This window comes from Pediculus humanus, genomic scaffold, assembly GCF_000006295.1.
Source record: "Pediculus humanus corporis 1103172108220 genomic scaffold, whole genome shotgun sequence".
Taxonomy (NCBI): Eukaryota; Metazoa; Arthropoda; class Insecta; order Psocodea; family Pediculidae; genus Pediculus; species Pediculus humanus.
In genome coordinates, this window is record NW_002987790.1 from 1,729 (window position 1) to 73,817 (window position 72,089).

Genomic DNA, 72,089 nt, shown 5'->3' on the forward strand with positions numbered 1-72,089 from the left:
AAACAAAAGGCAAAATGCCAACTCATGTATACCTCAAATAAATTCAAGGGTTGCCAACATGCCAAGCCCAAAAAAAAAAAAAAAAAAAAAAAAAAAATGATTTCACAAATATTAACTCGTCGTCGTAAACAACTACAACTACAACAACGGTTTTATTATTATTATTATTATTTTCTTTTGTAACTTCCAATACACGTTTGTTTTCCTTTTAAATAATAATTAAACTTAAAAAGGAAAGAATCGTTTTTTTTTTTTTTTTTTTTTTCATTCAAATTCCATCCAACTAAAAAAAAAAATTTTTTTTAATTAATTATTCTGAAAACGATTAAATATTATCATCCATTTTTCGATTCGCCATTTTTTTTTTTTTTTTTTTTTCGGTAAATATTATCGCCAATCGCAAAACTTGCACTAAATACAAAAAATAAACAAATGAAATGTTAATTGAAAAGGTTAATGACCTTTCTTTTCTGCATACTCGCAAAAAAAAAAAAACATTTATTTCAAATGCAAATATTATTGCAAATTATTATTATTATTATTATTTATCACGTGACCGTTTATTTTATTATCACGTACAATGGGGGAGGGGGGGGGGATTATCGGTGATAAATAACGATAAAGAATTTTTTTTTAAAAAAAAAAAAAACATTCAATAAATTAATTAATTATTACTTTATTATTTTCTTTAGAAAAGAAATTTAATAATAATAATAATAATAATAATAAAAACAAAACTTATAATAAATAATATAAATTAATTGTTTGAAAAATTATTATTATTATTATTATTATTATTATTATTAACTCATTATTTAAACCAATATTTTAATAAAATATTATTATTATTATTATTATTATTATTATTATTATTATTATTTATCAACGAACTATTTTAAAATTTTTTTTCTTCTTGGGGGGCAAAGGGGGGGGGGTGAGAGGGGAGAGTGAAATAAAAAATTAAAAAAACATATGTTTGAACGTTGAATTATTATTCATCTTCTTCGAGATTGATGTGATTACCAAATTTTCCATATAATTCAGTTTTTAATGTTGACATGTTTAATTTTAATACTTCTGATAATTCTTCCAATTCTAATATGTCAGCCATTATTTTCTGTTTATTTTTTTCTAAAGCTTTCTGAAAATAATATGAATATATATATAATATTTTTAATTAAGTGAAAAATTTTAACATTAAATATACATATATTGAAAAAAAAAAAAAAAAAAAATTAAACAAACTTTTGTATCTTTCAGAGTCAAACACATGAAAACTTCTCCCATTAATAATAATAATTTTCCATCGCTTTCATCGCAAAGAATTAATTCTTCCATGGCATCTTCGAGATTTTTCAATTCATTCTAAAAATCAAACAAACGGAAATAAATGGTAAGTTTTTTTTTTTAACTACAATAATAACAATCATAATTATTTTTATTTAAATTTAATTGAAAATTAAACAATAAGAAATAAATCAGGGGGGAGAAATGTAGATTTAACATTTCCCAAGTCAATTTATTTATAATAATATTAATAAAAAGTAAAAAAAATATATAAATCATAAGAATTTCGAATACATAATGAACAGAATCTTTTGTATTATTAAGTAATAGTTTTTTGTGTAAATGATCGCAACTTATTGATAATCTCTATTATTATTATTATTATTATGAATAGTCACCTGTTTGGATGTTAGGTTAGCTTTTACATCATCATTTCTAGCATTGCACCATGCGAAATGATTAATTTTTAATTGATCATCATATGATATTAAGGTATCGTAATCCTAAAAAAAAAAAAAAAAAAATTGAATTGGTAATTGAACAATAATAATAATATTTAACCCAGCGTCATTATCTCAAACCCAATAGTAGAAACTTAAAACGTTATCATTCACGCACATTTTTTTTTTAATTAGGTGTGTTTTGTAAACATGAAACAGTAAATTTATAATTTAAAAAAAAAAATGAGTCATTACTTTAAATGACAACCTATTTTAACAAGTAATAATATACAAATTTTAACAACTTGTTTATAATAATATCGAATCTGGTACGTGTAAAACTTGTAAAAAAATTCAAAGATTATTATTATTATTTTTAAAACATTTTTTTTTTTTTTTTTGTAAAGGTTTGATTTGATGAGGTTATGAATTTGGCACATGATAATATTAAGTAAATATGGAGAATTTAAATAACAATTTACACAAATTGTAACATGAAAAAATAACACAAACCGGTTGAAAATTTTTACAAGGCGTTTGAGTTCCGTCTCCCATATTAAATGTTGTTTAAGGGCAAAATAATATTTACATAAAAAGAAACAATCAAATTATTTTTGTTACCCTTAACTCATTGGCACCGTAAAAATGGCCGTTTCATAACGTAACATTCAACGTAAATAAATTTACTAGCAATATTTTTAATTATTGTCTATGGTTTTTTTTTGGTTAATGAAAGAAAAAACCTATTATTTGTTTGATCTTTCCATCGAATAAAAATTGAATAAGTCGTCTTTTAAGAAAAAAAATGATGAAATTAATTTTATAAAAAGAATGTCACCGGCATTAATAAACGGATAATAAATAAGTCATTTAATGTTATTGATGACACTTGAACACGTCTTTAGATCTATTTTATTGCTCCGATGTATTAAATTTTTTTTTTATTGAGTGTCAATGAGAAAACAAAAAGAGAGAGAAAAATTTATTTTTTTAAAAAAATATGATTAAGTGTTATTCGTAATGATATTTTCCCAATAGCCGGAAAATTTTTAAAATGATGGAATGTAAACAAAAATCAAAAAAAAATAATAAAAAACAAAAGATCCGAATATTGTTTTTTTTTATTAATAACATAAAAATTACATGTCAGTGATAAATATAAAGATTAATTCAACGGGGGAAAGTCATTTGACTGTTCAAACAACGTAAGTGAAACGATTCAAATATAGTTACATTAATATTTTAAAAAAAAAAAAAAAAAAAAATGTAGTTTCTTATGACTTGTCTCCTGACGGTCTTGACATCATCATCATCATGAAGCAATACCCTGTAACAAAGTTTTTTTTTTTTTTTTTTTAACGTATAATCGTTAGTCGTTAAATGAAATTCAAAGAGTGAAAAAAAAAAAATTCGGGTTAAAAATATTTTTGCGGTCTTTCTCTCAATGTCATATATACGCATATAAAAAATTAGTGTTTTTAAATATTCATTGTTGGCAATTCGGAGGTAGTACCAACAGAGTTTTGACCGCCATCTTGTTGTCTATCAATCAATATGCATACAAACTTGATTTAGTAGTGAAATGAAACTGTCATTTTCAAAGTCGAAACCGTGACATTCGGAGCCTCGGTAAAGGCGCTTCATTTTTTTAAAAATGAAATATTTTAATAACGATGCAAAATACGAAAAATTAATTAAAAACGAAACAAATGGAAATTATGGAAATAATAAAATTAATTCCACCGAGGAGGTGAGTAAAAAGTAGACAAAATTTTATATATATATATATATGAATAAGTAGGAAAATTTTTTTTATTGCCGGTTTTTTTTTTTTTAAATCGAAACCTTTCTTTGAATTAAATCGATTTTTATTATTAAAAATTAATAATAAACGTTTGCGAGAACTCGTACGTCGTTAAAATTTCTTTTATTTTATAAAATTTTATTTTTTTTATTCAAAATTAATTTAAAATTTATTAATTAAAAATCAAATCCTACAACTTTTATAATTTTTAACGCACATTAAATTAAAATTATCATTTTTGTATTTTATTTTTTCTTACAATTATTCGTTATAAAACTAATTTAATTATCTTTATTTATTTATTTATTTATTTAAATCCATTAAACGTTATAGATAAATATAATAATAATAATAATAATAATGAAATAAAATTCTTAGAATCAGGTAATAATCTTAATATTGCGTTCATTTTATTTAAAAAACGTTGAATTGAAATTTAAAAAATTTATTAAATTTTTTATTTATTATTTTATTTTATTTATTTATTTATTTATTTCCGGTTATAATTACAACATATAAGCAGTACTATAATAATAATAATAATAATAATGATAAAAAATAAAAAGATGAGAAAGTAAATAAATAAATTTTAATTTTCCATTATTATTAACATTATTTGATTTAATTGATTTTGGTGGGGTGGAAGGGGGTAGGGGTGGGGAGGAAATTTGTCAAATAATTTTTGAAAAGGCACCTTAATTATTATTAAATTAATTTAAAAATAAATTATTATTATTTTAAATAATAATAATAATAATAATAAACTTTATTTATAATGATGGAATGAATGGATTTCGAAAGGTTTTCACTCTCTCTCTCTCTCTCTCTCTCTCTCTCTCTCTCTCTCTCGAATAAATTCATAAATTGTAAAAATAAATTTTTGAATTTTTATATAATTTATAATTAATTTTCATGTCAGGTATAGGTATTCAATGTTAAAATTTTATTTATAAATCCTTGTACCTTCTTTGCTAAACTTTCAATTTTTTTTTTTTTGGAAAAACGAATAACTGGAATACGACCAAAAAAAAATAAAAAATAAAAATTATGAAATTTATTATTATTATTATTATTTTTCCTCCTTAATAGATTTATTTAATGTTTGAATTTTGAAAAAAGGAAAAATTTTTTCATTTTAGAGACTTGTAAATAAATAAATTATTATTTACTGTTTAACATCATTTTTGTGATTCATCGATTAATTGGTTTTTTTTTTTTTCATTTTATACATCACAACCTGTTTTCGAGTTTATTCCTTTAATCCATGATTAGTTTGTTGATGATGATGATGATGATGATGATGATGCATAAGATAACCAAAAGTTGATTAATTTCTAGTCAGATGTGATATATAACATTCAATCATAATCATTCAAAATAAAAAAAAAACTAAATTTTTTCCTTCTTTTTCCCCCCCCCCCTCTCTCTCTCTCTCTTCCTCTCTTTTAAACAATTCTACAGAGGAAATATTATGTAACAAATGACAGAATGTTTAATAAATAAATAAAAACGGAAAAAGTGTTTTTGTTTTTTTCTTAACATTACTTAAGAGTAAACAAAATCATTGCATTTTTAATAACAATAATAATAATACTGATAGTAATGATAAAAACAAAAACCTGGTCTCTAGGGGAAAAAGAAATGAAAATTTTTTTGAATTTTATTATTTATTTATTTATTTATTTATTTACAATTTGACGACATGATAAAATTATCCTTCGTTTCAATAATTAATAATTAATTATTATGGATTTATTTTGTTTTTGACAATGACCAAGTTTGATGATGATGAGGAGTCGTTGTTAGGAAGGACGACCCATATATTTCAATGCAAAAAAACCAAAAACTTATCGATTTGTTAAAAAAAATTTATTTCGAATGTTAAGAATCGTTTCTTTTACGTATTATTTACCAATAATGACGATGATAATGACGACAACGACTCTCCATGATGATGATGATGATAATTATAAAAATAATATTTACATTAATTAAATATAAATGGAATCCTAATGAAAATTAACGGTTTTTCTTTTCTTTTGTTTCTGTATAGTGTGTGTCACCTGATTTTGTTAATACGTAAATCGCAATTAATTATTCTCAATTTTTTTTTTACCTTTAACTTTATTGTTATTATTATTATTATTATTATTATTATTATTGTAAGTACAAAGTATTTAAAATTTTTTTAAAAAATGGAAGGGGAAAAAAAATTAATTAACGGAAACGTTTAGAAAATGGTGAGGGAAAATTGGTATGAAATCGAAAGGAAAATTCAAAAAAAAAAAATTATTATTATTATTATTTTGTTTTGTTTTTTTTCTTGGACGATGGTTTTCGATAGATCGATTGATCGATCGGTGCGAAGGTTGAATTAATTAATTAATTAATTTTTTATTATTGTTTTTCTGTCATGAAACTTTCGAGAAAATTCTCTTTAGGAAAATAAAGGAAAAACCAAACGTTTAACGCAAATGTCGTTTTGTGAATTTTCCCTCCCCCCCCCCACTCTCTTTCTCTCTTTCTTTCTTTCTCTCTTTTTCTAGAAATAATCAAATAATATTTTCTAGAAAAAAAAAATAAAAAAAATATTTTTTTCCCCCCCGTCTCGTGTTTACTTTATTTTTCCATTTTTTTTTTTTTTTTATTATTGTTTAACGACTTTTTTTTTTTTTACTTTTTTTCATGACGTATTAATCAGCGAGTCTACGTGTAACGAACCGCGGTTTTTTTTTTTTTTTTTTTTTTTTTTTTCAAAAGAAAATTTTTTTCATGTTGTTTTTGTTTCAGTTAAAAGAAAATATGTGGTTGAACTCTGGAGAATGCAGCCAGATAGATGTACAAGAATGTGCCAGAAGATTACAGGTAGACATTAGGTGAGTGCGAATAATTAAATTAATTAGCACGATTTTAAAAAAAATATATAAATGTGTGTGTGTGTGTGCGTGTGTATCACATTCGTTATAATCGCATTGAATTTTCTTCTGCTTTTTTGCGCAAAATGAAGGGAAATCCCAAAATTGATGATGTTGTTGTGTTGTTTTTAAATTCATGACGTAACGAAAATTTTTCGAATCGTGAGCGTGTGAAAAAAAATCATTTTCATTTTCACGTTTGATGACCTCGTGGTTGTGGTTGTTGTTGTTGTTGTTGTTGTTATGGATGACCAATAAATAATTTCATTTTCCCTTTTGTATCTTCTGTTTCTTAATAACATTTTTATACTCTTTATAAAGAGTGATAGATAGATTTTCATTTAAAAAGGTTTTTTTTTCTTTTAATTTCGATTTTAAATTCCCTCCTCTCCCCCCCCCCCAAAAAAAAAAAAGAAGAATAATGTATACGTATAGGCATATATATTCATTTCGTGGAAATTTTCCTCCCCTCCCCCTCTCTCTCTCTTTTCAAAAGGTTAAAAATTTAAAAAAAAAACCGGTTTATTAATTAATCTTTGATTTCTGTTTTTTTTATGTTTCACGAATTACAACTTTAAAACGTAATATTAAGAAATAATATTATTAATATTAATAATAATAATAATAATAATAATAATAATAATAAATTTATACAAAAAAAAAAAGAAGAAGAAGTATCGAATCGTATCGTCGCAAACTTGTTTTCTCAAAGTTTTCCAAAAGGAAAAATGACATTAATATAATATAAATAATAATAATAATAATGATAATAATAATAATAATAATAATAATTGTATTCGATAAAATTTTTTTCAATGGCGATGATACATTTCACTTTTTTTTTTTTGTTTTTTAATTTCACGAGTTCAAATATTTTGAACTTTTCATTATTTAAAAAAGAGAGAGGGGGAGGGGGAGGGAGAGAAAGAGAGAGAGAGAGAAAAGAATATCATTTACCAATTTTTGCTTCAAGAAAGGATTTCGTAAAGTTTTTTAACTTTTTTTTCACGTATTTAATTATTTTTTTTTTTTTGATTTATTTGCTGTCGTGTAGTCGTGAATAAGTCGGGGGAGGGGAAGGAGGTGGAGAGAGAGAGAGTGAGAGAGCGAGATAGAAAATTATATTTATTTTTTATTTTCTAGGAGGGGTTTGAGTTGGGAAGAAGCTGACCTTAGAAGGAAATTAACGGGTCACAATGAATTCACGGTACTGGAAGAAGAGCCAACATGGAAAAAATACATAGAACAATTTAAAAATCCATTGATAATGCTCCTTTTGGGCTCTGCATTTGTGAGCATATGCATGAAACAATTTGATGATGCCGTGAGCATTACAGTGGTACGTTTTTCCTTTTTAAGAGAGTAAAAGAGAGAGAGAGAGAGAGAGAGAGAGATTAAAATTTAAAGAAAAAAGCTCGCTGATAATGATTTCTTTTGTTTTACGAACGTGAACAAAAAAGAAAATTTTTTTTTTTGTTTTTTTTTCCTGATTTTTCTGATATGGAACCTTTTAATAATTTCAGGCCATAATTATAGTGGTCACGGTAGCTTTTGTTCAGGAATATCGATCTGAAAAATCATTACAAGCACTAACGAAATTAGTCCCACCCACGTGTAATTGGTAAGAATTCGAACGTGTTTTTTTATTATTATTATTTTTTTTTTTTTCCTACTATCACCGGTTGATTTCCTATCGATCGGTCGATCGGTCGGTCAGTCACCCTTGGAAAATGAAAATAAAAAAATAATAATAATAATAATTTTTTGAAATTTCAGTTTGAGAAATGGTCAATTGAAAACATTTTACGCCAAAGACTTAGTACCCGGAGATGTTGTTTATCTCAACGTCGGCGATAGAGTACCCGCCGACATAAGACTTTTCGAATGCGTCGATCTTGCCATTGATGAGAGTAGTTTCACCGGTGAAACAGAGCCTGCGAACAAAATTGTCGGACCCGTACTTAAATCAAACGATCACACGTCGAAGCGTAACATTGCTTTCATGGGAACTTTGGTCAGATGCGGAAACGGAAAGGTAACTAAAATTTTCCCCGTTTTCCGTCCGCCCCCGCCCCCCGCCAATGGGGAAAATAACTTGATTAAATAAAATTTTGTTTGTTTACAATTTTCGACTTGTAATTACTTTCTTATTATTATTATTATTATAACTATTACTATTATTACCGAGTGCAATTAGTTTAAGGTAAATGAGGAGGGGAGGGAAGGGGAAGGGGAGAAAGAGGAGGTACCGATAAACGAATCGACTGAAAAATACTCGAGGGCACAATAAAAAAAAAAAAAAAACAATCAATCACAATCTATTTTAAGATTAATAATACTCATTCGTTATTTATAAATTTTTTTTTAAAACTTGAATATATAAGAATTCAAAACTTTTGATTTTTAATTAACGCCATGATTAATAATGATAATAATAATAATAATAATAATCAATGGGTATGCGTAAATAAAAATAAACCCTGCTAATTTTTTTTTTTTTTTGCATTTCACAGGGTATCGTCGTTAATATCGGAGAAAATTCCGAATTCGGTTCCGTATTTAAAATGATGCAAGCAGAAGAATCTCCGAAAACTCCTTTGCAAAAATCAATGGACACGTTGGGTCAACAACTTTCCTTTTATTCATTTTGCATAATCGGTTTAATAATGTTGTTGGGATGGTTGCAGGGAAAAGCTTTGCTTGACATGTTCACGATAAGCGTAAGGTTGGTTCGTTAAAAAAAAAAAAAAAAAAACGCAAGAATAAAAATTTAGTTATTAATTAAGTACGAAGTCATATTTAAACAAAAACAAATATGTCGTCCTTGCATTATAAAATGCAATTCAATTTAAACGACCTTCGTGCTATAATTATTATTATTATTTCTATTATATAAGTATAAAAAACAATGTTTTGTTTTGTTTGCCTTTTTTTTTTTTTTTTAAAAAAAAAAAAAACAATAGTTTGGCTGTTGCGGCTATTCCAGAAGGTTTACCGATAGTCGTGACGGTAACTTTGGCTTTGGGAGTCATGAGAATGGCAAAAAGAAATGCAATTATAAAAAAATTACCCACGGTTGAAACATTGGGATGCGTCAACGTTATTTGCTCCGATAAAACCGGGACGATAACGAAAAACGAAATGACCGTAACGGTTATTTTAACATCCGATGGACATTTTGCAGAGGTGACGACAACAACAAAAAAAAAAAATAAATAAAATTTTTTTTGAGAAATGATGGACGAACTCGATGGAAATATTAAAATTTTCCCTTTTTTTTTTTTTTTTTAAGGTTTCGGGAGCGGGGTATAATGATAACGGTGAAATACTTATTCACAAATGTGATAGTTTGGAACATGCTAAAGGAGCCATTTACGAATTATTAGAAGTCGGAGTTGTTTGCAATAATGCAATCATTGACAACGAAACGCTGTTGGGTCAACCGACAGAAGGTGCTTTATTAGCGGCAGCTATGAAAGTAAGTCTAAGATTTTCTTTTTCACACGTTCGAAAATTCGATTTTATTAATTTTTTTGTTGTTGTAAATCTCAGCACGGGATGTATGGCGTCGGTGAAAAATATTTAAGATTGCACGAACAACCATTTAATTCGGAGAACAAAATGATGGCTGTTAAAGTTGTGCCTAAGTACTCGGATAATAAAGAGGAAATTTTTTTTGTAAAAGGTGCTCTTGAAAAAATATTACAACAGTGTAAAAAATACAGGACGAGTAACGGTGTCGTACCTTTAAACGTTAAAAAGGAGCAAGATTTTTTGGCGGAAGCCTTCGAAATAGGTCGAAAAGGCCTCAGGGGTAAGAGTTTCCTTTTCTTTTTACATAAAAAAAAAAAAAAAAAAAAAAAATTCATTTTCATTTCGTGTCATTTTCATTTTACGGATTTCAGTGGTTGCTCTCGCTCGTGGGAATTCAATGCAAGATTTAATTTTTCTCGGCATTGTCGGAATCTGTGATCCGCCACGGCCAAAAGTCAGGGAAGCCATAACAACTTTATTAAGCGCTGGCGTAAAAGTTAAATTGGTGACCGGTGACGCTAAAGAGACAGCCACGGCTATAGGTTCGTCAGACGATATAATTTTATGGGTTAAAGAAAGACGTCTCGACGAAAAAAAAAAAAAAAAAAAAAAAAAATTATTTATATTTTGATTTTTCCATTCAGCTCAAATGATCGGAATTGATGAAGTGCACAGTCAGGTTTTATCCGGGGATCACCTCGATTCCATGTCGGAAGCTCAATTGGATCAAATCATAAGCGAAGTCAGCGTTTTTTACAGGGTGACTCCCAAGCACAAACTCTCAATTGTCAAAGTGAGTTCTGTAAAATCCTTTAACAAACGAGGAGAAGAATAAAAAAAATGTTAAAGAAATTATTTTTTGTGTAGTCTTTGCAAAGAAACGGAATAATCGTCGGAATGACGGGAGACGGTGTGAACGATGGCGTGGCTCTTAAAAAAGCCGACATAGGTATAGCGATGGGAAAAACTGGAACGGACGTTTGTAAAGAAGCTGCCGACATGATATTAGTCGAAGACGATTTTCAAATAATCATGTAATTATTATTTATTAATTTAAAAAAAAATTAATTTTCCATCGATGAGAAGAGTTTAAAAATTGGAAAATTGGAAATTTACAGATCAGCAATAGAAGAAGGAAAGGGAATTTTTTACAACATTCGTAATTTTGTTAGATTTCAATTGAGCACAAGCATAGCAGCTTTAAGTTTAATAGCTTTGGCAACACTTATGGGCATTCCAAATCCACTAAACGCAATGCAAATCCTTTGGATTAACATCATCATGGACGGACCTCCTGCTCAAAGGTAGAGAGATTAAGTTTTTTCTTTAAAGTATTACTTTTAAAGAAAATGAGAAAATTTTCAACTAGAAAAAAAAAAAAAATTACAGCTTGGGAGTCGAACCGGTCGATAAGGACGTCGTGAAACAAAAACCTAGAAACGTTAAAGAACCCATGATTACACGTTCCGTTGTTCTTAACGTTCTTCTTTCTGCCTTAATCATTATCGGAGGAACGTTGTGGGTATTCAAAAGAGAGGTAAGAGGTTCTAATCCGATTTGAAATTTTTTTTTTTTTTTTTTTTTTTTTTTAGTTTGTCGAAAGTCGAATTGAACGTTTGTTTTAAAAAAAAAAAAAAAAATGTGTTACAGATGAGTGATAACGTGATAACGAAAAGAGATACCACGATGACGTTTACCTGTTTTGTTTTTTTCGACATGTTCAACGCTTTGAGTTGCAGGTCTCAAACCAAATCAATATTCACAATCGGATTGTTTACAAATAAAATGTTTCTCATGGCCGTGACTGGTTCCGTACTCGGTCAACTCCTCGTTATTTATTTTCATCCGTTACAAATGGTCTTTCAAACGGAAGCTTTAACCGCAAGTGGTAAAATTAATTAATTATTTTCCCCGTCGTCACGTGACATGTGCCCCCCCCCGTCATCCGGGTATTTTATTTTTATTTTTTATTATTTTATGTCGCAGATCTGGGATTTCTTGTCGGTCTCACATCGACAGTATTTTTTATATCGGAAATAAAAAAATTGATCGAACGGACTTTGGAAAGGCGTGCAAACCGTTCGAACAAATCCGAATTGGATTTCGTATGACATACGAGAAAAACGAGAAGTAAAGTTCGAATTGATTGAACAACTTTATTTCTTCTTTGGTGGAAAAAACAAGAAAAAAAAATAATACTATTGGTACTACTGCGAGATACTATCTATCACTGTCTACTGTCTACTGTCTACTCCTGTCTATCAATAATGATGATAACTAACGATGATGATGATGATGATGATGATGATGAGAGGCGTTGATCACTATCTCTTTCTTTTCTCGTCGTCTGTTCTTATCAACTCCGTCTTAAATGGTTATTCTAGTCTTTTAGGTTGTGCCACGTCTCAACTCGATTAGGGGAAAAAAAAAAAATTGATGTGTTGTTATTAAGAAAAAAAAAAAAAATTAGTAATAATAATAATAATGAAACAATAGTATTAATAATACACGAATGAATAAGGAAAAAGGAAAAAGTACTTTTTTGAATTGTTGTCGTCGATGATGGAACAAAGGGAGAAGAAGAAGAAGGAGGAGGAGGAGGAAGAAGAGGAAAAGGAAAAGAAAAAGGAAAGGAGTAAACGAGGAGGAGGAGGAGCTACGGAGAAGAAAAAAGAAAATTTTTTATTTTTAAACCTTTTTTAATTTATTATCACCTGGTAAAAATTATTAGGATCGTGTTTGCGATGACGTTTTACACACATTTGCTACACTTTTTTCCTTTTTTTTTTTTTTTTTGATGGCAAAGTTTAGTCAAAATATTTTCTTAAATTGTTTTTATACACCCGTATATTTATATAAACACACACACGCGGATGCACGTGCGCACGTGGGTTAAAACAAAAATTTAAATTTTATTTTTTATTTTATTTTTTCTTTACGAAAAATAGTGTTTCCGTCTGCCTGTCTGATCGTTTAAATCGTTTTAAAAAATGCTGTCGTCGTTATTAAAAGTCCGTCGCTGTCGTTTTTTTTTTCTTCTTTTTATTATTTATTTATTTATATTTTGTATTAGAAAAGGATAAAGAGAGAAAGAGAAAGAAAGAAAATAAGAGAAGGGATTTTATATTTGTGTAAAAACTTAATAATTCAGTACTTTATGTCTCTTAAGGTACTACTACTACTACTACTATTTGCCTTATCGTAGTTTAATTAAAAAACTTAATTGTTTAAGTGAGGAAATAATAATGATAATAATATTTTTTTTCTTTCTCTCTCCCTTTTTCTCACTTTCTCTCTCTCTCTCTCTCTCTAATTCTCTCAGTTTCTCTCTCTTTGCGTTTTATTTTTCTCTTGCCATATTTATATATATATATTTTTTTTTATTTTCACATTCTTAGAGCAAATAATGAAGAAAAAAAAAAAAGACTTTAATAATAATATTGTTTTCCACCACCACCCCTACCCACTCCCCCTCCCCTATCTTTATAAATTTTTTTTTTTTTTTTTTACAAAAAAAAAAGAACAGTTTTTGTCTCACTAGTAATAAAAAAAAAATGTAGTTAAGAAAAAAAAAAATTTTTATTATGATTTTTTTAAATAGAAAATTGTCAAAACAGTAGTTTATTATCATTATTATTGTTATTATTGTTATTATTATTATTATTATTATTATCATTATCATCATTTTCTTTGTTATTTAATTAATTATCGATCGGTTACATATTTTTTTTTATATTTTTTTGTATTTTTTTTTTTATTCGAATGAAATTTTTTTTTTTTTTTTTTTTTAAATTAAAATAATAAATGATAATAATAATAATAATGATGATGATGATGATGATGATGATGATAAATATAGAAAAAAATGTTAATTAATATTTAAAAAAATTAAATACGGTTCCTAATGTTACAAAAAAAAAAAAATAAAATAAGTAATCTCAATGAATAAAATGTATTAATTAAATAATTAATTATAAGTAGTAAAAATGATGCTTTTTAAGAAAACAAATAAATAAATAAATTTTTTTTTATATACATATATATATATATATATATATATATATATATATAAATAAAAATAATTAAACGAATAAGAAAAATAAATAAATAAATTTTATTAATTAACTTTTTCGTTTTTTTTTTTTTGATTTTTTTACTGTTAAAAATTGTTTTTTTGCTTGATAGCGATTTTGATTATCGTATAGAGCTCGCTCGTTCGTTCGTTCATTCGTTAATTATAATAAATAATAATAATAATAATAATTTTGTGGAAAAAGGAAATGTTATTAATTAACATATCGATTTATTGATTTTTTTTTCGTTTATTGATTTTTTCTTTTATTAGCGTTGGTACATGTGTAATTTTTACATTATTTTTTTATTTATTTATTATTATTATTTATATTGATTTTTCGAAAAACGATGTTTAAAAAAAAATAAAATTATTATTATTATTATTATAATTGTTTTTTTTTTGCACGCCTGAATCACGTTAATAATAATAATAATTAATAATTGATTTGTTTTGTTATTGTTAAATATATATATATTAAGCAACTTATTTATTTAATAAAATTGAAATTTAATGTTTAATAATAATAATAATAATAATAATAAAAAGTGTGTGAAATTTATTTATTTATAATAATAATAATAATAATAATTTTTAATAAATTTAAAATGATTTGATTTACATAAGAAAAGGAAAAATATGATTGATTGGTAATTTTGAAAAGGATTTGAAAATTTGTGGAGTTAAAAAAAGGAAATTTTTGTTTGTTATTTGCCTTTCATTTGTTGTTGCATAATTATTTTGCATTTTAAATCGTGTTGTTTTTTTTTTAAACTACAAATTTGTTTTTTAATTTCTTCTTTTCTCAAATTTATTTCTTCTTTTTCGCAAAACATTCTTTCCGTATCCTTTTTAATTTTATCTTCGATTTTTATTAGGGCTTCTCTTGCTTCTTCTAATTTTTGAGTCAATTCGTTTTGCAATTTTCTTTCTTTCTGTTATTATTATTAAATAAAAAAAAAAAAAATTAATCATACATAAATTATTAATTATTAAATTATTTATCTTTAACTTACGTCGAAATTTTTCTTAGCCGTTTCAATTTCGCATTGCATTTCTTCTTTATATTTATCTGATTTTTCAGATTTTTCTTTACAATCGAGTTTTTCTGATTTTAAACATTTTTCTTTCCATTCTTTAGCAAATTCTTGTTCTCTTTCTTCTACTTCTTTATATGCCGCATAATAATCTTTATATTCTTGTTGAACTTTCTAATTTTATTATAATTTTTGTATTATTATTATTAAGTTTATTATTATTATTATAATAAAAATTGTAAAATTTTTTACCTTTAACGTTATTAATTCTTTTTTTATATCGTCGACGCTTCCACTTCTAAGTTCGTTAATTTTTTTCTCAGCTTCTTTTTCACCTTTTTCAATTATGTAAATTCTTTCGTGGAATAATAATTCGAAAAATCTTTAATAAATAAAAAAAAAATTTTTTTTTATTAATTATTATTAATTTTTTTCTTTTTAGGTTACGTTGAAGTGGGAATATTTGATGTACCTGTCAATAACTTCAGGTGGATAAACCATTTCCAAAGCAGCTTTTGTCGATGCACTCATGGGTTTTTTAGCACATTCAAGCCAAACTTCATCTAATTTTTGACCAGGTATTCTTTCTTCGACATATTGATCATTTTCATATTGATCCAAAACTAAACTTCTACGAAATACCTATTATAAATAATAATAATAATAAGAAAATGTAACAAAAAAGGAAAATTTTTAGCATCGAAAAAAAAATGGATAATAACCTCATTTCTTCTATCTGATACTAAATCTCTTATATCTTTCATTAATATCGTTCTTAATTTTTTAGGATGATTCAAAACTTCCACTTTTTCCGGATCGTTTTTATAATCTTCATATAACATTTCAAACAATGCTTCCAAATCCATGTTGTGAGGATCTTCGCCTAATTCATTCAAAAGTAAATATTTTTTATATTATCAATTATTGGGGGTTGAGAGGAAGAGGTGAAGGGGGTTGGGAGTCATTACCCTGAATCCATTTGTTACAATCTGATATGATTTTATCCATCCATTCTAAAACTTTTTCACGTTCCTCCGGAGATTTTCTCATACAGGTCATTGGAGTCTTGAAAAAATAAATATATATATTTATAGTTATTGATCAAATGTCAAAGGTCAATCAATATATTCTCATATAACTTACCTCTAAAATTTGACAAAATTTTTTAACGAATTGACTGACATTACCCGGTGTACTATCCATTTCGTACTTAACGGTTGAGGTAGAAAGAGCTTTCGAACTGAAATCGAAAATAAAATAATAATAATGATGTTTTTATTGCATTATTCGTAAATTAGTTTTAAAGAATGATATATATATAAGAACCAGCTCGGTTGAGGTTTCCAAAGTTCTTCGCCATCATTGTTTGTAACCGCCATGTAAGCCAATAAACCTTGTGGTAATTTTCTTGTTGCTAAATATGTACGACCGTCTCTACTACTTTCGGAAAAATCACCAGATCCTCCGATTGTTTTATCGATTTGAAAACCTTTTTCTTCAACTTTCTATTTTATTAAATATTCAAATTTTTTAAAATTATTTAAACGAAAAGGAAAATTATGTTTGTTTGTTGTGTACCTTTAAATCGTCAACTTCAAATGGTAGACCAAAAACTGTAAATGCACATGGTAAAGTATCTGGCGGGGGTGATTCAAGAAAAATTCCCTGTAACTTACCACTTTGCATGTAAATTAATAACCTCGAAAGAAATATATTTCTATCACATTTTTTCTTAACCGAATCAAAATTATTACCCACTAAGAAAGTAAGCCATACCTGAAAAGGAAAAATATTTTTTTTTTTTTTTTCCCATCATGTGTTATCACGTGTTTTAAATTAATTAAATAAATAAATATCTTATAATAATTGTGAAAAAAAATACCCCACAAAGTTGTTTTTCAGATCCTTCCCCCATTTTATCATATGATTCTTTAGTAAAATTTAAATAATATAAAAAATCTTTATCTAATTTTTTTTCAAATACACACGAATCTTCTCCCATTTTTATATATATATATATATTTTAATACTGTGTAAAATGTTAATTAATTATCCTTAAAATACCTATTTATAAATGCGATATTGTTATTTACATATACAAAACTTTTGAGATTTTAACGAAATTTAACTTTTTTTTTTCTCTTTTTTTTTTTTTTCTTATTTCTCTTATTATTAAAAAGAAATACAAACAAATAATTTTAAACTTTGATTCTACAAAAAAAGAAAGAAAAAAAATCCGTTAGGTGTCGTGCAATAATAATAATAAAAATCGATTATCTCCTTCCACGAAAAATATCGTTGCCATGGTAACCATTTGTAGATCGCGCTTAAAAAAAAAACAAAGTAGTTTTTTTAGTTTTACCAGTCGCGGTTTTACGTATATCAATAAATATTAATAAAATGTCAGAAATGGATTTAAACTCGCCAAAAATTTATTCTATAAACGAAGAAAAAAAATCAACAATCATTTCTTGGGTAAAATTTATTATTATTTTAATTTTAATTATCTATAAAAATAAAAAGAAAAAAAAAAAAATTGACTTGACGCACTTGTAAATGTGCAAACATATATAAAAACCAAGTAAGTACACAATATTAAAATGTTTCAGAATAATTCCAATACTTTGGAAGAAAATGACGTTCCTCAACATTTATTCATAAGTCCGAATCATAGTTTAAGTGATCCTTGTTCTAGTTCATATTCAAGTAGAACAAAAGAGAATAGAAGAAAAAAATTAATTGATGAAACTAGTTTTATATCAAACGATGCACCAAAAACAAAAGTCACAGTAGTTTCTAAACTTGAAAGTAAAAAAAAATTTTTAAAGTTATTAATTATATTATTGTATAATTTAAGCAAGTTACATATATTTATTTTTTTTTTTTAGGTTTATCCTCTTCAAATCGTTCTCAAGATTACAGTAGTAGTGATACTGAAAATTTATTTTCCACTTCAAAAAAAACATTAAAAAGTTTTGAATCATCTGGGAAAACAAAATCAAGATTTAAAGGAAATAAAATTCACGATTTACAAACTCAAAATTATGATAACAATGAAAAAGAAAAATCAATCGATAGTAAAATTGAAAATTTAAAATTTTTGGGTATACCAAAAAGATATGATAGACGTTCTTCTGCAGGTGGATCTTCGATTGACACAGAATTTAAAAAAAGCGTTACGTCAGCATCAGAATTATCATATAGAGAAAGAATACGTGAGAGATTCAATACCGTTCGGGTTAGTTTATAATTTTTTAAAATTTATTACTCGCCTAAACGTTATAAGATAACAAAAATTTTATTCATTTTTAGGAAAGAGCCGTCGAATCTTTATCGAGACCCCAATCGAGAATTCAATCGACTTTAAAAAACAAAATCAAACACGAAATAGATGATTCTTTAAAACAAGAAGAATATGAATTATCGATAGCGTTAAAACGTCACGAAGAAGTGAGAAAACGTTGGAAAAAAGCTTTCAAAGCTTCACTCGAGGTAAAATTTAATCAATTTATATAATTATTTGTGTTGACACAATTGTTTAATTAATTTTCTTTTTTTTTTAGGAAGCTAAAATAGATGATGAAATAAATTTTTTCACGGAAGAAGAAGAAGAAGAAGAAGAAAATACATTGGAACCAGAAACACCGGAAGAAAAATTAACTCCAGCATCGGAAATTCAAAGTTCAACCGAAGAAACGGAAGAATCAAAAATTTTACCTGCAGAACTTTTAGGTTTACAGGATGATTGGGATTTGGTAGAATACGTCGATCCACAAATGGTCAAATCAAAAAATTTAAAATTATGGAACGAAAAATTATTTTATCCGACAACGAAACCGAGTATTTTTTTTTTTTTAAATAATTAAAAATGTTTTTTTGATTTGATTCGTGCATCTTATAAGAGTTGAATTTATTTTTCAGCATCTTTAGAAAATAAATTAGAACCTGGATTAACTCCTAGATCATTAGAAGAAGAAGGACATTATGTTGAAAAAAAAATTAAAGTTTCAAATAGTTTAAAAAATAAATTAGAACAAAGACTTTTGATGAATCCTGAAGGAAGGTACGAAAAATTTAACCAACACAATTTTTTAGCTACGATAAGTTTGTCGCAAAAAAAAAAAAAAAAAAAAAAAAAATTTTTTTTGTAGGAAATGGTTTGGGAGAGATGGAGAATTAATTTCCAGTAATTGTCCTCTCAAACATTTATCAGTCAGACCGTACCTTGGCGAAGACACGAATCAAACCAGAAATCAATTAATTTGGAAACCGGCCGTTCGTAGCGAATTAACTTCGAAATATAAAACACTTTCGGAAAATACAAATTACGTTTTGGATATTGATGTGAATTCTATTGAATTTAGTCATCATCCATTATTCAGTAGAGAACACGTACTCGTGCAAAGGCTAAAGGAATTATATATAAAATATAGAAAGAGAAAAGAATTAGATTCTTTAAATCGTTTAAACGGAAGATTGAAGGCATTAAGAAGAACAAGAGATAACATTCAAAACATTATAAAAGAAGGAGGAGATGCAGATGATTTAAATCTTGAAAAAAAATTAAACGAGTAAGTTATTTAATTCATTTATAATTTTATACCATTTTTAAAAAAAAATCTTAAATTGCAATAGGTACGTAAACGACATAAAAGAAGTTAGAAATATGCGTTACGCCGAAGGAAAAATAGATAAACAATTAAAAATTAAAATTTTAACGACTTGGAAAGATGTACAAAAATTGAGGGAACAACAAGGATATCAGTGTACAACATTTAAATTGAACGTCGTTAAAAAAATCAATGAAAATATCGGTGAGGAAAAAATCAAATGGAACTCGGAATTAAAACAGGAAATAGATGAAATTGTCAACGAATTAAAAACGGATTATAAAAAGCATTTGAATGAATATAAAAAAAAACACGAAATGTGGTTAAATGACAAACGAGAGAGAGTTTGTATAAACAATTTGTTTTCGGTTATTTTTCGAACAAACAATTTGTTTTTATTTTATACATTATATTTTAGAAGAAGAAAAATTTTAAAAAGATTGAAAAAACGTCGGAAACTGAAAGTGCAAACGGCTCAGAGTCAGAAGACGACGACGACGATGATGATGATGAAGAAATATTTGAAAAAGAACCCAAACCTCCAAAACCTGTCGTCGTGAGCGAGATAAAAGTTAAAACGACGGAAAAATTTAAAGAAAGTTTTCGTCTGCCTGAAGAACCTGAATTAGAGTTTTCAATGAGTAAAGATTTGACGGTAGATTCAACTTCGTATAATAATAAGTAAATAAATAAGTTTCTGTAGATTGAAAAATGGCCGTCGGAAGTTCCCGTCGGAATTATTTTAAGTATATTCGAGAAAAAAAATTTTGTGCAGGGAAGAATTGAGAAGAAATGCCGTTAAACGATGTTGCGTTTATATAAAATTATTTTACAACGATAAAGAAGTTTGCCGATCAAAACCGAGTCCAATAACTCAAAAATTTACAGCAAAAATATGTCAGAGATTTGCAATAAGAATTTTGGAATGGCCAGAAAGTTTAATGATCGAAATACACGAAGAGTCTGGAAGTTTATCAAAAAGTGTTTTAGTTCCTGGAATTTATTTACCTCTTCCAGATTGGTAATTGTCGTTATTTGAAAAATTTTTAGTCAAGGACTTGAATGCATTTAAAATACATCGAAATGAATTTTTTTTTTCTTTTAGTTTTACTACAGTTCAAAATTCAGATGTGGTTAAACACGAATTCAGTAGTGAAATACCGATAAATTATTCTCATTCAGGTGTAGGTTCAGGTAGTGAAATAATTCCTTGTCCGGACGGAAGCGATTTTAATAATTATCCATTGAGATTGTACACTTCAGGTACCGTCGCTTTACGACTCGGTTGGGTCGATGATAATGGTAAAATATTAGGACCGGTTGAAAAATATTGGAACAACGTTAGGTATTTATTCCATCGTTCACGTTATTACAAAAAATCATATAAATAAGGTACAGGTATTTATTTTTAGAAACGAACCGAATTTAAATTTATCCGAAACAATTTTAAGCGGCGGTGGATTCGATATAAAAAAATTAAAAGAATGGGCTGAAAAATCAAAATTAGATCCGAACGATCCATACAATTCAGGTTTTTTTAATTTTTTGGAAACCGCTTCCGATTACGAATGCGAAAAACCAAAACATTTCCGGTTGAATCCTTTACTTAAAGAATTTGATTTTTGCAACGATGATGATATTGAAAATAATTTAAGATTGAAATTACTTAGATTGAGAAATTCATCTGAACCTGAATTTAAAGATTTTAAAATGGTTCCGTTAAATGAAAAAGAAATACATAAGGAAATATTTAAAGTACTAATAAATCTTTTTTTTTCCTTTTAATCGGAATCGATTCTCTTTTTTTTTTAATTTTGAAATTACAACTCATTTAGGACTTTGAAAAAAAAAAAACATGGCAATATATTTTAAACCAAGTTCAACCGTCTGATCCGATTGTCGGTCATAGAGCTTGGGGTAAAAAATATTTAGAACAAGTACAACAAATGCTATTAAAACAATGTAGAATATCAAAGGGTAATAAAAAATACGAGGATATTATTATGGAAGAAAGTGTACCTGATATCGGGTAAATAATAATTATTATTATTAAATTAAACCGTTTTTTTACCACAAAATAACTTCTTAGTAATATTTATTATGCGTAAAATTCTCAATCATACCGAATTATTATTATTATTATTATTATCGATCAGCAAAATATTATTTTCAATTATAAAATGATTATGTGGTTTTAATTACGGCTGAATTAATAATAATAATAAAAATATGATGCGGTTTGATATTTTTTTTATTACAATCAAAGCAAAAATTAATTAACAAAATTTTGCAATTTGTTAAAACGTTTTATTTTAAATAATGTAAATAAAAGGTATAAAAAAAAAAAAAAAAAAAACAAGTAATAAAATAAACGTTTTATAACGTCAAGTTTATCATTAATAATAATTACAGGACACTCGCATTAACATTTATGAAATGGCTTCAACCAAGACGACCTTTACGTCCCACTAGAAAAGAAATAAAAAAAATAATAACACAAAATATATCGAAACAAGATGTTAAAATAAATGTAAATGTTGTGAGAGCTTTCGAAGTACCCGTTCGAAAAGATATAATTAATAAAAGTTTTAACGATAAGGACGTTGAAGGTTTTTCATTGGTTAACGTGAGGCCATTTGTTGAAATATCATTTCAAGGTAGCGTCGCGAGAACTACAGCGGCCGAAGGTGCAAATCCAACATGGAATCAAAATTTACAAATTTTAATAAATAATAAAAAAGAAATTTTTTCCCCGATATCCGGTAAGGGTAAAAAAAAAAAAAAAATCGCTATTAATTTTTCAGAAAGAAAACATGCGATTTATTATTTATATTTTTTTTTTTTTTTCAGGTAATTTCGAATCGGTTAAAGATAATCTTTATCTTCATTTATTCGATGAAATCGTTATTGACTTATTGGAAGATGATAGCGCGAGAGAAACAAACATTCATCAAAGATTGGAAAAGCGATGGTTGGGAAGCATGGAAATCCCTTTTACGACTTTGCAATTGAATTCTCGAATCGAGGGAACATTTAAATTGTACTCCCCACCAATACTTCTCGGGTGAATTTAATTATCGTTAATAAATTAATTAATTAATTAATTAATATTACGATCGCAAGTAAAAAATTTTTATATTTTGATAAAAGATACGAAAGAGAAGCGCATCGATTACATTTTAATTCATCTCCCAACAAAGAAAATGTTCTTCCACAAAGAGATGCAACATTTATTACTTTATTTCTAACCGTTCAACCAGCTTTAAATCCTCCAAAGGTTATCAAGGTAATGAAATTTTTAATAAATCGATGAATTAATCACTCGTTTCACCTATTATTATTATTATTTAAGGAAAAAATGGGATCCAGCGAAATGGTAAATTTAGAAAAACACTTAGAAGAATGGCTCGAAGAAGTTAATATTCTTTTTCCAAATCGTAAAATTAAAACTTTGGTATTGGATATAAGTGGAAAATCAGTTTGCGTTACGAGATTTATCAAGGCGTTACCGCTACCGCCATTAATCGAAGAGGAAGAACCTTTTCCAGAACTCATTGCTAGATTTGTCGCTATGATACCTTTAATTACGGAAAATTTACTTGCTCCCGGTTATTTTGATATTTGGTTAAACGGTGATGTAAGTTTACGGGAGAGGGGGAAACCTATCTTTCAACTTGAAGAGAATTTAAATGTTTTTCCCGCTTTTTTTTTTTTAGCAAGTTTTAAGACTTTTATCTGGAGATTTTGAAGATCATGCAATTTTATTATGTTGTTATTTTTTACAAATGGGATTACAAGCGTACGTTTTACTCGGTTCTGGAATTCCCAACGGTTTTTCAGCATACGTTTTAGTTAAAGAAATCGAAAATAAAACAGTAAAATATTTCGTGTGGGATCCGACCACCGGACAAAAATATGGCGTCGATGATAGTTTTTGTCCTTTGCAAAAAGTTTATTGCGTAATAAACGATGTAAATGTGAGGAGAATTTATTATTTTTTCCAAAGAAACAAATGTCACAGGGCATGCGTTTAAATAAAATAATTTTTTGTCAGATTTGGGCCAACGTTCAAGCTGAAGAAACACCTCGGAGGATGAGATTTGATCTTACCAAAAGAGCTGATTGGTTTCCCTGTTTTGGTAAAAATATTTCACCGCCATCTAATAGCGTTCAACCCGAAACCATCGATTATCGAATTACATCCAAGTATGATATTAATTTTTTTACTTTGTATTTTTTTATTTTACAATTGTTTTTCTTTTTGTAGGCAAGCGGTGGATTTTCTTCAAGATAAAATCGAGAAAAAGTTGAGAGAAAGTTTAATGAAATGGAGAAAAAAACAAAGGACTCAATGGAATCGATATTGTGCTGCAACTTTAAGAAAACTGTTGCCAAATTTAGAGGAATCTATGTGGAACACGGATGATCAAATACCAGATCACTTGCTCGAATTGCAACATATTTTGGCTTCACATAAAGTAAAGCATAAATTTGAATGTTTAGAAATATGCATCATTTGTTAAAATTTTAATTTGTCGTAATTGATTTTTTGCTAAGGTTTGCGGATTTCCCATAAACATGGCATTTACCGACATCGAAGCGGTAATAAAAGCCGTTAAAGCCACGGGAGTTCATTGCATTGAAGTTGAAGAAGTTGAATTTTCATTGGCTGTTTACATTCATCCATATCCAAACAATGTACTTTCCGTTTGGGTTTACGTCGCTTCATTAATAAAAAGACGATGAATTCAAAAAATTGTGCATGAAAATTTTTTTTTTTTTTTTTATAATTAAAAAATTTAAATGCTTAATTAAAACGTGATGTTTTTTTTAATTAAAAAAAAAAAAAAAAAAAAAAAAAAAAAAGAAATTCGCTTGATCGCGCCAGTTTTATCTTACTTAAAAAAAATAAAATTAGTTGAAACATTTCAAAAGTTGGCACTATGTAAACGACGCGCTTGCGCAGTTTTCATTTACTGTTACAAAGGTGATCGGTGAATGGCGTCGTGTAGAAATGTAAATTTGAATTTTTTATCCGATTTAATCCGAATTTTACTTATTTGAAATTTTATCAATTATGGGTAAATTATTAATTTTAATTATAATTTTTATATATTTATTTGAATTTTTAAAATTTTTTTCTCTCTTTATTTAAAAACGTTGATACCGAATTTAAATGAAATATTAACATGAGGCGTTATCTTTTTAAATTTAATTTTTACTACTAAATTCTGTTTTTTTCTCTTTTTTTTCTCTTTATTTTTTTAAATAAATAAAATATTTTCAAAATTTTAATAAGTTTTTAATCGTAGTTACGTAAATTTCACGGTTTTCAATATTTTACTTTCCGGCTACTTGAATAACGTTTATTGTAAATTTGCGTACTTATAATAAATATCTTTCTTGCTGTAAAAATTTAATTTATTTATACATTATTTGTTTTAGAATTATAACAAAAACTGATGTCGGTTAAAATGTATTCTACGACTTGAAGTGAAAAACCATGCATTTGTATAATTTAACACTTCAGAGGGCTACTGGAATTACTCATGCGGTGCATGGTAATTTCAGTGGCAGTAAGATGCAAGAAATTCTTGTATCTAGAGGAAAGTCTCTGGAGTTATTAAGACCAGATCCTAATACAGGCAAAGTACACACATTATTAACTGTAGAAATATTTGGTGTTATAAGAAGTTTAATGTCTTTTCGACTGACTGGTGGAACCAAAGATTATATTGTAGTCGGATCAGATTCTGGAAGAATTGTCATTTTAGAGTATATCCCAGCGAAGAATTTATTTGAGAAAGTTCATCAAGAAACTTTTGGGAAAAGTGGTTGTCGGAGAATTGTACCTGGTCAGTATTTAGCAATTGATCCAAAGGGAAGGGCTGTGATGGTTGGAGCGGTAGAAAAACAAAAATTAGTTTACATTTTAAATAGAGATGCTGAAGCCAGGTTAACAATTTCATCGCCGCTTGAAGCACACAAAAGCAACACACTAGTTTATCACATGGTTGGTGTCGATGTGGGTTTTGAAAATCCCATGTTTGCTTGTCTCGAAATAGATTATGAGGTATAAGTCATTATTACTGCTTTTTTTTTTTTCGCCTCATATTTTTATTTTATCATACTTTATATTTTCATTTTTTATTTTCATAGGAAGCTGATACAGATCCAACAGGGGAAGCGGCAAGTAAAACTCAACAAACTTTAACATTTTATGAACTTGACTTGGGTTTAAATCATGTAGTCAGGAAATATAGCGAACCTCTTGAAGAGCATGCTAATTTTCTCGTTTCCGTTCCCGGAGGAAATGATGGACCGAGTGGAGTTTTAATATGTTCAGAAAATTATTTAACTTACAAAAATTTGGGTGATCAGCATGACATAAGATGTCCTATTCCTAGACGACGGGTAAGCTTAAGCTTTTATTTCAAACAAATAGATTATTAAATTATTTTGAAAATAATTAGTATATCATGTTATTTAATTTTTTATTTTTCTTATTTTTAAGAACGATTTAGACGATCCAGAAAGGGGAATGATTTTTGTATGTTCAGCAACCCATAAAACAAAGTCTGTATTTTTTTTCCTCGCACAGACTGAGCAGGGTGATATATTCAAAATAACATTGGAAACAGATGAAGATATGGTAACGGAAATAAAATTAAAATATTTTGACACAGTACCTGTAGCAACTTCCATGTGTGTTATGAAAACCGGATTCTTGTTTGTAGCCTCAGAATTTGGAAATCAGTATGTAATGATCCATTATTTTTTTCCCTCGTAAATTTCTCAGTGATATTAATCGAAAGAAACTTTTTTTTTTTTTTTGCAGTTATTTGTATCAAATAGCTCATCTTGGTGATGATGATGACGAACCTGAATTCAGTTCTGCCATGCCTTTAGAAGAAGGTGATACCTTTTTCTTTGCGCCTAGAGCTTTAAGAAATTTAGTACAAGTAGATGAAATGGATTCATTGTCTCCCATAATGGCTTGCCAAGTAGCTGACTTGGGTAAGTAAGAATTGAAATTTTTTTTTTTTCTCTCTCTCTCTCTCTCGTTTACAATTATGAATAAACGTTTATAATTTTTTTTTTTTTTTTTTTTATGTTTATAGCTAATGAAGACACGCCTCAGCTGTACATGCTCTGCGGGAGGGGTCCAAGGTCAACATTAAGAGTTTTAAGGCACGGTTTAGAGGTGTCGGAAATGGCCGTATCAGAATTACCCGGTAATCCTAATGCAGTATGGACAGTAAAAAGGCGAGTGGAAGGTATGTGAACTTTTTTGACACGGTTTTAAATTTATTTTTGACAAATTTAATGAGTTTTTCTCTTTTTTTTTTTTTTTCTCTCATGTCCTCAATTCGATTTTTAATTTTTTAAAATTTTTTTTCTCTTTTTTTTTTTTATATATATATATATATAATAAAATAAAAAATGTAACCATCCCTCCCTCCCCTAATTAAAAATTGCACAATTTTCTAATACCATTCTGGTGAATGATACAAAATTCTATCAACACCAGATTGTTTTTATTTCAGGTTTCTTGTTAATCGATCCAGACTGATAAACCATGGGTAAGTATTGAAGAATGGAGACCAAGAATATTGCATAAGTCATCCAACTCCAAAAATCAAGTCTTGTTAATAATATAGTAAATAATAAATTATAAATTTTAATTGTTGGCAATCAGTCAGTCAATTTAACAACCTTTTTAAAATTAAATCGGCCACCATTAAACTTGATCACGTGTTAGGACTTGATTTAGTTATTATAAACTCATTGCCTACCCTATAATATAAAAATAGAGGGAAATTTTTTTTTATTGTAAAAAAAAAAAAAAAAAAAAAAAAAAATGAAAGAAATTTCAATAGGCTTTGTTTTGTAGTGTCTTTAGTTAATTTTTTTTTCAACAAGTATACATTTGCTCAATAGAGTTTTTTTTAATAGAAGAGTGGGGAAAAAGAAAAAAAAAATCAAGTTTCTATTTAAATAATTTTATATTAAATTTTAAATCCGTTTTATTTATTTTATAAAAAAAAAAAAAAAAAAATCCGATCTCATTGTGTCAAGCCGACTGTATTTTAAAAGAATAGTTTTTCATTTATATTTGCAGAAGAATATGATGCTTACATAATCGTATCTTTCGTGAATGCGACATTGGTGCTTTCCATCGGTGAAACCGTGGAGGAAGTAACGGATTCTGGATTTTTAGGAACCACTCCCACATTGTCTTGCTCCGCCCTCGGTGATGACGCTCTCGTACAAGTAAGTTAATTGTAAATTTAAATTTTGCACCGAAGGTATCTCCTGTAACTGTCCCACATACAGATACAGTTCGTTTTAGTGGTGCTACACAAAAGGATGCTAAGCGAATGACGTCGTAGAAAGGCCATATTCTCTCGTCTTTCTCTCATTTGCTTCGAACATTACCATGTGGGGGGGGGGAGGGGAGAGTTTTTTTTTTTTTTTTCCTATTCATATTGATTTATTTTTTAATTGAAATAATTATTGATTCCGTGTTTAAAGGTGTATCCCGATGGAATTCGACATATTCGTGCGGATAAAAGAGTCAACGAGTGGAAAGCTCCGGGGAAAAAAACTATTATGAAATGCGCAGTTAATCAGCGTCAGGTTGTCATCGCTTTAACAGCTGGAGAATTGGTTTATTTCGAAATGGATCCAGTAAGTTTTGATAGTTAAGGCTAAAAATGATCGAGTCGAAATTTGAAGAAATTTCGCGCAACCCTCGAGTTTAAACTTTTTCCCTTGTTTTATACTCAGATTGTTTGTGCGTATATTAAATACAAGCTGCGTCTCACCTTTTGCCGGTTTGAACTCTATTCTGGCAAATGTGAGAAAAGAAGCAGCACAAAAAGTATAATATTAAAGATAAAAAAAATTGTTTTCTTTAAATTTTTTTTTTTTTTTTTTTTTTTTTATAGACTGGTCAATTGAATGAATACACGGAAAGGAAAGCAATGCCTTCGGACGTATCATGCATGGCTCTGGGAAATGTGGTACCCGGAGAACTTCGATCCAGGTTTCTTGCAGTCGGTTTGGCTGACAACACCGTACGAATAATTTCTTTGGATCCGTCGGTAGGTTAAAAATTTTATATTTAGAAGCATCATGAATGGCGTTCGTTTTATGTGATATGATGTTACATTTATCCTAATCCGTGTTTCAGCTGAAAATCTTTGATAACATTATTTGGATACTGATTTTTAAATAAGATGCTATTTTGTTAATAACCAATTTTTTTTTTTTTTTTTTTTGTTTTTAATTAAATTTTTTTCTGTTGTTGTTGTTGGCAGGACTGTCTTTCGCCTTTAAGTATGCAAGCTTTGCCGGCGGCAGCTGAATCGTTATGTATTGTCGAAATGGGTGCCGCTGATAAGAAACCAGACAGCGAAGAAAGTACCGTCACACAATCGAATCTTTACTTAAACGTCGGATTGCAAAATGGTGTCTTGTTACGAACGGTTTTGGATCCTGTCACCGGTGATTTAGCCGATACTCGTACGCGATATTTGGGTTCAAGACCGGTTAAACTTTTTAGAATAAAAATGCAAGGAAGCGAAGCGGTATGTCTTTGATTTCATTTTGAGCATAAAAAAATTGTTCCCGTTGCCTTATAATTGAAATTTTTTTTTTTTTTTTTTTTTTTTTGCATTTTAAAGGTGTTGGCCATGTCCAGCCGATCGTGGCTCAGTTATTATTATCAAAATCGTTTTCATTTGACTCCCTTGTCTTATGAGTCGTTGGAGTACGCTTCTGGTTTTTCCTCGGAACAATGTCCGGAAGGTATCGTCGCCATATCTACAAACACTCTTCGTATTTTAGCTTTGGAAAAATTAGGAGCCGTTTTTAATCAAATTTCGTTTCCTCTCGAGTACACGCCTAGGAAATTTGTCGTTCATCCGGAAACTGGTAAAATGATTTTGCTCGAAACCGAACACAATGCGTACACGGAAGAGACGAAAAAACAAAGAAGGGTTCAAATGGCAGAAGTAAGTTTATGATGGTTTTTTAATACATTATTTAAAAGAAAATAAATTTTTCTATTGCCACGATGATGAATTAAAGACAAGACTAGAGTTTCCGAAAAAAAAAACATGTAGATAAATTTTTACTGATGGCTCAATGAAAAAAAAAGAAAATTTTTAAATGTAACTTATGCAAATTAAAATAACTTAAACTAATAACACCTTTTAAGGAAATGCAAGAAGCTGCCGGAGATGAAGAACAAGAATTGGCAAAAGAAATGGCGGAAGCTTTTCTAAGCGAAGATCTTCCAGAATCAATATTTGGAGCTCCAAAAGCTGGATCTGGCATGTGGGCCTCGATAATAAGAATCATCGATCCGGTTGAGGGACGAACGGATAAAATTGTTCGACTCGAACAAAACGAAGCGGCTCTAAGGTAATAAAAAAAAAAAAAAAAAAAAAAATTTGAAATGCTTAAATTAAGTATATTTATTAATTTCCTTAATATATATATATATAATGATGATTTTCACACGTACGAATCACGATGATTAAATCCTGCAGTGCTGAATATTTTGCGACAATTTTTTTTTTTATAAATTTTTTGCTATTTTTATATTATCATTAATATTTTTAATTTTTGATTCCAGTATCGCTTTGGTGAAATTTAACAATCATCCAGAGTCACTTTTCTTAGTCGTGGGAGTAGTAAAAGAATATCAACTTTCTCCTAGGCAAGTCAGTTTCGGATACCTCTACACGTTCAGGTAAATTATTTACACCTGAGTCAGATGAAGGTTTTTGATATTAAAAAATTTATTACATGATGATTCATTAAGCACATGTTAGACTTATGATACATAATGATAGGAACTTTTCAAAACTGATTCTCTATGCTGTAAAGCAGTTAAGAAATAACGAAAATGTTTTTTAATCGTTGACTAATTCTTACTCTCCCCCTCCTCCTCCTCCTCTCTGATTTTATTTTCAGGATTAACGAAGACGTGACGGATTTGGAACTCGTACACAAGACGACGGTCGATGAAGCACCCGCTGCAGTTTGTCCGTATCATGGCCGTCTACTCGTCGGAGTCGGCCGAATGTTGCGATTGTACGATCTCGGAAAGAAAAAGCTTCTTCGAAAGTGCGAAAATAAGGTACGGACATAAATTTCTTTCTGTTGTTTTTTTGTCGTTTTTGAATTTATTGAAATGTTTTGCAAAATGTATTTCCAGTACATTCCAAATCAAATTGTCAGCATTTGCGCGACCGGTCAAAGGGTTTTTGTGAGCGACGTACAAGAAAGCGTTTACATGGTCAGGTACAAAAGACAAGAAAATCAATTGATTATATTCGCGGATGACACTCATCCTAGATGGATAACTTGCACGACTATTTTGGATTACGACACCGTTGCCACGGCTGATAAGTTTGGAAACATTGCAATCGTAAGTTTAATTGGGGATTTTAATTACTCTATGGAAATTTTTATAACAGGCGATTGAATTTTAATTGTCGTTTTTACTTTCAGATAAGACTTTCGTCCATCATAACCGACGACGTTGACGAAGACCCAACGGGTAACAAAGCTCTGTGGGACCGAGGACTTTTGAATGGGGCATCGCAAAAAGCCGACGTGCTCGCCAATTTTCACGTCGGCGAAACTTGCATGTCCCTGCAGAAAGCGACGCTCATACCTGGAGGATCGGAATCCCTCGTGTACACGTCACTCTCCGGAACGGTCGGAGTTTTGGTACCGTTCACGTCTCGCGAAGACCACGATTTTTTCCAGCATTTGGAAATGCACATGAGAAGCGAACACCCACCACTGTGCGGAAGAGATCATTTGTCTTTTAGATCGTATTATTACCCCGTAAAGGTAACTCATTTCAATCTTGTAAATTATTAAGGATAAGAAAAAAAGAAACAAAGTCTGTTTAAACTCCTTTTTATTTTTGCAGAACGTCATAGACGGGGATTTGTGTGAACAGTACAATTCGATTGAACCCGCCAAACAGAAGAGCATCGCCGAAGATTTGGATCGGAACCCGTCGGACGTGTCGAAAAAACTGGAAGACATTCGAACGCGCTACGCATTTTAAGGAGGAATTCACATACGAACGGATTCAGGTACGACACCGCACTCGTCACATCAACGCAGAAGTCACCCACTTCCACCGGTACACGTCACGGGCTAAATGAATGATGACCTACTTAATGGAAGACATTTGAAACCTGAGAATGTGAGGATGAAATGAAACTGGAGGACTGATTTTAGCCCGTGAAGACATCCACAAGCGGATCCCTTACGGGTCCGACGTCGATTCCCGTTAGTTTCCTCATGGCTCCTTTCATTCCGCTCACCCAAGTACCTAGAAGTAGAGAGTTCACCTGTAGGCCCCTAATGTACTTGTCCTATCCCACGCCGCGTGCGAGTGTAGTAGGGAGGGAGGGGGAGAGTCGTCGCTTACTGTGCCTGGTGATCTTTTGTATTTCCCCGTTGAGCCTCTTCTGTTCGGCCGCCGCCATCTTGATGTCTCCCTCTTGATAGTACCTTGAACAAACGTTGAGTCGGTCAGTTTATTTTCCCCTTTTCTTTTTCTTTTAATTTCGGGGGTTGTACGATTTTACCTTAAGATTTTATTATTGAGTTCCGGAAACATGTTGAGAGTCGTTCCAATGGCCGAATCGATGCCTTGCAAAAAAGCTGGTAGCAAAAGTGAATCGCATCCCAAAAACACAAGTCCTCGATCTCCTTCGGCATTTGTCGTGCAGGCCGCGTTCGCCTTTACCAAGTCGTTGTCGGTAAACTTGATTCCAACCAAAGTGGGAACTTCTCGTCTCCTCTTCATCAGCTCCACGACGTCAACTAAAACGAAAAAAAAATAAATTAAATTTCAGGTTTCGAATCATTCAGTGCAACAAGTCTACGCTCCTGCTGCTGCTGTCGAGCACACGTCAAAAGAGAAAAGATAAACGAACAATTTTCATCAATTCAAAGTCGTGGATGAATGTTAGTGCACGTGTGTCATGAATTTAATATTTTTTTTTTTTTTTTCTCTTTTATGTAATGATGATGATGATGATGATGTAAATGATTTTTTGTCAGAAATAATTATTATTATTAATTACATTTAAAAAAATGTTTTTTTTCTCTATCTCCTATTCTAAATTTTGTTCCTATCTCCTCTCTCATGAAATTGTGTCGACAGCAAAAAGAAAGAAGGAAAAAAAGAAGAAGAAAAACTTACCGTCAATTCCTGTGAAACCGGGTATGTGATAGTAGAGCAAAGGAGTCGATGGTGCCGATGCCGAAACTATTTTCAAATAATGTATGAGATCGTTGACGGTTTTCGGTCTGAAGAAAAGATCAGGCAAACATAAAATGGCATCGACGTTTTTATCTTGAGCGTGTTTGGCTAACATTTTGACATCTTTCATATTCGTACCTCCTATTTGAACCATGAGGGTTGTACTGTATCGACCGCAAGCTTTGATCCAACAATTTAAAACTTGAATTCTTTCATCCGTCGTCATCGATACTCCTTCTCCTGTCGTTCCGTTAACTGTAAAATCGACATACAAACACGTGTATTAGTAAAGAATACATAAAAGAATCGTTTAAATTTAAAAAAAAAAAAAAATTTTCAAATTTTTATAATTAAATTTACCTAAAATTCCTTTTATTCCATTCGAGTGCAAATATTCGGCATACTTTGGTATGATGTCGAGTTTTAAATTCCTAATGAAAAGAAAAAAAAAAAAAAAAATTTTTTTTTTTTAAATTCAAATAAAATATGACGATAATATTTGTTATAAAATGAAAAAATAATTTTTCTTTTTGATAACCTTTGACCCCCTGTTGAAAACTAAACAAGTTCTCTCACGAGGAAGACATAAGGTTTCTTATCACTTATTATTGTTTATTAAAAAAAAAAACATACCTGTTATCGTCAAAGGGTGTGAAAACAGGTGCCATAAATCCACGAAATTTAAATTCCATTATTATTATTATTATTATTTCAATAAAATTCTTGACCTTGAAGATTTAATAGATGAAAAATTAATCCGGATTGATTGGAAGACTAAACTAAAAAGAAACAAAAAAAAAAAAAAAAAAATTATCACATATTACTAAATACACTTTATTCAATTATAAATTTACAAAAAAAAATTTTTTTTTTATTTTTCTTTATTTTAATTTTTTTAATCTTTAATTTTTAAACTACGATTTATTTCTATATATATATATTTCGAAAATTAAATTCGATTCTTAAAATAAAATAATAAATAAAAAGTAATAATTCATTAATTATAAATAAAATAAAATAAAATAAAATAAATAAAAACTCACGAGTGATTCACATGTTACTCCTAACGCCTCACATTTGAAACTGAGGAAAAAATGTCGTTCGTCGCGTCGTGACGTCATAGAAATCGTTGCAGTGTGACCAACTCATTTTTCCTCCACGTTGTTTTTAATAAACAAATAGTCACGTGATTGTTTGTTTTTATTTTACTCTATGGTAAATCTCTCTCATGAAGTTTTCATTATATTTATTTATATATATATTTAACGGTCACATTGGTGAATTGAATTTCTTTTTTTTTAAATATTAATTCGTTTGATTAATTAATTAATTAATTAATTAATTTAATTAAAAGAAAGGAAAAGATAATTAATAAAGGAATATGTGGAAATAAAATAAACAAATTTTTATCATAATATAACAAGAATTTTCTGTATTAAACAAACTTTTTTTTTTTTTTTTTTTTTAGCCAAAAAAAAAAAATGAGAGAAAAAAAAATTTCGTCTATAATTTAACCGTATTTTCATCAAATATAATTTAAGTTTATTATTATTATTATTATTATCATTATTAATTATTATTATTACACTATTCACATTTTTCATTAATAATTTATTTATTTACTTAATTTTTTTTTTTTTTTAAATAATATTAAAATTATTATTATTATTATTATTCATTCATCATCATTACACGTAATTAACTGCATCACCAATCATTATTATATATTAACCCTTACCCTCCCCCTATCCCACCAACCCCCCCCAACCCTTCGTGTTTTTTACACGATGTATAAAAAAAGAAAAATAATTTTAAATAACGTGGCATTAAATAATTTGTTAAAGTAGAGACGATTTTCTTGACGCCACGTTTCGAACAAACGAGAAAAAAAAAAAAAAAAAAATTAAATTTATTTAAATGACGGTTTGCCAAAAAACATAAAAAAAAAAAAATAGTAATAATAATAATAACGATAATGATAATAATAATAATAATAATTTATATCGAGGAATGTTTTTTTTTAAAATTGTTTTCTTCACTCTTTTGCCATTTTATATACAACTAAATAATAATAATAATAATCGTAACAATTTATTATTATTATTATTACGACATGTACCTGTTTGTTGATTTTATTTTTCTAATTAATAATAATGATAATAATTTTTTATTTAAATTTTTAAAAAAAATTTTGTAAATTATTTCGCTTGTACTCGGGCACATACAAAATTGTTGCAGCATTAATGTTTGTTTGTTTGTTTATTTTTTTTTCTAGTGCCATTAATTAATAATTATCATTATTATTATCATTATTATTTTATTACGTAATTAACAAATAATTTAGAGAGCGAATTTTTTTTTAAACATGGCACGCAAATTTACCAAAAAAAAAAGAAAAATTAATTTTAATTAAATAAAATTGGCAAAATAAGAAAAAGAAATGGCAAAAGAGCAGAAGATAAATAATTTAATAATGATCGTAATAATGATGATGATTATAATAATAATAATAAATTTTTCTTTTCCCCTTTCCAACCGAATCATACGAGTCTCACCCACGGAAGGGGGAGGGGCGAGAAGGGGGAAAGGGGGGAACAAAAAAAATTTATTTATATATACACACAATCATTATTATTATTACTATTTCATTCAATCATTCATTCATTCATTCGTTCGTATAATTAATCTAAAACGCCTTTTAATCGAGATTTTTTTTTTTGTTAAATTTTTGGTGCAAAGCTTTTATTTAAACTCTCATTAGAAAAAAAAAAAAAAAAAAAAATTTCTCTATAATTAATTTAATTAATTTAATTTAATTTAATTTAACTATTTAAATTATTATTATTATCATCATCATCATCGTCGTTTACTTATTTTTAATGTAACATTATACATTTAAACTAATTAACAAATATTATTTTATAATAATAATAATAATAAGAAATAAATTAAACATATATATAACATTTACAATTTTTTTTTATCAACTACTACTACTACTACTACCACGTATCGTTTATCATCATCATCGCCGCCGCCATCTTTGTTTTTAATTTTTTTTATTAATATGATGATGATAATATAAACGATAAAAAAAATATATTTACATAATTTATTTATTAATCAATCGGATTCGATTTAGAAACGAAATGAAAAACGTTTAACGGTTTTCTCTCTCTTTCTCTCTCACTCTCACTCTCACCCACTCACTCTCTCTCTCTCTCACACACACACACCCTCTTTCATTCGATTGTTTTGGTTTTCGTACTATCCGGAATACAGACAATCAATCAACCAAACACACACACACACGCAGACCGTGACGTCATTCATTTGTTTTGAGCCTGAATGAAATATCAAACAGGCACGAATTTGTTAAACAAAAAAGGGGAGGAAAAAGGGGGGAAGGGGGGAAGAGGAGAAAGAAACCATTCGTTTGTTTGTTTGTTTTTGCATCGAAACCCAATCACGATTTCCACGCACGCACTCACGCACTCACGATGGGAAATCGGTGATGGTGGTGGTGGTGGCGACGGCGATGGCGGTGCAAGTAGTAGTAATAATAATAATGATGATGATAGAATTTATCTAATAAAAGCAAGCAGACGTCATTTTATGTAATAACAACAAAGCAAAAACAAATTATACAAACATATTTATACAATTAACATTATGTATATATATAATTACACGCATACACGCACACACGCACTCACGCACGTCGGTCGCTCGTTTTTTTTTTTTTTTTACTTTCCCCTTTCTTCTCATACGGGGGGGGAATGATAATGATTATTAATAATAATAATAAATTTTGGTCGTTAAAAAAATAAGTACTTTTCAAAATCATTATTACACTACACACACATAAAAAATAAATAAATAAATCGTTTCGTAATCATAACAAATAATTAATTAATTCATAATAATAATAATAATAATAATAATAATAATAATAATAATAATAATAAAATACATAAACGCAAAATACATAAACGAAACATAATCAAGTTTTTTTTTAATAAATTAATGCGTCCACTTTTTTAAAAAAAAAGAACGGCCGTGTGCACATACAAAAAATAATAATAATGATAATGATAATGATAATGATAACAACAACAATAACAACAATAACATGATAAACGAAAAAAATCAAAACACACAAAACACAACTAAAGAGTGGTGGTGGTGGTGGTGAAGGAAGAGGAGGGGGAGGAGCAGGAGGAGAGAAACGTACATACAAACATACATACATAGATACATACATACATACATAAATATTTATATATATATAAATTAATTTATCTAAATGCAAAATTACAATTATTTAAAAAAAAAATAACGTCTGCTGCTTGAGAGTTAGGGATAGGGGAATGGGAGAGAATTAAGGGAGAGGGAAGTAGGGAGGAGAGGAGAGGGGAAAAAACAAAACGCGCGCGTTTATTCATATAATTGCCTAAGTGTGTATTCATATATATATATATTAATACACTTGAGAATTAATCGGCCGAGTTGATTTTTTTTTTTTCCCGTTTTTTCCCACCTTCCTTTTCGTACGAAATTTTTAATATTCTTCGGGAAGAAAGTGGGAAAGTGTAGGGAGAGATAAAGAGAGAACTCAAAAAAAAAAAAAAAAAATCAAATCGGCCAGAAAAATTCCCCGGGAAAAAAAAAGAAGAAAATCCGACGCGCGCGTCGTTCGTCGTCGTTTAATTAATTAACAACCCCGCGTGTTTACACATGGAGAGCAACCGGTACACATTTTTTTTTAAATTTACACACGCAAGCACACGCACACCCACACGTATATATTAAATAAATAATAATAATAATAATTACATTGTACTAAAAAAGAAAAAAATTAATAATAATGATAATAAAAATTGATAACGCCTAATAACTTTTTTCTGTTATGTCCTGCACTCTCCGACTCTGATCGGATTTTTGTCACAGCCGTAAGTGTGAACTCTCATTTCTTCAATGGCTTTGCACCATTCCAACGCGTATCCCTCGGGATCTTCCAAGTAATACGTTCGCGTCGGAGTGTGAACGAAAAATATCTTAAAGTTTTTAGGTTCGACTCTCAATTCCGGACTCCAGGGTATTTCTCCTTTGAGAACCATGCTCACGGGATCCGCGTAGTACAGGTGAGGACCCAAAGTGAGCATGAGCATTCGTCGACGAGCGAACAAACCCTTTCTCTTGTCTACCAAACCTTGTTTGAGTATGAGGTTACCGTCGCACAGTGAATGCCACCTTTCCGACGTGACTTTTTGCTCTGCCAGTCTTGATTTGATTTCTTCCGGTGTTAAATGTTCGAGACCTAGACCGGATTTTTTCCTAGCTTTTTCCACCGGTGGTTCCGGGGATGATGTTTTCGGCGGTGACGTGCCTTGAAGATCCAATCCTAACAGTCTCGTTATTTGACGATCGTCCAATCCGGGCTCGAAATGGTCAGGTACCTAAAATAATAATAATAATAATAATAATAACGATTTACTATTATAAAATTCATCTCATCCCGTTTGTCGTTTGCCTTCGGTTCGACGTGACCCAAGCCAACAACAAAAAACAAACAAACAAACAAAAAAGACATTTCATAACTCATGCGGGACATTTGTTATCATCAATGAAAACACGAATAATGCGATAAATTTTTTTTATAAAAACCATCGTCCATCCATCGCCGTTATTTATATGATGGCGGTGGCGGCGGTGGTTTTATTGGGTCAATATCGGGGTTCTCTATGCGGTCAATAATAATAATAATAATAATAATAATAACTCAAACAATTAGCAGCACGCACGCACCACTTTATCGTATAAATAATAAATTTTTTTTTTTAAAAATGATTTACGACATCACAATCGGAACGTCACAAAAAAAAATAAACCATAATCATTATTATCAATCGTCATACTCACTCTATATTGACTACGTAATTCTCCGTGGTCAGACGTTCCAGGAAGATAAGGATAGATTTGCGGAGGAGTCTGACAGTATAAACTCTCGAATTCCATTCCGTTAAAAAACTGATGAGATCTTATTGATGAATACGTGTCGCCATCGTGAGCTCCGAGTCTTTTCGACGGATCCACGACCAACAATTTTTGTACCAAGTCTTTCGCGCACGGACAAAAACCGTCTGGAAATTCGTAGTTGAGATTTTTAATTTTTTTAAATATTAAATATTCACTATTCGAGCGAAAGGGGGGCAAACCCGCGATCATTTGATATATAATGGCTCCGAAAGCCCACAAATCCGAACTCCGCGAACACTCGGAACTGTCCGTCAATAGTTCTGGAGATATGTAATGAGCGGTACCCACGAAACTGTTTCGCCTTTGCTTCGTCGGCGAATCCTCGTCCGAACTTTCTTCTTTCTTAAGTATTTTAGCAGATCCGAAATCCGTGATTTGTATGTGCATTTTATCGTCCAACAATATGTTTTCAGGTTTCAAATCCCGGTGTATTATTCCCAAACTGTGCATGTGTTCGAGAGCGTGAAGGATTTCGGCCGCGTAAAATTTCGTGCAGGGTATGTCGAAGCTACCGACTTTGTTTATGTGTGAAAACAATTCACCGTTTTTCGCGTACGACAACACAAAGTACAGTCTTGATTTGTCTTGGAACGTGCAATACAATCGCACGAAAAATGGAGCCGTTTTCCTCGATTTAGAACTCAACAATGATAGGATTTCCTTTTCCCTTTTCGTGTGTTCGACTTTTTTCTCTCTGATTATGTGACTTTTACCGCAGACTTTAACTGAACAACAGAAAAAACAAGGTAAGTTTAAACAGACAGACAAACAGAGAAAATCATCATCATCGATCATTAATAAACACAGACTTACTTGCACACATCATGTTCGTGTGAATATCTTTGGCGAGATAAACCGTCGAAAAGCTACCCTCTCCTATGGCTTTTCCGAATATGTAGTCGTTCGGATCGCGCTTTTCGACGACGTTTTCCTTTGGTTTGCTACCTTCTTCGCTCGACGTCGACAATCGACTCGCGACGGACAAACTGTCGATGCAGTTTCCGCCGTTTCCGCCACCATTCATTTGCTTGTGAACGCAATTTTGAACAACGGATTCGTTTTTTTCCGTAGAGTAAACGGGAGTTTGTCCGTTTGTGAAATTGCTGTTGTTGTTGTTGTTATTATTATTATTATTATTTTGAGCCGTCCTGTGTTTGACGGCCGGCGGTTGTTGCGTAAGCGGTGCCGGCGGTGTTAAAACCGCGGCCGGACTTATTATGGAAGCCACGGTGGAATCTGGGAGAGACAAATTCTTTTCAGAAACAGTCACAGAGTTTACCGCCCTCTAAAAACAAAAACAAAACATTAATTTATTATTATTATTATTATTAATAAAACGGCAACAAATTTTTAAAAAAAAATTCGGTTATTTTCTTTCTCTCTCTCTCTCTTTTTCTCCGACATTTATTAAATATTCAACAGTAAATTTTTTTATTAACTAATTTAAATTGATAATTATTTCGTTATTAAAAAAATTTTTTATAAATCGTCAAATTAAGGAAAATTCATTTTATTTTCAAATACACGCACACGCACACACGCACAAAAAACGCATTCGAAACGGACATTATGTAAGAAAAAAAAAAATTTTCTTATGATCGCCGCGCGCCATGTTTTTCTTTTTTTTTAAATTTTTTTTTTTTTTTTTTTTCAACGTTTTCTTATTGTCATCGTTTTTTTTCTTCAATCAGAACAATTCCTTTTCTCTTCTTTCTCTCATACGAAAACCTTTTAAAAAAAAAAAAGGAAAAGGAAAAGGAAAAAGAAAAAGGAAATAAAAATTTCCGAGTGCGTGAATTCGCGAGTAAATGAGTATACGCAACAACATTCAATAAGTAATTACCATGGCGCCGAGAAAAAAAAAAAAAAATTAATAATAGTAACAACAACGCTTAAACAACCGTTTGCACGTAACGCTACAAAGTTTAAAACTAACCAACAAACAAACACAGGAGAGTGAAACAAAAAAAAAAAAAAAAAAAAAAAATTCACATTCGAATTCTACTCGAATTATCAATAACACGTAATATATATACACACACACACAACATTTGAAGGTTGCGCGAATGCAATTCAACGTAACACTTTTTTTTTTCTCTCTCTCTCTCTCTTTTTCTTTTCTTTCGTTTTTCCCCCTCCCTGCCCCCCACTTTGTCTTCCTTTTCCCCATTATTCCCGTCGTTTTACCGCCGTCCGCCGCAACCGTCGTCACCGCAGACTTTTCACTCCTCCCTTATCCCACGATTCGAATCCTTATAATTCCCTCCTCCTCCCCCCATTCCTCTTATCACGACGGGGGGGAGCCATAGTATTTGCAACGAATTATCGATCGATCGATCAATCGATACATCGAATCGAACAAAGACAACGAAAAAAAAAAGTGGAAAAGCTTTCAACGTTCGCATTTTACTCTCGTTTTCATCATCGTCTTTCCCCCCACCACTTCCTCCTCCCAATTCTCTTTATCGCCCCTCCCCCTCCCTCGTCGGATACGACGACGATTTTATTTTTATTATTGAACGCACACACACACACATTTTTACAGGAACACGCGAAAAAAAAAAAACAAAAAAAATTTTTTTTCTTCATATTTTTCTTTCGTTTCTCTCTCTCTCTCTTTATTTATTTATTTATTCCCAAGTTTAATTAAGATTATATCAAGGACGTTTCTAGAAAAAAAAAAATATATCGGCACGTGGAAAATATTGCATTTTTATTTCGTTTTGTCACGGTCGTTGAAAACTAAAAAAAAAAAAAAAAAAAAAAAAAAAACAACTAAAAACAACTAAATAATCGAAAAAACTTTTCCGGGGGAAAACTTTACCGATTAACGCGACACACCTCACTACTCCTCCCCCAAACTCGCGTTTTTCCGCGTTTAATCACACCTCACTCCCACCTACCACATCTACCTACCTATTTAATGACAAAATGATAACGTAAGAACAATCACTAATAAAATAATAATAATTATTATTATTATGTATATTATTTTCACTACTAAAAAAATAAAACAGACGAAGACGACGACGATCGACGCCACACTAGCAGAAGAAAAAGAAAAAAAAAAAATTTATTTATTTTCTTGTCTCGTTTCCAATAAAAATTTTCTTTCTCTCTCTCTCTTTCTCACATATTTTCGTATTCAAACGTTTTTACGTGGAAAATTTAAAAAAAAAAAAAAAAACTAGTATCGGTGTTTGTTGCAAAGCATCTGTCACGAATGGCAAGAGTGATAACAAAGTACGAAGGTCAGTTACATTATTACGTTATTAAAACCATTCAAAGAATTTTTATCTTGAGATTTATCGATTTGCTGTCGCAAAGAGAGAGAGAGAGAGAAAGAAAATTACTTGGCGGGGGGAAAAACGCTACGAAATAAAAAAAAAAACCGTTTTACGACGACGACAAAAACAAAAACATTCCGAAAAACAAAAATTACATTAATAATAATTAATTAATTTTTTTTTCTTTACGTCATCAAATTATTATTATTATTATAAATGCCGATTGCCAAATGGCTACTACACGACGACGATGACGACGACGATAAACTCGACATTGTTTTCGCCATCGGCCTCGTCCTCGTCGTCACCGTCACCGTCACCGTCACAATCGCCGCCATCATCATCATCATCATCATCATCATCGTAGTTATTACAAGGAGAGTAAAAATCATAAAAACAAACGATACGTTGCCTTAAACCTAAAGCAATTAAATAAAACCACGTGACGTAAAAATCGGTTGTTTGCAAACGACGAACTCAATTCTTCCAATTGATGAGATATCGAGGGGAACATAGGGGGAGGGGGAGAAGGTGGGAGAGTAAGAGAAAGAGAGAGAGAAAAAGGAAAAACTTGAAATTCTTTTTAAAAAAAAAACCGGAAATACTTTTCGTAAGATAAACGTTTCGTATGTTAGAGAGAGAAAAATGGCGACATATCTTTATTCCTCTCGGTTGTTTTGATCTGTGTATGTGTTTGTGTGTGTTTGCGTGATTTGGTTTCCATAGAATTTACAGCTGACTCGCCATTTTATTTGTCACACAAAACAACGCACCTGCTGACTGACTGACTCTCTCTCATGTTTTTTTTTTTTTTTTTTTTTTTTTTTTTAAATTTGCTTCGGGGATTGAGGCACGTGTCCGACTCTTACTGACGACTTTCTTTATCCACGACCCCCCTTCCACCCCCACTCCCCACCTCCCCATCCGTGTCAAACCCTTGACTCAAGTTTCATCCGTTCGACTTTCTTTTCCTCCTTCCTTATCAAATACATGTGACGAAAAATAACAACAATAATAATAAAACCTCTCTGATTTCTATTTCCTCTCTCTCTCTCTCTCTCTCTCTCCTTCTCTCTTTCTAATCTCCAGCCAGAGAGTGAGAGAGAGAGAGAGAGATGAAAGATTTTACGACGATTCATTCATTCATTCATTCATTCATTCGTTCAATGATTATTGTTAACTATTGTATACGGGAAAACGAAATTAAATTCGTAACAAAAAAAAAAAAAAAAAAAAAATGTAGCAAATGTGACTGCGACGGTGACGATGACGACGACGGTGATGATAATGATAATAATAATAATAATAATAATACTATTTTTAAAAATTTTCATAGATATATAACCGTTTGAATCGCTCCAATTCCTAACAAAACAATGATGAACTCTACCCATAATACAACATATGCCCTACATTTAAAAACCCAATTATTAACATTTATAAGGTGTTAACTCAACCGATAGAGTGAATCTTCCACGGATAACTAACGGCATTTACAAACAACAACAACAAAACAAACGCAAAACAATTGTGTTTGTTTGTTTTTTTGTTTGTTCACTTTTACACACAAGGAAAAGCAGCACATAAAAAAAAAAAAACAAAACACATTCGTTAAACACTAACAACAACGACAAAAATGGCGCAATAAATTTTTATTTTCCCATATAGTAAACCACAACCGACAGCACCACCACCACCACAACTCACACAATTTTCCGGGAAAAAAAAAAATCAATTTAAGTAAAACAACAGAAATGCATTATAACTTGATACTCCTCCTACTCCTACTCCTCCTCCTCCTCCTCCGCAAAAAAAAATCTCTTGGTAAATGCCACGTTCGACGAACGAACGAACGAACGTACGTAAGTACATACGTACTTAAAAAAAAAAAAAAAAAAACATTTCGTGGAAGTTTGTGTTAACGTCAAAGGGCGGGAAATTTATTTCAAAAAATTTACAATAGATGTCACTAGTGTAAACATTTTCAATTCAAATCGACTCATTCTCTCCCTCTCTCTCTCTCGCGCGAGTATCTATCTATAGGATTATAATCCAAACGAACGATATTATTATTATTTTTCTCTTTTAAAACATAAGATAATAAGAAAAACGTATTGAATTAATTATTTAAACTTCACCTTGATGTAAATAATAATAATAATAATAATAATAATATTTAAAGAAAAAACAAAAAACTTATTTAATTCAATTAAAATTCATAGATTCCGTTGTACGAATTACGTAGACGCAATTGAAAAGAAAAACAAAACAAACAAAAACACTTTTTTTTTCTTCTTCTTCTTCTTCTTCTACTTTAAAATAAATTGCTTAACTCGTAAAAAAAATTGTTACATATACGCATTACGGAAAGAAGGAACAAACGAACAAACAAACAAACAAACTCCAAGTCAAATTAAAAAACAAAAATCATCAACGGTTGAGCATTTAAGCGTTAGTGAAGTCTAATCGCATATTTTAAGGCGTTTTTCTCTCTCTCTCTCTTTACCCACTTAAAATTCTTTACAACGCATTCCAATTATGTCTCTCATCTAAACATTCTCAAAGAATGGTACGTAAAAAGAAAGAAAGGAAAAAAACAAATACCACAGAAAAAGTCGTCATTAATAATAATAATAATAATAATAATAATAATAATAAAACAGGTTCATTTCCCAAAAGATGAAGGGAGGAAGAAGGAAAAAAGAAAAGCTTTGAAAAAAAAAAACAACACAAACCTTTATCTTGAAGAAAAAATCCCAAATTCTAGGTCGATGAGCTGTGATTTTACTTTTCGAACCCATCACACATAGGACGAGTTCCTAATAATAATGATAATAATAATAATGATAAATTTTTTTTAAATATAAATAAAGCTGGGAACGATTGATTTTTAAAATGCGATGATGATAGTACACTAACTAAAATCTCTTTTTAGTTTACTTCTTTTATATTACCAACAACACGACTGATTAATTTCCATTTAAATAATGGTAAAATATTTAAAAAAAAATAATAAAAAATAAAAAAAAATTCACAAATTTCCACCATGTTTACATTTTTTCCCCGTTTTCCTTTCGTTTTATACACGTTCACTCACATCAATACGTAGTATTATTCACTCTATTTTCCTTCCTTCCTTCCTTCTCACACACTTTTATGTTTTATTATTAAATCCTTAATAAAAATTATTATTATTATTATTATAACGTATTATTTCCACGTGAAACTTTTTATTATTTCATTTGACAATTTGTTTAAATACTAATAATAATAAAATTCAATTCAATCAATCACTCGCGATTAACCGTTTATTATTAATCAAAATTTTTATTATTATTATTATAAACGAGCGTAGTAATAATAATAATGATTCGAACGAAAAATATTTAATATAAAAATTGAAGAAAACACACAAAAATTAAAATTAAAAAAATTAAAATGAAAAAAAAAAAAAAAAAAACAAAAATTTGACCTTCCGAACTTCGTAAGAACCAGCCAAGAACTGAACTCGATTTAAAATGAACTAACGGACTCCGAATACTAGAGCGTAATGAGAATTCGTTTTCTCTCTCTCTCTCTCTTTCCCCTTCCATGCATTTCCTACGATTTCCGATAAGCTAAACATGAGTTTAACAAGGGGAACAGATGGTAAAACTTTTAGCTAAATATAAACAAGCGAGAAACGAAAAATTTATCGATACGAAAGACGTGGTAACGTCATTTGTTAAACATGTGCTCTCGCCGTAATTTTACGATTACGTACATTTGGGAGGGAAAAAAAGAAACGCTTCGTAATGAACGTAAAAAAAAAAAAAAAAAAGAGAGAGAGAGAAAAAATAATAATAATGTGACTCTTATTGTTAGCTTACGAGTATGCATTTATTTCATTTACGCGCGCGCGCGCGCGCGCACTCTACGGATCGAAATTAGAATCAACGATGTATGGGCGAGTATATGTATTACGTCATTAGGTTTTTCGGTGCGTAGGTATTTTGTTTGTTTTGTTTTTTTTTTTTTTTAAAGTGGTTATTATTATCATCATCATCATCATCATTACCAACACAATTCCGTTTTGATAAAGAATGCACCGACGACTTAAATCATTTTTCCCCGTTATATTCTATTACGAAAAAAAAAAAAACTGAATGAAATAAATAAATAAATAAATAAAACTCTTTCATATCATCTGCTGCTGCAGCATTAAATTGATAAAAAAGAAAAATAAATAACTTTTACCCTCTCGTACCACAACACATACGAATATTAAATTTCACATACGTAAAATACGCACGCACTCACGCACAAGAGAGAAAACAACGACAACGTTTAATATTTAAACAATATGGTGACTTTGATGTAACAAAAGTTTTCCGCTTGCGAGATTATAACACGTTTTAGATAATGCATACCCTCCTCTCATTCATGAATTTTTTGAATGAATTTACGTATTACAACAACAACAACACAACAACAACGACAACAACAACAACAACTTAAATATGTGATAAATAAATAATACTTTATTTTTTTTTTTTTTTTTTTACTGAATTAAAAAACTGTTCTCTCTTTTTTTTTTTTTTTTTTTTTTCTACCACGATTAATTAACATATGCGAGAGGTTTTGACGTCACAGCCTGTTTTCGGGTCGTGGAAGAAGAAGAAGAAAAAAAATATATTAAATATTCTTTAGAATTTTATTTTATTTGTCATTCATTTATCTTTTTTCTTCCCTCCCGCCTTTCCCTCACCCTTTCCCTCCTTCCTTCCTTTCAATTTTTTTTCTTTTTTTTTCGTAAGGTTGGCGGCAATTTGTTTTTTTAAAGAAACAAAACAAAACAATAATTCGGGAAAAAATGTTTTTCCTTCCATTTTCCACGAACGAAATTTTATTATGTTAATTATTATTATTATTATTTCTCTAGGAAATTTTTTTTTACGTTTTCGATGTTACGTCGTGTGATGACGTCGAGGAAAATTCCCCGTTTCAACGGAAAGGAAAAAAAAAATTCCCTGCACGCGTTTTCCGTTATTATTACGACCCATCGATAACAATAATGATGATGATAATGTAACCTAACGACGCGAGATAATTTTTTTATTATTAAAACTTAACTAATAATAATAATAATAATAATTTAAATATTTTGGTAAATTCCCCCGCGTAATGAATGATAATCATATCACATTAAAATAAAAAAAGTTGACAAACAAGGGGAAAAATCTTTTTCGAATCGAACGGATTTTTTTTTTTTTTTTTGTGAAACGTTCGTTCGTTCGTAACGGTTTTCATCCGAAATACCAACGATGCCATTTTTTCAAATAATAATATTTATCTAGAAATTAAAAATTATTATTTAAATGAATCGAAAAATCGAAAAAAGAAATAAATATGAATGGTTGTTGGTTTGCAGTCGGATGAGAGAAGAAGGAGAAGAGGAAAAAAAATGATGATGATGATGAGAATGAGAATGATGATGATGATGATGATGATGACGAAGAAGAAGAAGAAGACCCCTGTTAATTATATCTGTCACTGAATCCTTTTTTTTTTTCCTTCTTCTTCTTCTTTTTCTTTTTCTTATTCCAGAAGGGTTCGGTTCGGTTCGTGCATTAAGTGATAATAATCTCAAAAGAGGGTAGAAAAGAAATAGAAAGAGATAGAGAGAGAGAGAGAGAGAGAAAACATTCGAACGGTTGTTCGAAATGAAAGAATGTGATATTTCCGTTAGAAGAATAATAATGATAATGATAATAATAATAAGGAACTCATTGAAAAATATTTTCAAGACTGGAAATTTCCATCCGACGACGACACACGACCGAAAAAAAAAAAAAAAACATTTTATTTGAGTGACATTTTTTTTTTTTTAAATATTTATTTCATAACCGTTCGATGATGATAATGATAATGATGATGATAATAATAATAATAATAATAATAATTAAAAAGTCTTGAGAAAGACATACGTTCGTATATATACCTGTGTGATGACCCCTTTAACAAATTTTTTTTCTTTTTTTTTTAGTTTGGGTCACTTTTTCCCTGTCGGATTTTTTTTTTTTTTTTTTATAAAAGTCGGGGTGTCGGTAGGTACCGACATACCGACCCACCGACCGACATTAATTTCAAATTCAAATAATAATAATAATTAATTATTCGAAAAACGAAAACAAGAAAAAAAAAAAAAAAAGAAATTTACGTTCGAATCGACGTAAGAAAAACGTTTTGATTACGTAAAAGCATCAAATATGCCATTTTTTTTTTTTTTGTTTAAAAATAATGATAACGATAACGACGCGGCGTTGATGATAATAATGATGATGATGATGATGATGATAATAACGTAATTTCGCGTTCGTTTTCGGTAATTTTATTCTTTTTTTTTTTTACGATTTACGTACGTTTTTTTTTTTACGAATGATTTCTTTCAAACAGGTGGTTTGTGTTTATCAATGAATTAATTATCAGCATCACAAAGGATTTACATCATCATCATCATCATCATCATCATCGTCATCATCATCATTATTAAGAAAAAAAAAAACCTATAAAAAAAATGTTTAATTATATCGAACAATTAATCGAAGATTGACGTCTTACATTCAACGCGGATTCTCCGTCATCACATTCATAAAATTTGTTTGTTGTTTGTTACCTTTACGATCGAATATTTAATTTTACATTGTTTGTTTGTTTTTGCATGCGTATTTACGTGTGCGTGCGTTCGTACGTACGTACGCAATCATTTTTACACCAACAAACGCACGCATTCGTTCGAATCTCATTCAAACCTTTTACGACTTTCTTTCTTTTTTTTCTCTTTTTTTTCTGTCCAGACAAACAACAAAACGCAATTATTATTATTATTATTATTATTATCATTATTATTATTATCAGAGTACAAAAGTAATAAAAAATAAATAAAAATAAATAAATACATAATCGTAAAAATTTTTTTAGTAGAGTCGACAAAAAAAAAAAGAAAAAAATTTACATCGTAATTTTTACAAGATGAAAAAAAAAAAAAAACGAAGAAAACCAACAAAAAAAAAACTTGTACAACATTTACGACGTTAACAGATAGAGAGAGAGAGAAAAAAAATAATAATAATAATTATAATTATTATTATTATTATTATATAAATAAAAAAAAATATTTCCAATTTGGTAACAAAATATAAAAAGTTCTAAAAACGAGGGAGGGTTAATAACTCAAAAATCATTATTATTATTATTATTATTATTTTTTTCACGAGCTTTGATATTTTATTATTATTATTATTATTATTATTATTATTATTATTATTATTATTCAAAACAAAAATAATTACTTTTGATAAAGCATGATTGATACATTAAAAAAAAAGAAAACAATACGACGAAAGCTCAATGAACTTTTAAAATTTTATTATTATTATTATTATTACTATTATCGACTCGAACGTTTGTTGTTGTTGTTTTTGTCGACGTCGTCATCGTCATCATCATCGTCGTCGTCGTGTTGTTGTTGTTGTTGTCGTCGTCGTTATTCTCCGATATTTTATTTATTTATTTATTTATTATTAATGCACCCAAAGGGAATAAAATAAACACAAAAATAAATAAAATTCTAAGAAAACGTTTTTCTTTTCCAAGAATTCATTGACTTTATTACGTTACGCGAGGGTGGGAAAACCCCCGTACGTAGGGGATGGGGAAAAACCCCCCGAAAAAAAAAAACGTATGCAAATCTAACGTATATAAAATTAAATCTTAATTATTTTTATGACGGTGGTAGTAATAAAAATATTAATAATAATAATAATAAATACCCCAAAGGGAAAAAACAAAAACAAAAAAGAAAAATTTATTATTGTTATCATTATTATTATTATTATTATTACGAATTATCACGTTTAAAACGTAAACTTTTTCGTTAATGTGTGTGCATGCATGTCTGTGCATGTGCGTGTGTGCATGTGCGTGTGTGTATATGACGACACGACAAACGACAAACAAACAGTAAAAAAAAAAAAAACGTTTTTCTTTTAAATCGCGCGTTTTTATTAATTATTCGAATTATTATTTTTTTTATATTTATAAATTTTTAGACGCCATTGACCTAAAGCCATATTTTTTTGACGACGACGACGGCAACAGTGCGAAAACTTTCCGGGAAATTTTCGTTTGAGGACGAACGAGTCACGGGTTCGAATCCTCGTCACAACTTTTTTTTCTTTTTTTTTTTTTTTTCTTTCTCTCTCTCTCTCTTCGACATCCGGATCGAACATTATCCGAATAGAAAACAAACTCTACAGACAAATTCAGACAAAAAAAAAAATTTCTAAAACGAAATGGTGAACCTCTCTTGGTTGGTTGGAAATTCTAAACGGGATGATGACCTACAAAACAAACAAACAAAAACTCGCGAAGCATTCATCCATTTTCTTCTTCCTCCGAAATTAGGTTACGATTAATTCCTGGCTTGGATTCTGAACGCGAAAACCCGTCAGAAAAAAAAACACAAAACAAACAAAACAAAAACAACAACAACAGTAATAACAATAATAATGATGACGATGACGATGATGATGAAAACATTTCGAATGTTCGAGTCATTGTATTATTATTATTATTATTATTATTACTATTATTATTAATATCACAAACAAATAAATTATAAATTTCCATCGGGGTCACCCACGAACCAATAATAATAATAATAATAATTTTCGGACGTAAATAAATAAATAAATAAATAAAAAAGAAATTTTTCTTTTATTTTTCCTTCTTTTCTTTTCGGGTTGTAAATTATTTTTCATTTGATGTGTTTGTGCGTGCGTGCGTGCGTGTGCGTATGCGTGTGCGTGTGCGTGTGTAGTTTTTGCAACCGAATAATAAAAAAAATTTATGTGGGAAGTTAACTAACAACAGTAGCAGTAGTTGTTGTAGTAAGCGAGCAGTAGATTTACGACTTTTTATTTTTCTTTTCTTTTCTTTTATTTTATTTTCGTTTTTTTTCGGAAAACCTGATTTTTTCAAAAGGTACACGATAAAGAAAATCAAAAAAAAAAAATGGCGAGATTTGATGAGGAGGTGAGAAAACAAACAAACAAACAAACAAAAAAAAATTAATTAATTCGACAACTACGATCGCCCAATACGGCTAACACTAGAGAGAAGGGAGGGGAGGTAAAACGTCATATATTTATACTCGTACCGGAAGTACTTTAAACAATCTTTGTTAAAAACCAAACGGGAAATAAAAGAAAAACACGTAGTTTCCGTATCCTATTGCACCGATTTTAATTCTACAACATCACGTAGAAACGATAACGAAAACAAAAAAAAAAAAATTAATTTTCTTTTTACTTGGAAACTCTTGAAAACGATGAGTACGATGATGATGATGATGATAATAACAATAACGATAACATTTAAACTCTTAAAAACTGGCGCCTGCATTACCAACATGATAAAAAAAAAAAAAAACAATCGGATAATCAAATGTGATGAAAAGAGATTGTTATGGATCTCGTTGCTCGAGGAGATCGGTGTTGCTGATTTGTAGTATGCTCGCAGTTGATTCGGATATTTAATATAATAAGTAGACAATTTCTACCTGATGTATTATATTAACCAAATATACTACTAGTTACACTACTTATCAGTTAAACACTAAATGTAAAGTAAACGGAAATAGAATCTGATGCTCTTGAATCCAACCTAAGATGCACTGACTGTCCCTAACGTTATGCGATAGACACAACCAGGCAGACTCTGACTGACGGACGGATGTCGAAAGACAAAGCTGTGGTGCCGAGACCCACTATTTATATGAAGACCAAAACAATCGATGCATCTGTTACACTTGAAGTGACCAATAAATCAATCATCCCCTTCTTAAGGGATGAATATGGTCTTTGTTCGTTGTTCCAACTTAATGGGAAGAACATGTTCTTAGAATATTGAGTAAACAAATAAATGTCCACATAAAATAAATCATATTAATATTAAACAGATGCCCTCGTTGGTGATCAGATTTCGTTGGGATCACAACACCTTCCCCCTTAAGAGGAAACAAAATTTTTTTTTTTTTATTATATTAATTAGGTTAAAATTTGTTTTTGTTTTTCTTGAACTTTTTTGTATAGATATTCCAAGTGAGTTGTCAGTCCAGACAAATTGAGGTTTTCCCAGTAATGGAAATTTTTTTTTTTTTATTGCTCATTAGAGGTAAAGGACTTGAGGTTGGATAAAAGAATAATTTTTTTTGATACATTTCCTCTGATAGGAATAGGAAGTGTTTTACATAAAAAATTTTTTTTATAGGATAATGTATATGTTGCCGTGCAAACAGAATTGTACATTATTTATAATATCACTAATACATTTGTGTCATTTGAATTTTTGTTTTATATTATTAGTATAGCAGTTTATTAAAATACTATCCCAAGGAGGAGTGGACGTAAGAGTTACGAGAAGACTTAGCAAAGGATATGAATTCGTCCACTTGTTTTATTTTTTATTTTATTTAATTTTTCAAGGAATCCTTTTGAGTGAGATGGGATCTTTCAAATGTCCCATTTGATTGTGGGAAATAAGGAAAAGATTTAGGATCAGTTGTTTTTGAACAACCTACTTTACATCCCGTTTAATTTTGGGAAATTAAGACAATATTTAGGATCAGTTGCTTTACCTGCAACCTACTTTACTTGAAAATATTTAGGATCAGTTGCTTTCTGCAACCTACTTTACTAGAAAATATTTAGGATCAGTTGCTTTCTGCAACCTACTTTACTGGAAAATATTTAGGATCAGTTGCTTTCTGCAACCTACTTTTAATTAATATTTAGGATCAGTTGCTTTACCTGCAACCTACTTTACTGGAAAATATTTAGGATCAGTTGCTTTCTGCAACCTACTTTACAAGAAAATATTTAGGATCAGTTGCTTTACCTGCAACCTACTTTAAGGAAAATTTTCTTTCCTTTATTGAATTTATTTATTTTTATTTTTTTTTTTGTTATAGATTCCCACTTTTGAAGAAACATAATAATAATTTTTTTTTTTTTTTTTTTTTGATACTAATTTAGGATTCTTTTTATTTCCTCCTGGGTTTCGGGAAAGGATTCTGGATATAAGGATTTCCCGAAATTTTTTTGTTTGATAATTCATCTTTTGAAACTTTGAAAGAATTACAATATTTTTTTTTTATAGATACCTTAGATAATGAGATTTTATAAATTTATGAAAATTCTCGTTAATTCTAATTATTTTTATATTTTAAATTTACGTTAGCTTTGGATAAATAGATTTTTTCTTTAGTTTTTGAATAGCTTAAATTCTGGGTCGTCAACTAAAAATGAAGTCGTTTTAATTTTTTCTCTTTTTTTTTTTCTTTTACGACCTTGCGCATATTTCACCATAATTCTTTCTTTAATTTCAGGATTTTTATTTTCGGTGTTCAGTTTTAAGTAAGCCAATACCTGACTGTTTAATTTTTCTAGTCTATAATAGAAGTCAGATACGGATTCATTATGTTTTTGTCTACAAACACCGAGGTCTTCGACTAACTGGGAGAAATGTACATTGTCTTGATACTTTTCTATTAATTTGTCTTTTAATTCGTCCCAATTATTGTACTCGTCAGTACAAATCCGTTCACTTGCCCTACCAGTCAACCGGGAACAGATAAATCGGAATAAAGGATATCTGTTCTCTTCGGAGGATAGATTAATGGCTTCGGTACAAGCGGAGATGAAACTGTTTAGTTGATCTCGCTCTCCAGAAAATTCGTTAGGAATTATTCTCCATAGGAATTCCAGAGATAACGTTTGGGAAGTACTTTGTGGAGGTGCATCAGGTTTAGGCATATTGGATATGTTAATGAGCAATTCTTAAAATTTCCACTTACTTGAATTCTTCTCCTCGACTCCGACAAAGAGTTGAAACTCACCACCGCAGAACGAATAATATTCTATTCAAATGGTTCCTTGGTGTCCAGAAGTGATCCTACCGACTGCGCCAATTTTTGTTATGGACCTCGTTCTTCGAGGAAAACGGTGTTGCTGATTTGTAGTATGCTCGCAGTTGATTCGGATATTTAATATAATAAATAGACGATTTCTACCTGATGTATTATATTAACCAAATATACTACTAGTTACACTACTTATCAGTTAAACACTAAATGTAAAGTAAACGGAAATAGAATCTGATGCTCTTGAATCCAACCTAAGATGCACTGACTGTCCCTAACGTTATGCGATAGACACAACCAGGCAGACTCTGACTGACGGACGGATGTCGAAAGACAAAGCTGTGGTGCCGAGACCCACTATTTATATGAAGACCAAAACAATCGATGCATCTGTTACACTTGAAGTGACCAATAAATCAATCATCCCCTTCTTAAGGGATGAATATGGTCTTTGTTCGTTGTTCCAACTTAATGGGAAGAACATGTTCTTAGAATATTGAGTAAACAAATAAATGTCCACATAAAATAAATCATATTAATATTAAACAGATGCCCTCGTTGGTGATCAGATTTCGTTGGGATCACAACAAGATTTTTTTTTTTTTTTTATTTCAATTGTCTTTTGATTTTGATTCTCTTATATAAACATCATAAAATTTATGTTGTCCTAGGTTTTCCTTCCTGGAAATGTTTTTATGGGAAACACAAAAAAAAAATTGTTTTTTTTCTGGAGAGAGAAAGAAAGAGACAGAGAGAGAGAGAAAGAGAGAGAGAGAAACGGTTGACTTTTTCTTTTTTATGGCCATACAAACTTATTTTCAACATTTCTTTATGGAAAACGCATAAAAAAGAAAAAAAACTACTGAGAGGGATAAAGAAAAGAAAAGGATGGAAATAATAATAATGATAATGATAATGATAATAAAACTCTTTAAAATGAAAATGACAAAATGGTTTTTCCAAACCAACCGAAAATAAAAAAAAATAAAATTTTTTCTTCTTCTTCTTCTTCTTTTCCTTTTATCTTTATTTTTAAGAAAAAAAAAATTTATCGTTGTTATTATTATTATTATTATTGTCGTCGATGTTGTTTGTTGTCGATGTTGTTTGTTGTTGTTTTTGTCGTCGTTTATTTTTTTAATGTTCCAAAAAAAAAAAAAAAATCGGTAATTTAAACAATTTGAATTTTATTTATTTATTTTTTTTTTTGGCTTTGTTTTGAAACAATTTTTTTTTTTTTCGTTGTTGGCAAACTGTACGTTATTTGTATTTCGCATACTTCATTTACGTTCCTTTTTTTTTTAGTTTTTTCTCTCCATAAACTTTCACGAAAATGAAAATTTTCCTTGTTCCCCTCCCTCCCCTTCCCACTCTTTCAACATAAAAAAAAAAAAAACTTATGCAATGAAACGATAACGATAAAATTTTTTTTTTTTTTTTTGATTTAAACTTAAATAAATAAACGAAAAATTTTAATAACGCGTCAAACACAAATCACTGGAAAATTACAAACAAACAAACAACACAACAAAATAAAACAAACGATTTTAATTTATTTATTATAAAAATTTCACTCTCGACAATTTTTATTTATTGACAATCGTAAAACAAAAAAAAAAAACAAAAAAAACAAAACCCCCATCGAAAATCATATTTTTCTAATAATATTAATAATAATAATAATAAATGATGATGATAATAATAATAATAAATGATGATGATAATAATAATAATAAATGATGATGATAATAATAATAATAAATGATGATAAACGAATGAACAAAAAAAAAAAAAAAGGGAAAAACACAATAAACAAAAACAACAAACGACTCGAAATGTTTATAAGAAAAACAACAACAACAACAACAAAACATAATAATCAATTTAACATAAACTCTTTTAGACTGTGTGTGTGTTTGTGAGAAAGAGAGATAGAGAGAGAACAGTAAAAAAGAAAAACAATTTGATAACTCGATTATTATTATTATTATTATTATTATTTTGAGTTACGCGTTATTATTATGTAATCGATTATTAATATGTATATATTATACCTGTCGTAAATGTTAGGTAAATTATCTGACGTAAATATCGAACCAAATTTTTTTTATTTTTTTTTTGATTACACTCGAGTTACTCTCGTTATATTACGTACCATAACTCAACAACAACAACAACAGCAGCAGCAGCAGCAGTAGCAGCAGAAGAAGAAAAAAAATGATGACGTACTTTCATTTACCGAATGAAACAAATAAAAAAAACTTTCAGCGATAATTATGAAGACATAATTTTTTTATTTTTTTAATGTCTGTGTGTGTGTGTGTGTGTGTGTGTGTGTGTGGAAAAGAGAGAAAGAGAGGTAATAATAATAATAATAATAATAATAATAATAATAATAATAACGTCAGGAGAAAGTGAGAGAGAGAGAGAAAGAGAGAGATAGAGAGAGAAAAAGAGAAAGAAAGGGAGAGAAAAGGTAATAATTTAATTTTTTAAATTTCGAAGTTGGTTGTTGTCGTTGTCGTTTGCACGATCGTGTTTTTGTACAAAAAAAACAAACAAACAATATTTTTACTTTTTTTTTTGAATGTCAAAAGTCGGCAAAGAAACTTAATTGCCGTGTCCCGCGTCAACGAATTAAAAAAAAAAAAAAAAACAAATAAATAAATAAATAAATTTTTTTTCTAAAAGCGGTAATTTCGATCCGACATCACGTTCATCGATAAAATCATTATCATTATCACTACTACGTATCACTCACACATGCACACACGCACACGCACACACACGAAAACAATATTACCAACCTGAAAAAAAATTCCTTAAGTTCAATATAACCGTTAAAAATTTTCATAGTGAATTTATTAAGAAATAAAACGCAGTCATTTAATACAAATAAAATATCAAATAAATCAAAGAACAAACAAACAAACAAACAAACAAACAAACGAATAAACAAACCTCTAGCCCCCCCCCCTAAAATTATTTTTCAAAAAAAAAAAAAAATTACGAATCTCTTCCAATTTAAAAAAAAAAAAAATTATATTAAAATTAATGAAAGAGAAAGAATTATTATTATTAATTTTATTTAAATAATTAATTAATAAATTTCTTCTTTTCGGATGGTTAATAAAATTTGAAAGTTGAGTAATAAAAAATTATTAATAATAATAATAATAATAATAATTTTTATTGTTCGATACACATTTAATAATGAATTCGATATATTTTTATTTTTTATTTTTTTTTAAATTAAAGCAATGAAACGAACTTTCACGGTTCGTAACTTTAATTATCGTGATTAAAGGTGAGGAGGAGGACGAAGAGCAGGTATGAAGAGAGAGAGAGAGAGAGAGAGAGAGAGAGAGAGAGAGAGAGAGAGAGACAAACGGGATAGGAAAAAAATTCATTCCGTGTAAAAAAAAAAAAAAAAAAAAAAAAAAAATGCAAAATCGTTAAAAGTCCACCGACCACCACTCAAAAGCCACTGAACCCTTTGCTTACGCGTTTAATTACAACAACCATAACGTCACAATCGAAAAGACGTAAAAACAACAACAAAAACAATAATAATAATAATAATAATAAATTAATTCGCACGCGTTTCAAACGTTAATTCGAACGCGAACACGAACGAAAATATAACGTTTGCATTTGCAAGAGAAAGAGAGAGAGAAAGAAAATAACTTTTTTTCTTTTTTTTTATTACCATTAATATAATCATCATCATCATCATTATTATTATTATTATTATTCGTTTTCCCTTATACGTACGTTCGTACGTTATATTCAGTTCGAGGAAATAGAGAAAAAAAAAAAAAAAGGAAAAAGGAAAAGGAATGTGAAAAAAACAAACCGAAAAAAGAAAAACAACGTGTGTGACGTCATCGTTTACAGTCGGTCTGTGTGTGTGTGTGTGTCACTGATAAACAAAAATGACAACAATATTATTATTATTATTGTTATTTTGCTTTTACAAGACGACAAACAAGGCGAAAAACAAACGATTACGTATTTATTTATTTTTTAGAAAAGGAGTTACAACAAAAAGGGCAACAACAAAAAAACAAAATACGACAAACGAAACCGAAAATAATAATAATAATAATAATAACAAATTTGACGGAATGCAAAAAGAAAGAGAGAGAGAGAAAACAAGCAGAAGAAAATTTATAAGAAAACAAACAACAAACTCGAGAATTCGTCGAAACGATTTTTATTATTATTATTATTTTATTTTATATCCCGTTTTCTTTGCATTACATCGATCGACCAAACGTAAATAAAATTTAAATTATATTTTGAATTTGTTTGTTGTTTGTTGTTGTTGTTGTTGTTGTTTTGATGCTGATAATAATAATAATAATAATAATAATAATAATAATAATAACAACAACAATAGTAATGGAAAAAAATTATTATTTAAAAAAAATTGAATATCGTTATGCGCCGTCGGAAAAATTCTAGAAACTTTTTTCTAATTATAATAATAATAATAATAATAATAATAATGATGATGGTGAGAATGATAATGATAATGATGATGATGATAATGATGATGATAAAAAGGTGTAATATTTATTCAACGACGGGTTTAAATAATTAAATTTTTCGTTTTCGAGTCGTAATAAAAGCGAACAACAAATTTTAAAGGAATTTTCTGGAAACTTGATGACGTCACTCTTACAAAAAACAATACGAATCGGTGAAAGTTGACCGCTGTCGTCGGTCGGTCATCGGATTTGTCCGGATCTCAAATATAAACTTACAAAGGTCGTACGACAAATGAGTCGTCATCGTCATCGTCATGGTCGTCGTCGTCGTCGTCGTCGTCGTCATCTTTGTCTTTTAACTAAAGTTTAACGAACGTTTATTTCGAAGGATGATGGCGGAATGAGAGAGAGAGAGGGGATGGGCGGGAAAGGGTCGTACGTCGTATCACGTCGTGCATTGAAACGATCATCGTCATCGGGTGCAATTACGGTGCAACCCTCCTCGATGACTCGTTAATGATTTAAACGGTGATGACCGGTGCGAGTGCACACGCACTTAGAACCACAACAATTTTCTCTCTCTCTCTCGCCCCCCCCCCCGCGAAAATGATTTCAAAAACTTTCCAATTAAATATTAATATTATTATAACTTTAAATACTTTCTAGTGAATAATAATAATGATAATTTTAAAAATTATTTGGCTTTGCCAAAACAGAAAATAAAATTAGAAAATTAGAAAATTCTAGAATGAATCAAACTCTCAAACAAAATGTGGGCTGTTAAATTACGAATCGCATTCAAAACGCACAAAATTTTCTTTTTTTTTTTTTTTGTGTTTCAATTAACAAATAAATTAATTTAATTTTCCGATTTGTTGAACTGAAAAATATTAAAAATAACAACAACAACAAAACCCGGGGGAATCCGCCATTTTAAATTACCCGAAAAAAAAATAAAAATAAAAAAAAACGTGGCGATAATGATGAAAGAGGACGATTTGTACGACGATTGATTCCTTCCACGACGGCGAATTTTCTTTTTTTTTTTTTTTTCATTTTCCTGCTTTCTCCGCGAGGGAAAATTTAAAACGAAAAAAAAAAATTTTTCACACAAACGCGTAGGATTAACGTAGGATAAATATGGCGGCGGAATTTAAATATTTTTAACGTTAAATTTAACGGATTCCAACGTTAAATTTACCCACAACCGATGCCGCCGACGCCACCGCCACCGCCACCACCGCCATCTCTTTCTCTCACGATAAGTTGTATCGAATTTTATTCACGTTTTATTCTATGAAAAAAATAAAATAAAGTAAAAAAATTCTACGAATCGTATTTTTTTTTTTTTTTTTTTTTTTTTGCGTCGTCGTATCGATCATCCGCCGCCATTATTTACTCTTTTCCTTTCGGTCTACCATTTTTTTTTTTTTCCTTCACGTGTTTTCGACATTGAATTCCGACTCTTTTGTTTGTCGCCATCGTACAAAATATTCAATGACGATTACACGGATTAATTGCATTTTGATTAAATTAATTTTCTTTTCCATTTGACATTTATTACATTCGTGTTTATTTATATATATATTTTTTTTTAGAAATTTAATTTTGTATCGTCGTGTCAGCAGAAAGAGAACAAATAACGTAAGCGACGATTCGAAAAAGAACGAAACGTCGCATATACTATCGAAATCGATAAAAAAAACTATTATTATTATTATTATTATTATTATTATTATTATTATTACTTTATTTTCATGCGCGTTCGTTCTAAAAATAATTTTTAAAAAAAGTTAAAAAAGAAAATATTTTTGATTGAATAATAGAAAATGACACAGAATGAAATTTGTATATAACCGGGTTCGGGTTGTGCATGACCTAATATCGACGGGCTAGACGAGGCGGCACGCGTGGGCGACGCTTTGGGTCACCGCGCATGCTCCCTTTTTTTTTTTTTTCTATCCTTTTTTCGTTTTTTTTTCCCTCCATCGTCGAAAATGGAATAAAATAAAATGTGAAGAGAGATAGAGAGAGAGAGAGAGAGAGAGAGAGAGAGAGAGAAACGGGCTACTCCTGTTCCTGTTCCTTCTACTACCACTTCTTCTGCTCTTCTACAACGACGACGAATTTGCGAGACTTGTAAGTCTGCAAATTTCCCAGGTGAAAATGCGATTTTGCCCGGATGCCCGGAATCTTTTGCACGCATCGGAAAAATTTTTTTCCCTTGCACCGCTGCTGCTCCTGCTCCTGCTCCTGCTCCCGCCGCCCTCGCTCCGACTCTCGTTCCCATCGATCTTTCCTCTTTTCATTCTTCTCTCTCTTCTTACTCCTCTTCTAAAATCTTTTGCCCAACGTCTCCGACAACAACACCGTCGAATCCAAACACTACTCCCTACTCGTAGATATATATATATATATAGTATATCGATCCGTCTGATTGTGGCGGTCGAATTGACGTCGGTCGACGTATATACAGGGTGACCTTTTTCTCAAAGGTTTTATCTTTACACTTTCCATTTTTATGTATGTACTATTTAAAACACTTTCAACCTTTTTACATCAGATCTTTCTTCCTCTCTCTCTCTCACACATTATTTTATTAGATCGTATTCATTTTCGTTTGATAACTTTTTTTTTTAAGAAACTCGTGCGTGCGCGTGTGGGGTCTACATTATTTTAGGTTGTTGAATTATGTCGCGTGGAATCATTTTATTTATGAGAATATTCATCTCATATATCAAAAAGCGTAGGAAGTGCAAAACAAATCCGTAAATTATTATTTGCCTAAAAAAATTTTATTATTATTTATGACGAAATAGACAGAGACGACGACGATTTGATTTCTCCAGAATTGTTTCTCTCTCTCTCTCTCTTGGAACAAACGTCATCATTTCTTTACCATCATCATCATCATCATTTGTGGTTCCTTCTTCTCTATTTCATAAATTAAAATCCAATCTCGATTTTATCATGAGGTATACAATGAAAGAGAGAGAGAGAGAAAAGAATGAAAAAACAAAAAAAACATTGCATAATATTTTTTTTTTTTACTTTAAATGAGTTTTTTTTTTTACTCTATGACACTTAATTAAGAACGATGTTGAAAAGTGATAAAAAAAAATTTTTTTTTAAAATGAAATCCGCGTGGAAAAAATTAATAAGAAAAAAAAGAAAAAAAAGGTGGGATGAAGATTCGCTGACGATGTTTTCGCATGAAATTAATTATTATTATTATTATTTTGAAAAATAATAAAAAAGAAAAAAAAAAACAAAACGCCTCACACAAAAAAGTTGGGTGTTTCGAATGACGTCATTAAACGTTGACGTCACTAGGGGGAAACGAGCGTTGCCGCCATTTTGTTTCCGCGCAAGACTCTTTCTTTCCAATTCGATTTATATCTACACGTTTTTGTACGTTTATATTTATATTTATATTATTTTTATATATATAAATCCACTTTTTTTTTTATTTAGTGCGCTTAAAAAAAAACAATTTTTGACTTTGTCGCCATTTTTAAACTCCATTTGTTTCATTTATTTATTTATTTTTATTTTTCCAAAAATTTTCCATTCATCCATCTAGTCTATCGAAATTTCCATTAAACATTTCCCTTTGATTTTTTTTGTTTTTCCTTCTGATACGATTGACGTAAAACTATAAAAGCTCGGGACGACATGAATGTTTTTCCACGTTTTTCTTTTTCTTCTCCTTCCCCTTTCCCCTCCCCACCCTTCCGACACCGCCCCCGAAAAAAATCAAAACGTGCATAAAAAAGAAAAAAATTTTTTTTCCCTCCCACGTAAATGTTTTTGAATTAAAAAAAAAAAAAAAAAACTTTTTTCTCATTTTTTTTCTCCAGAATTTTCCAAAGTTTTCTTTTATCGGGAGGGAGGGAGGGGAGGTGGAGGTGGGAGCGATGTTTACATTCGCGCCTTTACTATCAAATCTCTTTTGGAAATTTTTCGTTCAAGAAAATTCAAACTATTATTATTATTCGCATAATTAAATTTTTAATTATCGCTTAATTAATAATAATAATTATCATTACGTTGGACGGACGTTTGCTCGATTGTATCGAAAACAATTCAAAATTTAATGACGAACAAACAAACAAACAAACAAACGCCAACAAAAAAAAATACGTACGAACAAAAGTAATAATCACGTAATATTGAAATCGTGTTTAAAAAAAAAAAAAAATTTTTATTTCATTGTTTTGATGAATTCGTTTTCGTTCTCTTTTTTTTTTGCTAAAAATCAAAATCGAACCTTGATTTACTATTATTATTATTATTATTATTATTATTATTATTAAAACTAAACCTAAATGTGCGAATTCCTTAAATTTTTTTTTTTTTTTTGGTTGATTGTCTCTTGAAAAAATAAATATGAAGGTCAAATCGCAACGACACATGGTAAATATCGCGCTTCTTGAACGATTTAAACACAAACACACAGGCAAACATAAAAACAAACAAACAAACAAAAAAATTGTACTTTTCCAAAACACGATAAAAACATTTAAAAATAAAAAATTATATAAATCGATCGTTGAAAATTTTTTTTTTTTTTTTTTTAATTCCAATAATTTTAATATTGAGACTGGAAAAATGTCGTCACGTGTGGTGTGTGCACGTGTTTGAACAATCAGGTGTCACCACACCTTTTGATATTTTTACTTTTTTTTTTTTTTTTTTATTATTCTTTCATACCTTCATGCGTGCGAGCCTGAAAAGAACCCGAAGAATTAATTCATACACGTATATTTCACTCGTATCGAGTTCGAAGGTCACGCGAATAAAAAGGAAGTGACGTCAACGTCACGAAAACGGAAAAATCGTTCGAACACAGATTTCTAAAAAAAAAAAAAAAGAAAAAAAAAAATTAGATTAAGTATAGGCGGACATGATTTGCAAAATCCATTCTCGACGACATTAAATTTTATTAAAAAAAAAAAAAAACTAAATTAATAATGATAATAATAATAATAATATAACGAGGCGCAAAAAGAAAAAAAAATTAAACACAATCGATTCGATCCGGTCAAAAATCAAGCAATTGAATTTTTTTGGTTTCATTTTTTCCCACGGAACGATCCACAACTCGTGCCCCGCCGTACCGTTACTACCTTTTTGCATCCTTTTCACACCCCTCCCCCTTTTCCAACAAAATGATATCGATAATAAATTATTTAAAACATGAGAGATTAATCGATTCTAACTCAAAGAGATTAGTCACCCTATTTAACGGTTTTTTTATTTTTTATAAAACGGGTGACATTTTGTGTACGGCGTAGGTGGTTTGCTGTACCTTCCTTCCTTTCTTCCTTCCTTCCTTTCTTCCTTCCTTCCTACACTTTGACACTAAATATTCTCCACGAACGAGGGAGGAGGGATTTTTGTCGCGATGACCGCGGGCGGTAAAAAAAATCCGCGAGCAACGAGCAAACGTTTCAAATCGATTCGGAGTAGATAAAACCTGAACGTTATAAAAAAAAAAAAAAAAATTTTATCACTTTCATTCATTCATTCATTCATTCATTCATTCATTCATTGTTTGAGAGTCGCAATGCCAAAAAAACAAAAAATATTCCAATACGACAAAATCAACTTTTCTCGGGGTTTTCCCTCCTATCCCCCCGTAAAAATAAATAAACAAAATTCTTATCATCACTCGAGTTATCAACACACTTGAGATTTCTTAGCAATTTCTTACGTTTTTACGATAGGCAGGTAGGTAGGTAGGTAGGCCACAGAAAGGTGAAGAAGAAGATGTGGAGGAGGAGGAGATTGTGGCAAATTACAAATCTGACGTCGTTTTCTATATTTTAATTCTAAAAAAAAAATTTTTTTGTTTGACGATGTCGTCGTCGGAAAGACCCTGGCCTGATAACACCGACAACAACAACAAAATGATGATGATAATAATACGCGTTGATTTAAAAAAAAAAAAAAAAAAAAAAAACGAATTTTTATAATAACAAAAAAAAATTGTTTATATTTATATAACCGTGAATGGCATTGTGTGTGTGTGTGTGTGTGTGCGTGTGCGTGTTTTATACGATTGCAAACTCCATTTCCCGTTAATAATGACCGATAAATATCAATGGAATCGTGACCGTTAAAAAATGCACCTGAGAGGTCGCAACACGACCGAAAGGATACCACCAAAAACAAAAAAAATTCTTTTCAATTGTTTTATTTTCATTCATTCTTTCGAAAACGGTTGTTGCGAAATGTTTGTTGTTGTTGTTGTTTGTTATTGTTACGAAATCATCGAAATGCGTATGAAAAAGAAAAAAAAAAAATTTAAACGCCGTCCGTCACCTTTTTAAAAATCCATCGAAAAAAAAGACCCCCGCCGCCACTGAATCCTTTCCTTTCGTATAATATAATCTATGATAATGATTACGATGATAATACTGATGATAATGATGATGATGATAATGACGTCAGCAAGCGGAATTCCCATTAAAAAAGATTAAGAATGTGAATCGAGGACGATGCATAAAAAAAATCGGGAACTCCCCATTTGGAAAAAAAAAAAATAATAAAAAAAAAAATAAGGCGCCAATATCGCAAGTTATCATACTTAATAATAATAATAATAATAATCATTGATAATGATAACGAAATTAATAATAATAATAATATTTTTTCTTATTGTTACAAATTTTTTACCGTATTAAGGAACGAAAAAGTTGGCCGACGACGACTACTTTTTACAACTTTTTTTTTTTTTTTTAAATTTCTTACGAAATAAGTTTTCACGGTTTTCCATTTGATAATTTATGATAACCGTCGACGTCGTCGTCGTCGTCGTCGCAACAACCGCAATGTCCGTGTGAATTTATCCAGGTAACAAAAAAAAATAAAAACAAGTTTATTTAAAGGGAAACAAAAACGACCGGGGCAATATTTGGCTGACCGACCAAGTTACTCGTTAATTTTATTCCGTCTCGTCGACCGCACCTAAATCAAAGTTTAACGGGGGGGGGGGGAGCAACCCGCGACAAATACAAAAAAAAAAAAAAAAGGCGCGCAATACGAAAAACCTTCTTCTCTAAACCGATAAAGATTAAATCGTTCCTTTCCTTCGGTCACGGTTCAAAATCCAAACGAATAATCCGTAATGACGACATAGTCCCTCCCTCCCCCCACCTCATGACAGATATGGAATCCCTGTGTAAGTAGTAGTAATAGTAGAATAAGAAGAAGAAGAAAAAATAATAATAATAATAATAATGAGTCATTTAAATCGTGGGAACGGTCGGCGATCCCACTGAATATTGTTGTCAGTGCAGCATTAAGGTTTTTTTTTTTTTTTTTTTAATGCATTTTTAAGATTTACTATTAATCATCTGTCACGCCGTGGTTGTTGTTGTTGTTGTTATACGAACAATTATTAAGAGAATTAACTTTCAAACGTAACGAACGAGTTGACGGTGATTGACCGTACTCTCTCTCTCTCTCTCTTTATCTGATAAGTCAAAAAGCCACGACCAAAACGAAAAACCGGTAAAAAACAAACAAACAAACAAACGCGAGACGCACGGGGGAGGGGAAGGGGAGAGGGGGGGAGAACAACGATATCCCTATCGTCGACGAAATTTAATTTTTTCGATTTCGATACAGACGTGAGATGATATCGTAAAAAGCTTTTAGTGGATGTTTATATTTGAAATTGTAATGACTGATTGATAAATCGATTATAAATTAATTTTTAATGAAGGTGGCGTTCGAATGTGTTTGTGCGTGCGTGCGTGCAAGTGCGTGTGAATGCGTGCAAGTGCGTGCGTGAGACTTTTTTTTTTCCGAATTAACATGCTTGACATGCGATGATGTCAAGGCTGATCTAAAAAAAAATTAAATTAATTTAATTTAATTTTCTATCGTTTGAGATTTTTTTTTGTTACAATTATTCCTTATGCAGCAACCCCTATCCCAGCCCTCTTTCCGTGTTTCCTCCTCTCCTCCTCCTCCTCATCATCCCCCCTTCGTCATTCGTCATTTTTTACCGATTTTCCACCTTTAATTATTTCATCGTAACATGTTCTCTCTTCCTTCCTTTATTTCGACAAACGTTTCAAGTTCAACGTATATCGCGCCTCCGGATATTTACACCCGAATAAAGACGACCTCAAAAAAAAATATTGCCAACCTTAAAAAATTTCTGGAATTCCAAGCGTTCAACCATGTTTTAAGACAAAAATAGAAATCGAACCCATAAAAAAAAAAAAAAAAAAAAAACTCCGAACCGGCCAACTTTTTTTTTTTTTTATTTCATAACCATCATTATTATTATTATTATTATCATCATCATCATTCCATTTTTTGCACTATTAAAAAAAATTTTTCCAGCGAATAAATGAGTGAGCGAGCGAGTTAGCAAGCCTGCCTGCCTGCCTGCCTGCCTGCCTGCCTACGCCTCCACAATAAATTACAGTTTTTTAAAATTGAATGACGTCATCTCCCGTCGGGACGTTTGTTGTTGTCATCCTCCGCAAAAATTTATTTTTAAACTCGCGGTCCTGAACTTGAAGAATTTTAATTTTCTTTTTCTTTTTTTCGATACGAAATCGATACGAAAATTCGTAAAAACAAATATGTTCATGTGAAATGCGTGCGTGAGTGCGTGCGTGCGTGCGTAACAAATCCGCGGCGTTGCTTACAAAAAAAAAATAAAATAAAATTCACACGCTACGCTAAAAAAAAAAAAGTTAACGCTGTAATAAAGTGCTAAATAAATTTTTTTTTTTTTTTTTTTTTTTTGCACTGAATTGCATAACTTTGTTTATAGCTAAACATTTTATATCGGCTTTAGTTGTTGTTGTTGTTGTTGTGGTTGTTGCTAATTGGAAATTTTGAAAAAAAAAAAAAAAAAATCACAAGAAAATGAGCATAATAAATCACAAATTAACCATGCAGCAAATAACTTACGTAAAACTTGTTAATTTTTTTTCTTTTTCTCTCTTTGCAATAAAAACTTTAAATGTTTCTGGCAAAGCACAGTAAATATCTCTCTCTGTCTCTGTCTCTCTCTAATATTCTTTTTGATCTCTCATTTCTCTTTTCCTCTTTTTGTCTCTCTCTCTCTCTTTTTCTCTTTCTCTTTTGCATCAGTGTTGGTGGTGGCGGTGGCGGAAAGTGATAATTGTTATCCTTTGTTTAAAAATACCGGGGCGGTGACGGCATTTTAAATTGCGCAACAACCCGTGATGGCGATTACTAAATTTAAATTAAAAAAAAAAAAAAGGCGAAATTCGCCGCCTGAGAAAGAAACTAAAAACCACAATAACGATAAGGTCAAATATGTCGCAGACAATAAAAAGAAAATACGAGCGAGAGGAGGTTGTTGTTGTGTTTGTTGTTGTTGTTACTCAACGTATAAAAAATTGAACAGGCAACCTCTTCTGAAAAAAAAAGGGAGTGAGGAGTGGAAGGGGGCGGTATTTAAATCCAAGTAATAACAATAATAATAAATCCGACGCGCGTGGTGCACAAAAACCGGATTCTTACAAATTAGGAAAATCAAACCGGGAACGGGTAGTAGAGGTACTACGAAAGTATACAAAAAAAAACCTTTAAAGTTCCATAAATAATCCGTGGAAGAAGAAGTCATTGATCCCGAATAACGCCAAAAATAATAATAATAATAATAATAATAATCAAATTCCCTTTATCACGTTGCGTCCGCCTGTGTTGTCGTTTTCCAGGTAAAATTTTTTCTTTTTCTTTTTCCCGATCGGGTATTTATCAAGGCCGGTAATGATGATGACCTTCTCTTGGGTTTGGCGGACACATACCAAAGGCCGTTCGTTCGCTCGTTTCTCTTTTTACCTATAATTAAATTACCTTTGGTAATATCCAAAGTATAAGTTAATATCCCGGATGAACTATAAATAAATATGGCGGGAGTAGCGAGAAAACTAACTGACCACGTTACACATAAAAAATAAATAGATTGTTTACGCGTAAATATATGTATACCTGCGCGTGGGTGGGGGGTACGTGCGCGTGTGTTATATTCGTACAATGTTTATTTAAGAAAATAATAATCTTTTTTACGGAACGAATGCGAAGAAAAGAATTTTTCCAAATTCTGAGATTTTTCACCGTGAAAATCAGATCGAATTACGAAAATTTATAATACGTAATAATAAAATTTTATTTTCTCTCTCTATCTCTTCCCCCCCCTCTCTCTCTCTCTCTCTTTCGATATCTTATTAAAAAAAATTTCAATTCCGATTTTTTTTTGCGAGAGAAAATGTAAGAAAATCCTTTCGTGTGCACACCAACCAACCAACCAACCAACCAACCCCGGCTCTCCTACCTACCCTTCGGGGAAAAAAAAAGATAATCTCCGATTTTAACCACCGAACGAAAGGCGGGAAGGGAGGAAGGGGGTGTGAGGGGGAATACGTAAAAAAACAACAAGAAAGAAAACAAAATTTTTCAAATATTTCTGTACAAAAAAATTTTCTTTTACCAATCATTCGTTCCGTAATAATAAATAAATAAATAATTACGTTTCGGTAAGTGGTATCTGGAACGGCGAACAAACGTAATCGTGACGTTAACAAATTACTTTCGAAGCCTTATTAATAATAATAATAATAATAATGATGATGATGTTAAAAAAAAGTAAATCAATTACGACCAAGCGAAAATTATTACGAGCGCGCGCAAAAGAAAAAAAAATAATAATAATAAGAGAAAATACAAAACAACAACAACAACAACAACAAATAAGTTAAAAATAAGTTTTAAAAAAATTCAAATCTGGTGACACGACTCTAAAATCCGTAGGAAAAAAAACCAAAAAAAAAAACACGAGAAGATAATAATGATAATACTAATAAAAAATAAGAGAAAGTCAAACGGAAGAAGTACAAGTCGAATGATAATAATAATAATAATAATAATAATAATAATAATAATAATAATAATAATAATAATAATGTTCCAAAGTGCATAAGCAATGCAATTATGTAAAAAAAAAACAGCCTTGAAGGTATCGTGAAGGTAAACGTAGTAATAATAATAATGATAATGATAATAACAAAAGCAACAACAACTAAAAACTAAAACGACAATAAATAACCCTGCGCGCAATTTGAAAAGTTGGCCAGTCCCGCTTCCCGCCCTCTCTACCCCTCCCGTTTTTCCCGTTTTTTCCTTTTGGAAGATTACAAAGCTCGTGATGATCCCCTCAAACACTAAAAAAAAAAAACAAAAAAAAAAATCTCGCCTCCTCAACCTAAACTCTTTCTTTCGAATCCTGATCCTCTCCCTACCCTTTCCTCCTACCTTACCCAAACAAAATGAAAACGTTTGTTTTTCTTAAAAACTGACCCTTCAAAATTAGGTTAAGTTCATTCCAGGTACGAATTCGCCACCCCCCCCCCCAAGAAAAAAAAACAAAAACAAAAACAACAAAAGCGTAGAGCGTGTGAGTGTGTCAAAGAAATAATAATTACGATAATGATAATAATAATACCGACGTCATTTAAAGAAAAATATATTTATTAACAACCAAAGGCTGAGTTGAAAAACAACAACAACAATAATAATAATAATAAACGAGAAATAATTTAAATTATGAAAGGCGCGTGCGCGTGCGTGTGCAAAAAGGACAGATATATATAAATATGAGTAAAATTTCGTTATAACTCGTCTGGAGAAATATTTCCATTTCAACTTTCTACATTAAAAAAAAAAACTAATAAAACAAACAACAACAACAACAACAAAAAGAAGATGTAGATGATGGAAGCAAGAATACAAAAAAAAAAAAAAAATTACGTATGAAAAAAAAAATTTTTAAACAAACAAACAAACAAACAAAAAAGTTTTTTTAAATGAGAGAAAGCGAGGCAATAAATTTTCTTATTTAAAAAAACGAGTTGGCGAAGGTGAAAAAAAAAAAAATTGCAAATATTCTCAACATCCATTAGCATAATTTTTTTTTTTTTTTAACCGTTAATTCATTCAATTACGTTACCGATATTCATCGTTAAATAAATTGGAAAATTTCAATCAATAATAATAATAATAATGATAATAATAATAACGATAATTTAATAGAGTAACGAACCGACGTTTTACGTTTCCGATACTCCTTCCGAACTTTTAATGAAAAAAAAAAAACAAAATTTTTTTAAACTACTAACGGTAGTCATCATCATCATCATCATCATCATTATTATCATCATCATCACGACATTCGTTCCTACGTCACCTTATATGATGCAAACGCGAATACGATTTTAAATGATCGACTTATGTGTGTTAGTTACTCAGTTAGTTAGTTAAACGTTATTATTATTAATTATCACCAAAACATTTTTGTTCGATGAACAATCACAATGATTAGCTGAAAACGACAAACACACAGACACACAAACACACATAATGTAGTACGATTTCCGCGGGTGGAAAAAATTTTCCCAAAAAAAAAAAAAAAAAAAAACATTTGACCCCGTTCGTGAAAAAAAATTTTTGACGCGTGCGAATGGCGTCCATCATTTCGTAAGAAAACGACACCGACAGTACGGATGAGAAATTTTTTAAATGAACAACAAAAACAAAACAATAACAATAACAACAACAAACAAAAAACGATTGTGAAATTTTACACCGTTGAAATTTCGATGGTCGTCCTTTCGTCGGTTGTTAGCGTCGTCGTCGGTTCGAATATGGAGGTAAAAAGAAGAAAAACTCGAAATACACTAACCCAAATAATTCATTCGGTGTAGGAGTGTGTGATTTTTCAAAAGAGAGAGACAGAGAGAGTAGAATGAGAGAGAAAGAGAGAGTTGGAAAAGATCAGGAAACAATTTTTAAAAATGTTTTTCCTGTCGTCATAAACAATTCTCCCCTTCTCCCCGTCCGGCCCTGCCCCGCCTCCTTTCTTCCTCCCTACCGCCCCCCAACAGAAAATTTTCATTTCGTTAACAAACGAATAAATAAAAAAAAAACCAATAAAAAAAAAAAAAATTGACACGAAAAGTTCGTTGATCCACCATTTCTAAAATACAAAATTCGAAGAAAAACAAAAAAAAAAAATGTCGTCAATTACTTATTACTTGACAGCGAATCAAATCGATTTAAAATCAATTTATTACCGTAATATATATTAATATTTTATTTGTTTTAATTTTGATTGGACAGGGCGCACGTCAGCGAACCTGCCAAAAAAAAGAAAAAAAAAAAAACGGTTCGACGATTTGCTGTTGCCACGACTGAACTCCTAAAAAAGGTGAATAAAACGAAACAAAAAAAAAGCTCCAGATTTGTTTTC

General features: G+C 30.0%; 7 protein-coding genes across 7 annotated transcripts; 3 read left to right on the forward strand and 4 right to left on the reverse strand.

The window, feature by feature from the left end:
- Window positions 1–991: 991 nt before the first annotated feature.
- Window positions 992–2,282, reverse strand: Phum_PHUM449020 (uncharacterized protein; the record flags this gene model as incomplete). Its single annotated transcript, XM_002429668.1, has 3 exons — window positions 992–1,141; window positions 1,246–1,365; window positions 2,241–2,282. 3 exons carry the CDS (start codon window positions 2,280–2,282, stop codon window positions 992–994), a joined length of 312 nt encoding a protein of 103 aa, XP_002429713.1.
- A 4,051-nt stretch (window positions 2,283–6,333) lies between these two features.
- On the forward strand, window positions 6,334–12,091 carry Phum_PHUM449030 (calcium-transporting ATPase type 2C member, putative; the record flags this gene model as incomplete). Its single annotated transcript, XM_002429669.1, has 15 exons — window positions 6,334–6,407; window positions 7,590–7,785; window positions 7,970–8,067; window positions 8,223–8,481; window positions 8,960–9,171; window positions 9,410–9,632; window positions 9,739–9,924; window positions 9,999–10,260; window positions 10,352–10,522; window positions 10,625–10,773; window positions 10,848–11,014; window positions 11,099–11,284; window positions 11,370–11,517; window positions 11,631–11,868; window positions 11,967–12,091. The coding sequence occupies 15 exons, from the start codon at window positions 6,334–6,336 to the stop codon at window positions 12,089–12,091; spliced, it is 2,694 nt and encodes an 897-aa protein (XP_002429714.1).
- Window positions 12,092–14,759: 2,668 nt separating this feature from the next.
- On the reverse strand, window positions 14,760–16,775 carry Phum_PHUM449040 (uncharacterized protein; the record flags this gene model as incomplete). The annotated part of the gene is made up of 9 exons (XM_002429670.1): window positions 14,760–14,983; window positions 15,065–15,263; window positions 15,342–15,444; window positions 15,562–15,720; window positions 15,768–15,972; window positions 16,058–16,154; window positions 16,233–16,329; window positions 16,416–16,590; window positions 16,766–16,775. The coding sequence occupies 9 exons, from the start codon at window positions 16,773–16,775 to the stop codon at window positions 14,760–14,762; spliced, it is 1,269 nt and encodes a 422-aa protein (XP_002429715.1).
- Window positions 16,776–17,689: 914 nt separating this feature from the next.
- Phum_PHUM449050 (uncharacterized protein) lies at window positions 17,690–24,445 on the forward strand (the record flags this gene model as incomplete). Its single annotated transcript, XM_002429671.1, has 20 exons — window positions 17,690–17,795; window positions 18,005–18,327; window positions 18,402–18,539; window positions 18,653–18,929; window positions 19,011–19,152; window positions 19,241–19,660; window positions 19,725–20,043; window positions 20,118–20,380; window positions 20,475–20,720; window positions 20,805–21,044; window positions 21,112–21,454; window positions 21,535–21,728; window positions 22,112–22,467; window positions 22,550–22,763; window positions 22,850–22,985; window positions 23,052–23,336; window positions 23,416–23,676; window positions 23,754–23,905; window positions 23,967–24,177; window positions 24,257–24,445. The coding sequence occupies 20 exons, from the start codon at window positions 17,690–17,692 to the stop codon at window positions 24,443–24,445; spliced, it is 4,815 nt and encodes a 1,604-aa protein (XP_002429716.1).
- Window positions 24,446–25,202: 757 nt separating this feature from the next.
- Phum_PHUM449060 (Splicing factor 3B subunit, putative) lies at window positions 25,203–31,796 on the forward strand (the record flags this gene model as incomplete). Its single annotated transcript, XM_002429672.1, has 16 exons — window positions 25,203–25,772; window positions 25,859–26,113; window positions 26,214–26,455; window positions 26,538–26,716; window positions 26,821–26,976; window positions 27,822–27,973; window positions 28,235–28,390; window positions 28,651–28,806; window positions 29,023–29,292; window positions 29,389–29,718; window positions 29,925–30,130; window positions 30,345–30,461; window positions 30,686–30,851; window positions 30,930–31,142; window positions 31,226–31,573; window positions 31,656–31,796. The coding sequence occupies 16 exons, from the start codon at window positions 25,203–25,205 to the stop codon at window positions 31,794–31,796; spliced, it is 3,657 nt and encodes a 1,218-aa protein (XP_002429717.1).
- Window positions 31,797–31,968: 172 nt separating this feature from the next.
- Window positions 31,969–33,697, reverse strand: Phum_PHUM449070 (Dihydrodipicolinate synthase, putative; the record flags this gene model as incomplete). The annotated part of the gene is made up of 6 exons (XM_002429673.1): window positions 31,969–32,066; window positions 32,166–32,248; window positions 32,326–32,563; window positions 32,946–33,260; window positions 33,366–33,436; window positions 33,639–33,697. The coding sequence occupies 6 exons, from the start codon at window positions 33,695–33,697 to the stop codon at window positions 31,969–31,971; spliced, it is 864 nt and encodes a 287-aa protein (XP_002429718.1).
- A 4,215-nt stretch (window positions 33,698–37,912) lies between these two features.
- On the reverse strand, window positions 37,913–40,068 carry Phum_PHUM449080 (cAMP-dependent protein kinase catalytic subunit, putative; the record flags this gene model as incomplete). The annotated part of the gene is made up of 3 exons (XM_002429674.1): window positions 37,913–38,464; window positions 38,928–39,769; window positions 39,858–40,068. 3 exons carry the CDS (start codon window positions 40,066–40,068, stop codon window positions 37,913–37,915), a joined length of 1,605 nt encoding a protein of 534 aa, XP_002429719.1.
- Between the last annotated feature and the right edge of the window lie 32,021 nt (window positions 40,069–72,089).